Source organism: Camponotus vicinus, unplaced genomic scaffold (assembly GCF_025532165.1).
Source record: "Camponotus vicinus isolate PSW18456_S1 unplaced genomic scaffold, iyCamVici1.0 SCAF_14, whole genome shotgun sequence".
Taxonomy (NCBI): Eukaryota; Metazoa; Arthropoda; class Insecta; order Hymenoptera; family Formicidae; genus Camponotus; species Camponotus vicinus.
This window is the reverse complement of record NW_028141950.1, coordinates 12526501-12598589: the sequence shown is the minus strand read 5'-3', so window position 1 is coordinate 12598589 and position 72089 is coordinate 12526501. Positions and strand designations below refer to the sequence as shown.

The 72089-nt window shown below is 31.4% G+C and overlaps 4 protein-coding genes, 1 long non-coding RNA gene and 2 pseudogenes across 15 annotated transcripts in view; 5 read left to right on the top strand and 2 right to left on the bottom strand.

The window, feature by feature from the left end:
• The window catches only part of LOC145964904 (uncharacterized), a 7120-nt pseudogene extending 1055 nt beyond the window's left edge, over positions 1–6065 (top strand). Inside the window, exons 2-4 of the transcript XR_014436569.1 lie at positions 1088–1189; positions 1651–3253; positions 5116–6065. The product of XR_014436569.1 is annotated as an uncharacterized LOC145964904 (transcript). The remainder of the gene's footprint in view (positions 1–1087; positions 1190–1650; positions 3254–5115) is intronic.
• A 5631-nt stretch (positions 6066–11696) lies between these two features.
• On the top strand, positions 11697–21307 carry LOC145964903 (fatty acid synthase-like; annotated as a pseudogene). Its single transcript, XR_014436568.1, has 14 exons — positions 11697–11853; positions 11951–12111; positions 12265–12582; positions 12720–13222; positions 13347–13647; positions 13749–14138; positions 14324–15339; positions 15519–15760; positions 15824–16513; positions 16639–17470; positions 19534–20004; positions 20102–20355; positions 20853–21117; positions 21206–21307. The product of XR_014436568.1 is annotated as a fatty acid synthase-like (transcript).
• A 7502-nt stretch (positions 21308–28809) lies between these two features.
• On the top strand, positions 28810–36411 carry LOC145964736 (fatty acid synthase-like). Its single transcript, XM_083087780.1, has 13 exons — positions 28810–28824; positions 29016–29290; positions 29416–29918; positions 30043–30344; positions 30454–30858; positions 31037–32052; positions 32232–32473; positions 32537–33230; positions 33344–34175; positions 34264–34736; positions 34843–35097; positions 35600–35851; positions 35953–36411. Exons 2-13 carry the CDS (start codon positions 29021–29023, stop codon positions 36052–36054), a joined length of 5346 nt encoding a protein of 1781 aa, XP_082943906.1. The 5' UTR covers positions 28810–28824; positions 29016–29020; the 3' UTR covers positions 36055–36411.
• Positions 36412–45212: 8801 nt separating this feature from the next.
• Not11 (CCR4-NOT transcription complex subunit 11) lies at positions 45213–47109 on the top strand. Its single transcript, XM_083088945.1, has one exon. It carries the CDS (start codon positions 45445–45447, stop codon positions 46804–46806), a length of 1362 nt encoding a protein of 453 aa, XP_082945071.1. The 5' UTR covers positions 45213–45444; the 3' UTR covers positions 46807–47109.
• A 1978-nt stretch (positions 47110–49087) lies between these two features.
• On the bottom strand, positions 49088–69165 carry Taf3 (TBP-associated factor 3). 8 transcript variants are annotated; one of them, XM_083087957.1, is made up of 11 exons: positions 68949–69164; positions 68340–68512; positions 67853–68095; positions 66008–67203; positions 65243–65848; positions 64781–64978; positions 64607–64707; positions 64392–64504; positions 51150–51244; positions 50356–50456; positions 49088–49520 (listed from the first exon to the last, which is right to left on the bottom strand). In XM_083087957.1, exons 1-11 carry the CDS (start codon positions 68954–68956, stop codon positions 49385–49387), a joined length of 2970 nt encoding a protein of 989 aa, XP_082944083.1. In that variant the 5' UTR covers positions 68957–69164; the 3' UTR covers positions 49088–49384. The 8 variants fall into 8 exon arrangements, with proteins under 8 accessions (XP_082944083.1, XP_082944079.1, XP_082944080.1 ...); XM_083087960.1 differs by having other exon boundaries at positions 49380–49520; positions 50356–50469; positions 68949–69165; XM_083087953.1 differs by lacking the exon at positions 51150–51244 and having other exon boundaries at positions 64171–64504.
• A 331-nt stretch (positions 69166–69496) lies between these two features.
• On the top strand, positions 69497–70803 carry LOC145965431 (uncharacterized). 2 transcript variants are annotated; one of them, XM_083088970.1, is made up of 4 exons: positions 69497–69637; positions 69948–70239; positions 70349–70526; positions 70595–70803. In XM_083088970.1, coding segments are annotated over exons 2-4 (426 nt in total). In that variant the 5' UTR covers positions 69497–69637; positions 69948–69992; the 3' UTR covers positions 70596–70803. The 2 variants fall into 2 exon arrangements, with proteins under 2 accessions (XP_082945096.1, XP_082945095.1); XM_083088969.1 differs by having other exon boundaries at positions 70349–70803.
• Positions 70241–71742, bottom strand: LOC145965432 (uncharacterized). Its single transcript, XR_014436710.1, has 4 exons — positions 71716–71742; positions 71324–71446; positions 70630–70975; positions 70241–70549 (listed from the first exon to the last, which is right to left on the bottom strand). It is a non-coding gene; the product is annotated as an uncharacterized LOC145965432 (long non-coding RNA).
• Positions 71743–72089: the final 347 nt, after the last annotated feature.

The following is a 72089-nucleotide window of genomic DNA, read 5'->3' as shown; positions in this document are numbered from 1 at the left end:
AAAGAAAAAGGAATGCTGGAGAGAAGAATCGCAGAACTAGAATGGATTAATGAGAGAAAGGAAAGGAACGAGAGGAAAAATAATATAGTGATCAGAGGAGTAAGTTGGAAGACAGAAAATCTGGAACAAGAGATAACGGAGTACATCAAAGAAAACATAGAAGTAAACGTAGAGATAAAAAGAGCGAACAAAATTGAAGTGAGAGGGAGCAAGGAGATAATAATTGCTGAAATAAACAAATGGGAACAGAAGAACAACGTGATGAAGAAAAAGAATAAATTGAAAAAAGGAATAATAATAGATAACGACCTAACTAGGAAAGAAAGAGAGATACAGCGAAGACTGAGAGAATTAGCAAGAGAAGAAAGAGAAAAAGGCGACGGAAGAGTAAAAGTAGGATACAAGAAAATATATATGAGAGGAAAATGGCACAGCTGGAATGAAAAGAAAGAAAAATTGGAAGAAAGAGGAGGAGGCAAAGAGTGAAGGCGCGACGGACAAGGAAAAGAGAGAGGAGAAGAAGAGGAAAGAGGCCTAAATATCTGCTTCTGGAACACAGCTGGAGTAATAAACAAATGCGAAGAGACATGGAAATACTTAGAAGAATTTGATATAATAGGCTTAACTGAAACATGGCTGGAAGAATACACATGGAACAAAATCAGAAATAGATTGCCAAACAAAGGGCCTAGGGGGATAAGCATGTAAAAGTTGCCCCCGCCCGTATCAAGTCGAGATTGGCATCATAGATTGGCATCTATGTGTCTAAAAAATCCTGTAAATATCAACCTTAAAATTGCATTTTTGTAGGAGTTATGGAGAGGGAAAGCAAAATCAAAAAAGTGATTTTTCTCGAAAACGACTGAACCGATTTTGATGAAAAAAATATATGTTATGAACATCAACAAGACTATTTTAAGAATAAATTAAAAAAAAAATTCTGACCAAAAATACGAGTAAAAAAAATTTTTGAATTTTTCAAAATTTTTTTTGAGGTTATGTTTTAGAGATACACCTCCAATTTTTTTTTTTTTTAAATCTTAAAATGTCTGCTTTAACATCTATTTTTTCCAAATTTTTCGTACAGGTACTTCATGGCGAAAAATGATGAAAATCATGCATGCGGCGCGGTACCACGCTTTCACAGCACACTCTCGCTCCAGGCGCGTATATCGAATGTTCTAGTCTGGTTCTGTGAAAGCGTGGTACCGCGCCGCATGCATGATTTTCATCATTTTTCGCCATGAAGTACCTCTACGAAAAATTTGGAAAAAATAGATGTTAAAGCAGACATTTTAAGATTTAAAAAAAAAAAAAATTGGAGGTGTATCTCTAAAACATAACCTCAAAAAAAATTTTGAAAAATTCAAAAATTTTTTTACTCGTATTTTTGGTCAGAATTTTTTTTTTAATTTATTCTTAAAATAGTCTTGTTGATGTTCATAACATATATTTTTTTCATCAAAATCGGTTCAGTCGTTTTCGAGAAAAATCACTTTTTTGATTTTGCTTTCCCTCTCCATAACTCCTACAAAAATGCAATTTTAAGGTTGATATTTACAGGATTTTTTAGACACATAGATGCCAATCTATGATGCCAATCTCGACTTGATACGGGCGGGGGCAACTTTTACATGCTTATCCCCCTAGGCCCTTTGAATGGTTCTGTATTTCAGCAACCAAAGAAAATAAGAGAGGCAGAGCCAAAGGAGGATAATGACGGCAATATGCAAGGAACTGAAAGGAGTAAAGGTAAAAGAAATTAATAAGGAGGCAATGGAGATAAGTCTAACGCATAATAGAAACAAATGGAGAATTGTAACACTTTATAGCAGAAATATTGAAGAAATTCTAGAAGCAATAATGGAGGAAATACAGGAGGAAGAGGAGGGCCATCTCATGTTAAGAGGAGATTTCAACGCAAGAACGGGAGAAGAAGGAGGACTGGTAGGATCAGGAGAGGAGGAAGAAGAAGAGAGAAGAAGATCAAAGGACAAAGAGATAAATAAAGAAGGAAGAATATTGATAAACAAATGCAGAAAAAGAGGCTGGATAATTCTTAATGGCAGTTATGGAAAAGAGGGAGAATGGACGTATATCGGGGAACAAGGAGCGTCAATCATAGACTACGTAATAACAAATGACAAAGCTATAGAAGAGGTTAAAATGGTAGGAGAAAGAAATAGGACTGAATCGGACCACATGCCAATAGAGGTGGAATTGACGGGGATAGAAAGGAAAAGAGGAAAGAAAAGTGACATGATAATAATAAAGAAAAGCGTTTGGACGGAAGAAGGAGTGATGCAATATCACGAAAAATGCGAAGGATGGCAATGCACACAAGAAGAGAATGCGGATATGGAAAGAACTAGAAGGGAAAGTAAATAACTCGATTACGAAAATCAAGAAGAAGATAATACCATGGAAATTCGGAAAAAGAGAATGGCACAGCAAGGAATGGAAGATGAAGAAAAGGGAGCTAAGAAAGACACTTAAGAAAGTGAAAAGAGGCAAGATAGACAGAGAAGAGTATATTAAAAGAAGGAAGGAATATAAAATATGGTGTAAAGAAGAAAAGGAGAAACACGAGAAAGAGGAAGAAGAAAGAATAAGATTAATCAAAACAGAGGCAGAAGCATGGAGATATATAAACAGATACAGAAAGAAGAGAGAAAGAGTAGATGAAGAAATAAGTACGGAAGATTGGAGACTACATTTCATGGAATTACTAGGAGGAACGGAGGAGAGGTGGACAATGGAAGAGAAGGAAGAAGAAAAAGTACAAGAAGAAAGGGAGGAATGTTACAAAGAAGAAGGAGAAGAAGAAGAAGAAATAACTAGAGAAGAAATGATAGAAAAATTAAAGAAGCTGAAAAAAGGGAAAGCACCGGAAGAAAATGGAATAGAGAACGAAGCATGGAGGTTAATGCCGAAAGAAGTAGAGGAAATATTGTTTAAATTGTTGAACAAAACCTGGAAGGAAGGAGGAATACCGGAGGAGTGGACCAAAGGAATAATAAGCCCAATATACAAGAAAGGAGACAGGAAGGAGGCGAAGAACTATAGGGGAATAACACTAATGGATACGGCATATAAAATATATGCAAGCATACTGAACGGAAAGATGAAGAAGGTGGCAGAGGAAAGGATGGAGGAGGGACAATTCGGTTTCAGGACAGGAAGAGGGACAACAGATGCAATCTTCACACTGAACTACATAGTCAACAGAGAATTCAGGAATCAAAGAATAAAGGTAAGATCTTTGCCTTCTTTGCAGACCTCAAAGCGGCATTCGACAGAGTGGACAGAGCAAAACTAGGGCCGGTATTCATAAAAATTAGTTAAAAGGCTACAAGGACCAACGCAATGGTGGAAATATGCAAAAAATAATAAAACGGTTATTACAATAAAATAACCATATGAAAATGTTTATTTAATTTGAACATGACAAACGCCGCGTTTCAATCCAATTCGGATCCTTTTCAATGTCGACTAACAAAGTGAATAATAAACATTAAGATAAGATTAAAATTAACGGTCATAGGAGAAATGTAAATAAGTTTCGGAACAACGCAAAGTCAAAAAATCGGAAGCAAATATATGTACAATAACGGAAAATTTAAACCGTCAATCACAAAAAAGGAAAGAACGCATCGCATTAACGTATCGCCACAGAAAACCCGAAAGCTCGTACCGCATACCACCAGTATACCGTTAAAAACGAGATGATCCTCTCCAAAAAAACCGGAAGGAAAACCCACATACAGGTCCATGACCATTTCCAAAAGAAAAAACAGTCAACGATGCATAAATCGATGACCAGTTGGAAACTTGATGGTCCAAATATGTGCGAGTAAAAGCTTAAAAAACTGACACTCTAAAAAAGAAAAACAAGACAGAGCAATAATTTAACAAACAATCCGGAAACTACTTAAGAGAATCCTTCATATAAAGCAAGAGTAAAGTTAATATAATAAAATTACATACCGGTCTCTAAATTTGAAAGTGATCTCAAATCAAAAAATCGAACACAAAGGGAGAGCAAGTTAAGCACAACTTAACGTTCCAATCAACAGAGCCGAACTGAGGCACATGGGGATCACATATAGCACAGAACGCGAAACATCAAAAAAGGGGGGGGGGAAGAGAGAGAGAAGGGAAAGGAAGGAGAGGAACAACACGTCACAGAAGGAAAAATTTCAAATAATCACTGCGAACATTTTTTTATAATGGGCAAATACATCTTATCCAAGAATTCGGTATCGCTCTGAATGTTAAGGCCATGGTTCTGACCAGAGATATGTAACATCTCAGCAATTAGCCTCTTTTTATATCTAGGTTCCTCCTCCAAAATGGAAACATTCTCCCAATCAAACTCATGTCCGTTCAATCTATGAAGAGACACAACTGAGAGAGAACCAGAAGATTTATTAATATCAGAACGATGTTCTTTAATTCTGGTCAGTAACTTCCTTTTAGTTTGCCCCACATATGAAGCATCACAGTCTAAACAACTAATTTTATAAATGACATTCACGTGGTGGAATTTAGATACCGGATCCTTATACAGTCTAATAAAGGATTTTAATTTGTTATTGACTGTATATGCCAATCTTCTGTTCGCATAACTCTTGATGTTGGAAACAAAACCTCTTGGAAAACTTGAGGAAAAAGGAATGGTGAAGAAAGGAATAAGAGAGGAGGAGGATTGAGTGAGAGCAGTCTCGTTATTGTTCACGTCGGAGATTAAAAACTTTAATCTTTGAGAAATAGTGTGAAAAATAAATTTAATAGGATAACCATTGCCTAATAAAGTCGAAATAATAAAAGAAAAATTCTCATTATGAAACCGTGGATGTGACAGTTTAAAAATTCTATCAGTCAATCCAATGATAACTCCTTTTTTATGTGACAGAGGATGGTGTGAGAAAAATGATAGAAATCTTCCTGAAAAAGTCGGTTTCCTATACCAATTAAATTCAATATAATTATTGTTGATTATGATAGTTGTGTCCAGGAAATTTATACTGTTGTTGTTTGAATATTCAATGGTAAACCGTAGTCTACTGTGAAGCGAATTAAAAACCTGGAAAATATGTTGGATGTATTGTTTAGGAGCAGCAAGAACAATGTCATCAACGTAGCGAACATAAAAGGGAAGGGAAACAGGAAGAGACGAAATTGCTCTGTCTTCCAAATCAGACATAATAATATTCGCTAAGATCGGGGAGAGAGGAGATCCCATGGGAGTGCCAAAAATCTGTTTATATATGACATTGTCAAATTGGAAGTAGGTGGAGTCCATAATAAGATTTAAAGAAATCAAAAATTCCTTATAAGGAATGTTGATGTTGTTTTTAATTAAATGCCATCTTTTAGCAATTCCTCCAATAACCAAATCTAATGGAACATTAGTAAAAAGACTCTCCACATCCAATGAGACCAAATCGTACCAATCATCTAAGAACACATTGTTAAGTCTTTTAATCAATTCAAAGCTATTCGCAATATGGCTATTCGGATTAGGTAAATTCTTGTCTAACATGTTGTGGAGGAAAGACGCTAGCGAATAAAGAGGGCTATTAATACAAGAGATGATGATACGAAACGGGCAATCTTTCTTATGGATCTTTGGCAGTCCGTAGGCACGTGGTAAGATCCCATCAGTACTCAATAGCGCTCTATAAGTACCGTTAGAGATGTACTCATTTTTACGCCAACGCTGTAACAACTCCCTTAACTGGGAGATGACTCTATTCGTCGGGTCACGGTTCACTACCATGTACGTGTTCCGGTCTGATAGAAGGTCATGCATCTTGTCAAAATATTCGCTCTTATCAAGAGAAACAGTTACATTCCCCTTATCCGCTTTTGTGACAATGATGTCAGGATGGTCAGAAAGGAATTTTTTTGTAATTTTAGTTAAGGATAGCAAACGAGAGTCCAAATCTGAAAAATGAGGAGGAGATAATAGACATTTATTAAGAGTCTGGACTGACAAACATCTAATATTGTTAGCCGTTTCCTGATCCAAACTGGAGATATTATGTTCAATATTTTTAATGAAATCGAATACAAACTGTTGCGAATTAGGAAGGGAACGCAAACAAAATTTCTCTCCCAATTGTAAGAGGGATTGAACTTCCTGAGGAATATCGGTCTTAGACAAATTTACAAACCAATTGTTATTGACCGAATTAATAAGGGATAAATTATCTTTCATGTGAAAATTCTTGGGATTAATATGTACATTAAAAGGAGTATGAGAGGGAGGTTGAGGAGTGGGTGAAAAGGAAAATGTGGGAAGGGGGTGCTGTTCATGAGGGCAAGAACCTGTAAAAGATCTCAACTTTCGCTTGTAAGGATTCATGGGAGGATGGGGGGGGACGGAACAAAAATATTTGATAAGAGGTACGTTAGGACGAAGGAAATCCGGCTGTTTTTTAGCGATCCATTTTAGTTTGTTATTGATTCTCTTATTTTCCACAGTATTAAAATGATTAAGAGAGGAACGTTGTCTCCTGATAAATTCATTAAGAATACGAACCGGGACCCGTCTAAACAGAATCTTAGAGCATCGCAGTACATTATGTTGTAGAAATCGTAACAATCTGAACGCGTCATAAATTTCAATCTGTAACAACCGCCTAATAGAACCACGCACAAAGTTTTTGTATAAAGAAGTTGAATTGTCATCAAAAAATGAAATCACGTTATCGGTAAATTTAAATAAATGTTGCGGAACCAAGTTGACTCTTTTGCATTCCCTCAAGAAAAAAATTTTACATTTTGTAGCTATAATTCTTTTGTTGAAACCAATCCAATTCTTAAAACATTGCTTCACATCGCCTCCGAAACATCGATCGATAAATTTAAAAAAATTAAAAAAATTAAGTTGTAGAGCACTCATAATTCGCCTGAGTAATATCAAAATTATTATAATGAAATAAAGGTCCGTTAGATAAAATCAATAAAAATTAGTTAAAAGGCTACAAGGACCAACGCAATGGTGGAAATATGCAAAAAATAATAAAACGGTTATTACAATAAAATAACCATATGAAAATGTTTATTTAATTTGAATATGACAAACGCCGCGTTTCAATCCAATTCGGATCCTTTTCAATGTCGACTAACAAAGTGAATAATAAACATTAAGATAAGATTAAAATTAACGGTCATAGGAGAAATGTAAATAAGTTTCGGAACAACGCAAAGTCAAAAAATCGGAAGCAAATATATGTACAATAACGGAAAATTTAAACCGTCAATCACAAAAAAGGAAAGAACGCATCGCATTAACGTATCGCCACAGAAAACCCGAAAGCTCGTACCGCATACCACCAGTATACCGTTAAAAACGAGATGATCCTCTCCAAAAAAACCGGAAGGAAAACCCACATACAGGTCCATGACCATTTCCAAAAGAAAAAACAGTCAACGATGCATAAATCGATGACCAGTTGGAAACTTGATGGTCCAAATATGTGCGAGTAAAAGCTTAAAAAACTGACACTCTAAAAAAGAAAAACAAGACAGAGCAATAATTTAACAAACAATCCGGAAACTACTTAAGAGAATCCTTCATATAAAGCAAGAGTAAAGTTAATATAATAAAATTACATACCGGTCTCTAAATTTGAAAGTGATCTCAAATCAAAAAATCGAACACAAAGGGAGAGCAAGTTAAGCACAACTTAACGTTCCAATCAACAGAGCCGAACTGAGGCACATGGGGATCACATATAGCACAGAACGCGAAACATCAAAAAAGGGGGGGGGAAGAGAGAGAGAAGGGAAAGGAAGGAGAGGAACAACACGTCACAGAAGGAAAAATTTCAAATAATTACTGCGAACATTTTTTTATAATGGGCAAATACATCTTATCCAAGAATTCGGTATCGCTCTGAATGTTAAGGCCATGGTTCTGACCAGAGATATGTAACATCTCAGCAATTAGCCTCTTTTTATATCTAGGTTCCTCCTCCAAAATGGAAACATTCTCCCAATCAAACTCATGTCCGTTCAATCTATGAAGAGACACAACTGAGAGAGAACCAGAAGATTTATTAATATCAGAACGATGTTCTTTAATTCTGGTCAGTAACTTCCTTTTAGTTTGCCCCACATATGAAGCATCACAGTCTAAACAACTAATTTTATAAATGACATTCACGTGGTGGAATTTAGATACCGGATCCTTATACAGTCTAATAAAGGATTTTAATTTGTTATTGACTGTATATGCCAATCTTCTGTTCGCATAACTCTTGATGTTGGAAACAAAACCTCTTGGAAAACTTGAGGAAAAAGGAATGGTGAAGAAAGGAATAAGAGAGGAGGAGGATTGAGTGAGAGCAGTCTCGTTATTGTTCACGTCGGAGATTAAAAACTTTAATCTTTGAGAAATAGTGTGAAAAATAAATTTAATAGGATAACCATTGCCTAATAAAGTCGAAATAATAAAAGAAAAATTCTCATTATGAAACCGTGGATGTGACAGTTTAAAAATTCTATCAGTCAATCCAATGATAACTCCTTTTTTATGTGACAGAGGATGGTGTGAGAAAAATGATAGAAATCTTCCTGAAAAAGTCGGTTTCCTATACCAATTAAATTCAATATAATTATTGTTGATTATGATAGTTGTGTCCAGGAAATTTATACTGTTGTTGTTTGAATATTCAATGGTAAACCGTAGTCTACTGTGAAGCGAATTAAAAACCTGGAAAATATGTTGGATGTATTGTTTAGGAGCAGCAAGAACAATGTCATCAACGTAGCGAACATAAAAGGGAAGGGAAACAGGAAGAGACGAAATTGCTCTGTCTTCCAAATCAGACATAATAATATTCGCTAAGATCGGGGAGAGAGGAGATCCCATGGGAGTGCCAAAAATCTGTTTATATATGACATTGTCAAATTGGAAGTAGGTGGAGTCCATAATAAGATTTAAAGAAATCAAAAATTCCTTATAAGGAATGTTGATGTTGTTTTTAATTAAATGCCATCTTTTAGCAATTCCTCCAATAACCAAATCTAATGGAACATTAGTAAAAAGACTCTCCACATCCAATGAGACCAAATCGTACCAATCATCTAAGAACACATTGTTAAGTCTTTTAATCAATTCAAAGCTATTCGCAATATGGCTATTCGGATTAGGTAAATTCTTGTCTAACATGTTGTGGAGGAAAGACGCTAGCGAATAAAGAGGGCTATTAATACAAGAGATGATGATACGAAACGGGCAATCTTTCTTATGGATCTTTGGCAGTCCGTAGGCACGTGGTAAGATCCCATCAGTACTCAATAGCGCTCTATAAGTACCGTTAGAGATGTACTCATTTTTACGCCAACGCTGTAACAACTCCCTTAACTGGGAGATGACTCTATTCGTCGGGTCACGGTTCACTACCATGTACGTGTTCCGGTCTGATAGAAGGTCATGCATCTTGTCAAAATATTCGCTCAAAATATTCGCCGGTATTCATAGTCCGGTCTTATATTTAAGATCGTCTTTAGAATGTATGAAAGAAATAGAGAAAAGGAGAGAAAGTGAAGAAGAAAGTAAATGGGAAAAGAAAAGGAGAAGGATACTAGAGGAGGCAGACATGGGTAAAGAAGAATTGAAAAAGAAAAGACAAGAAGGGAGACAGAGATATCCGAAAAGATAATGGAAAGAATTGAAGAACGACAAAAAGAAGAGAGGAAGAGGAAAACAGAGGATTCAAGATATAACGATATACAGGGTGATCCAGAACAAACGTTTGTCTTTAAAAAAATAAATTGTCGAGTCTATTCTAAGACGATTTTCCCTTTATCAAAATTGTCTACGAGGCTTAGTTTTTAAATTATTAAATAAAATAGTTTGCGAATTACGGAACGAGTACAAGAGGTAGACAGGGACGGCGCAACTCACCGTCCGATACAGGCAATCATGTGGGGCGCTCGACGCGATCAGCTGATTGCTGCACACGATGAGTGTAACAATCAGTGTGTGTGTGTGTGTGTGTGTGTGTGTGTGTGTGTGTGTGTGTGTGTGTGTGTGTGTGTGTGTGTGTGTGTGTGTGGTGTATTTATGCACGCGTATCCACACATGCACCGTACTCTCTCTCTTTCTCTCTCTCTCTCCCTCTTTCTCTCTCACTCACTCACTCACTCACTTATTCTTACCTTAATAATGAGATTCTTCATACTGCTGATAAATAGCAGTGCCCAGTGTGCTGCACGATAATAACCGTCGTCGACGAGACGTCGTTTCTTCAACACGCAGTCTGACACATCGTCAAATAAGCGAAGTTTTTTCTTTCATCACTTTCGACACTTACAAATTTACTCGCGCACTTAATCACTCACGATTGATAAAAGGAGGAATTTACCAACGGTTACGGTACGAATTTAATAAACGGTTAACGCATTTAATTATTAATTACACACTCGATTAAAGAAACGCGTTAACAGAACGCGATACTCGATGCAAAGCGCGCGACGCGACGACCGACGACTCTTAAATAAATATTTAATATTAATATTTTATATGATAATAGTAAAAGTAATAAATATTTTAAAAACACTTATTTAATCTAATTAATTTTTAAATAGATATCATACGATGTATGGATATCACACACATTCATGATAATAATAATATTAATATGTTAAATGTTTATTATGTTTACCGCATTCTTCAATCGAACACATGATCGCGTTCGATAGCGCCAGTAGTACCTTAACCTACCGCAACCTACCATGACAAAAAACTGCTTGCAGTCGCCGAGTAATTATCGTCGCATTGTCGCGTCGTCGTGTCGTGTAGTAACGTGTCCGCGCGTGTTTCTTTCATCGAGTGATTTTTAATCGCCAACAGTTATTATTCGACAGTGATTAATAGTGATTAGTGATAGAGTCATTAGTAAATTTCTCGTCTCATCGAGTGAGTAAATAAATGTGATTACGTTAAAGTTTATAAAAGAATACAGTTCATGAAAGAAGAAAAACTTTCAGTTAATAATTTAGTGTGGATTTCTTGTCTTTTGCAACGTGATATCTACGTTAAATTTGAGAACGTACGATCTATCGGAAAATTCATTTCTCCTTCAAGCAATTACAGCAATACATCAAAAGTCATCGAACAAGGTAATAATAACTATTTTTTGACGTTATGTGAAAACAGATCTCGGGAAGTCAGAGGGACAGTGTGTCAAAGGAAATTCGTGAAAAGAGAGGGGTTTTTAGTGGGTAGGGAGTACCGAGTTGGTAATTCGACTTGGTACTCGAGTCCCACATAACTCACTGGATCGACCGGTGGGTATGCATAAAATGCATTTTCCCCTCTCTGGTAAAAAAAAAAAAAAAAAAATTTACAGGTGAGTGAGCGAATGAGTGAGAGAGAGAGAGAGAGAGAGAGAGAGAGAGAGAGAGAGAGAGAGAGAGAGAGAGACAAAGAGAGAGACAGACAGACAGACAGAGAGAGAATGTATGTGTTCGCATGTGTGTCTGTATGTGTACAGCGATCAGCTGATCGCAGCAGGCGCCCCGCGTAAGCTCCCGCGTCTGACGGTGAATCGCGCCACCCTTGCCTGCCTCTTGTATTCGACCCGTCATACGTTAACTACTTCCTTTAATAATTCAAAAACTAATCTTCGGACGAAATTTTGCCGAAGGAAAAATCGTCTTAGAATTGATTCAAGAATATGTCATTTCAGGGACACAGGGGTTATTTTGAATCACCCTGTATTATATTAGACACTTCGCAACAAAATTCAATACAGGAGATGCAAAATAATAGGAACGTGAAAAGACCTATTTGGTTTATATTTTCTGCCTTAGGCACGCAATGGCCACGGATGGGTATATATATATATTCAATATTTTATATTTCACACGTATAAGATGGCAATTAAATGATAAAATAATAATTATTATCATTTAATCAAAATTTTATCAGGTCAAGATTTATTAAAGTTTCATGTCTTTAAAAATGTTATAAAAATGTGTGACAGTGTTTTAAAATCATATGATATAAATATTATGAACATATTGACAAATAAAAACGGAAAAGCGTATGAAAGCGCTTTACACACATTTGTCTGTATCGTCGCCATTCAGGTAAAATATTATAAATATAAATATATAAATTTATATGAAATTTATAATTTATAATTTGTATATTTATATTTATAATTTATATATATTAACAATGCGAATATAGTTTATAAACACGGAACAATATGATATAAAAATGTCTATATGAATGTATAGATTGGCTTGGTAGATCTTCTCACAACCTTAGGAATTACTCCGGATTACATGATTAGTCATTCTGCTGGTGAACTTGGTTGCGCGTATGCGGATAAATGTTTAACTATTGAACAAACTATTTTATCGGCATACTTTATTGGTTTAGCCTGCATCGAAGAAAATGTGATTCATAGCTCTATGGCAATTGTGAATTTTGATTACGAATGCCTGAAAAATATATGTCCATCGGATATTGAAATAGTGTGCTACAATAGTCAAAACAGTAATATTATAAGCAGGCCCGCAGAATCCATAAAAGAATTCGTGAAAAAATTACAGGTATTGTTTTTCAATTAAATTTTTAATCAGATTTTTAATCAGATTGATCTTCTCACTTGTCTCTTTTATTTTGAAAATATTGTAGCTTTATATAATCGCCTTATATATATTCCTATTAATTAATTTCGTTTTGTAAGATTAATAACATTAACGCGAAAGAAATCTCTTGCGATGTACCATATCACAGTTATTATTTCGCATCCGTGGAAAATCGACTTTTGTTTAATTTGAACCAAATAATACCACGCCCGAAAAAACGAAGTCCAAGATGGATAAATACCTCCGTACCTTGTATGGAATGGACCAAAGAGGCAGCGAAATTATCTTCAGCGAACTATCACACGCATAGTATACTCAATACTGTTCTCTTTGGACAAGCAATGAATTTAATTCCAAATAATGCCGTAACTATCGAAATTGGACCGGATGGCGTTCTGCAGCGTATTTTGAAAGAATCCTTACATCCAAAAGTGACGAACATCGTACTGACACAGCGCACTGAACAAAATTCGACCGATGTAACTTTACGAGGGATTGGAAAACTCTATAATTGTGGTTTAAAATCGCAGATTGCTAACTTATATCCGCCAGTGGAATTTCCAGTTAGTCGAGGCACTCCTATGATATCTCCATCTATCAGGTACAACATAATGTCAGAATAAATTTTTTTCTAAATGTTGCTTATGTAAACAACAAACATTTCTTGAAATATATAAGCATATACATATATAATATACAAGCAAGGTTTTAATGCCGAGTTATAGGTGGGATCATTCTAAAGATTGGTTTGTGTCAATTTATCAATCGCAGAATGACATACAATCCACAGAAAGACATGTCGAAATCAATCTCAATGACGAGAGCTATAACTATATGATCGATCATGTAATCGATGGAAGAAATTTATTACCACAACAGGATATCTTGCACTCGTGTGGGAAACTATCGGCATGATGGAAGGAAAAATATATACAACTATGCCGATAATATTTCGAGATATAAGATTTATTCGTGCTACTCATTTATCGAATAATATTATAAAATTGACAATTTCTATACAAAAAGGTATTTATGAAACTATTAAATTACTTTTGCAATAGTAACATTATGAAGTTATATCTCGTAATTAATCTCAAGCTGTGTAATATCAAATAAAAATATTGCAGATAGCGGAAAATTCGAGGTTACCGAAGGAGATAGCGTTGTGGTAACAGGTAAAGTGCATGCTACATCGAATCCAAAACAAGAACTGATTCCGAACAGTCTATTGCCGGAAGATGACGAAGAAGGAGAGCACATGACTGCTCGAGATATCTATAAAGAACTCAAATTACGTGGCTATCAGTACTGGTTCCGTGGATTGAAAAGCGCATCTATATCATGCAACAAAGGACATATTGCTTGGGCAAATAATTGGGCGACTTTTATGGATTGTATGTTGCAACTTTATAGTCTTGGATATGATACTAGGGATTTATATGTTTCTACGAATATTCAGAAATTGATGATTAATCCTGCGCTTCATACGTCAAAGTTGAAATATATAGTGACAAGAGGCTAAACGTACATTCCTCCATAATTTAAAAATTTAATAATTAAAAATTAACAATTTAATAAGTTAAAAATAAATATATATTAAAAGAGAATTATATTTTATCTTTCTCTCTCTCTATTAGCTTTAATTTTATATCAAGCAATCTTTATAGCGAAATTGTTATCTTACTTAATTGTCTCATTACAGTATTACCAGTACGTATATATAGAGAAATAGACGCAATTATATCTGGCGTAATTGAAATTCGAGGCTTTAAAGCTACCACGATTTCTCGTCGGAAGTTAATCCAGGATCTCGTTATTGAAGAATACGTATTTGTGGCACATCATGACCATGCGAAGATATCTTTAGACGAAGCGATCAAAATATCAGAGTAGCTTGCGTTGGAAGATCATCAGATAATTAAAATAAAAGCTATTGAATTCGTAGAAGATACTGATGATGTAACATTGGAAGAATTATCATCCCCGTTGTTAATTAAAACTTTTAGTGATATGCCGTTAATACAGGCAAATATTACTATTTTAACATCATCGAATCGTTTTAATCCAACAAAATTGCCACAGAATGTTACAATCGCAGATTTAAATAAACCATCTATAAATGATAAAGTCTTAATAGCTGTCGGATTCAATCTCTTGACGAAACAACTAAAAACGTTAGAAAGACTTTTGTCATTCGTGAGAGATGGTGGTTATCTATTGACGCGCGAACGAAGCAACATAATTAATTGCGATAAATATTTACGACAATATAAATTAAATGTTATTCTTGAAAAGCGCACTGAAACAGAAATAATTGTGCTTCTGAAGAAAAAAGTTGAGATAAAGAAAATGACTGTTGTCTATATAAATAATGACAATTTTAATTGGCTCGAAGAATTAAAGCTGCTTTTGAACGATGAAAATCAACTTGTTAAAGACAATAGAATCATAATTGTTGGAGAAAGAGATTTTGAGTGCGGTTTGTTAGGCTTCATTAATTATTTGAGGAAGAAATCAGGCAGCTTTGTCAGAGGTGTATTTATTCAAGATGAGAAGGCTCCTAAATTCTCTCTACAAAATTCTTTTTATATGCAACAGTTGCAAAAGGACATGTCTATTAATGTTTTGCGTTCTAACAAAATCTGGGGATCTTACAGATATTTACCATTACCTCGTCCAGAAGCTCAACCTGTACCTTCCGCCTATGTTTGTCAAATGGTATATATATATGTATACATGTATATATCTTTGCAAAGATTTGAATAGTGCATGAATATTATCTGTATACACTGTATATATGCAATAATCATTTATTTTTTGTGTCATATAATTTCGCTATCTAAAATTTGCCTTATATACATGTCACGTATAATGAAACGTTTTTTGTACTCTTATAGGTTCCTGGTGATCTAAGTACATTTTGCTGGACGGAAAACGATATACCTGATTCTCATCTCGAAGATTTGATACGTGTAGTGTATTCGTCTATCAATTTCAAAGATGTAATGTTAGCAACTGGCAAATTAAATTCATTGCCGACTGCAATGCCGCAAGAACGATTTCAACGTACATTTCTTGGAATGGAATATGTAGGATTCGATGCCAATGGACATCGTGTAATGGGACTTCGAGATAATAAGTAAATATTCTAATTATTCAAATAATTACGTAAAATTTCATCGACAAATATTCCTCTTTGTAGATGTATAGCAAATGTCGTTGTAAAAGACAAAGATTTATGTTGGGACATACCTGATACATGGACATTCGAAGATGCTGCTACAGTTCCGTGCGTTTACAGCATGTGTTATTTCGTCTTACACATTTGTGGGAAGATGAAGTAGGGTGATAAAATACTTATACATTCTGGTACTGGAGGCATTGGACAAGCAGCTATCCACCTGGCTCTTAACGAAGGATGCGAGGTGTTCACTACCGTAGGTACAATTAAAAAGCGAGAATTTATTAAGAGAACGTTTCCGACTATTATGGATAAGCATATTGGAAATTCTCGAGATACCAGTTTCGAACAAATGGTAATGTTGCACACGAACGGTCGCGGCGTGGACATCGTGCTGAATTCCTTGGCGGAAGAAAAACTAATTGCGTCCGTTCGTTGTTTAGCACGAAATGGTCGTTTCCTAGAGATTGGCCAATTTGATCTTGTTTCTAACAATCCTCTAGATATGATTGTGTTTCAAAAAGGCATTAGTTTCCATGGAATTCGACTGAACAATACATTTTTGGGTTATCACAAAAGTCTTTAACATCTAAAATGATGGCTAACGGTTTGAAAAAGGGGATCATCAAACCACTTCAGGTGAAAGTTTTTCCAAAATCAGAAATTGAGGCAGCTTTTAGATACATGTCAAGTGGGAAACATATAGGAAAGGTATGCTAACAATATAACTCATTTCACAATAATTATAAATAATAAAAAATAAAATTGTTATAAATACAATTTGAAGTACTATAATAATATAATAGTCTTTCTAATATATGGATATACTTCTTCAGATAATTTTGAAGATTCAAGAAGAAAATCAATCTCTAAACGGGCTCGTTGTCGCACATCGTCGTTACTATTGCTTCAGTGACAGAAGCTACATTATATTAGGAGGTCTAGGAGGATTCGGTTTGGAATTAACTGATTGGCTGATATTAAGAGTTGCCAAGAACGTTGTGCTGATTTCGCGAACTGGTATAAAAAATGGTTATCAACGCATGAAAGTTCAATTGTGGAAATCCTATGGCGTAAATGTACTCGTTATTAAAAAAATCGACGTCTCTAACCGTGACGATTGCGAACATCTTTTGCGAACAGCAGAAAAAATGGCATCGGTAGATGCGATATTCAATCTCGCTATGGTGTTGAACGATCGCATTTTGAAGAATCAAACCACCGATAACTTTGTGGAATCCTTCAAAGCGAAGGCCTGGGCGACGGAAATGTTGGACAAACTATCCAGAAAGATTTGTCCTAAACTACGACAATTTGTAATGTTCTCTTCCATTACTAGTGGCATAGGAAACGTTGGATAAACGAATTATGGCATGGCCAATTCCGTTATGGAGAGGGTATGTGAGAAGAGGGCGAAAGATGGATTACCAGGATTGGCGATTCAGTGGGGAAACATAGATGACGTGGGTCTTCTCATTGATATGCAAGAAGAGAATAAGGAAGTCATTTTCATTGGCGTTTTGCGCCAAAAAATATCCAGCTGCCTTGATGTACTTGATACATTTTTACTTCAAAGCCGCCCAATCATAAGCAGCATGATTGTAGACAAAAAGAAAGCAAGTTCTTCCAGATTTGGCAATATGATGGAAACTATCGCTAATATTTTAAGTAAGTATTCGCATGTAGACTATGGCACGTGTGTGTTAAACTATTTTTTGTATACGTTGCATTAAATCAGACATATTATATTGTGTGACGCGACGCCTTTTGAGCTCCGTCACAGTGACCCCGCCGGGGGGGGAAGGTCGTGCGGAGGGTCGTCCCTCGCACCCGAGGGGGAACCCCCTTATCCGATCCCGTGATATATCTTTTATAGGAGATTAACTTTAAGAGAGCAAAGAGCGGCAATCTGAGCGAGCGAGTGATGTACAGCAAGATCCCGAAGGGTGCAGTTACCGAAGAAAGGAAGAGGAGAGAGTCGGACCGATGCCTCCCCTCCAATGAAAGGTCACGAATCGAGATCCCGCTCCGCCGCTATCCATAGGTAACCGTTGTATTAATATCCGCTACTTTTAGAGAAACAATGACGGGGAAGCCCGGACGAAGGAACGATCAACACTCTCCCAGGCTGCAGACTGAGGAGAGGAGATGCATCCGGAGCCGGACGAGGATACGGCCTGGCCAGTCCAACACGTCCGAGCTACCGAGAACATACAATCGTCAAGAATACCGTCCACGTTGGATTTTGGTTCCTATCGAAGGGCAACCCGCAATACAGCAGGACGAAATTCGAGGGGGCGGAGAATATCGACCCCTTCTCATCGAAAATCGACAGGATGCGCGGAAAATCGGCGCGGGACTCGAGGGCCTCGAGGAGCCTTTATCACAAGTCGCTGTTCGGCGAGCCGCAATAGCAAAGAGACGATCCTCCGACTCAAGTGCGATCACAGCGAGAGCCCAGCGAGGACCCGGATACCGCAGCGAGATTGTAAGCCGCCGCTCAGGTAGCCGTAAAACTGTTCCCGGATACAGCTGGCGTCGTAATTTTCTTGATACCGTCGCAAGACGACCGTTATCTCGTTACCGAATTGTCGTAGAAGCCTTGCGCGCTTTTCTCGCGTTTCGTTGCCGGACGCCGGCTGGCCCCGAGTATCGCGGATTTGTCCCTCTCGGGGGTTCGTCGCCGACAGTCGCTATACCGTAGCGTTCGTGCCGTATCGTATCGTATCATTTTATTTCGTGTTTTGTTATATCATGGCGAGGAGTGTCGAATTGCGCTTCTTACGGTGGTAGCGAAATTCCGACTTTCCGTATCGCGTAGAGAATAATGGGATTTGCGTGAGGTCGTTCTTCGCGAGTAAGGGCTACCGTATACCCGAAAACCTACTCGGCAAGAATTGTACAATTGCGAAATCTCTGTTTAAAATATATGTCCGTTAACGTTCGTGTGGTTTGAGATTGCGTGAGGGTCGAATTTGTTTTCGCCGAGAGCGAAAGGTCGAGAAGATACCGGACAACATTGCGAAATAATACTTGTGCCCGCTGACGTAGAATTTCCGTTACTTATAACCGTCGTTACATTTGATTTTTCCGTGAATTACCTGTTGACTTTGCTCATCGCTGTCCGTGAAATTATATTCGTTATCGTTCCGATCTCATAATTATCTGTTAATCGCGCGTATTATATGTATTCGTTCCCGTATAGATAACAATCGACCTTCGTATCGTTCGTATAACTCTGATGTTTCTTTTCTTTCGAAATTTATATTATCGATCTCGTTACTTGCGTATCTTCTACATTTAATCTTTTCTATTTTTCCCGTACCGTTAACCTTTTCTATTGTATTCATATCGTCTTTGTTATATACTTTGTCTATACTATAATTGTTAAATATATTTATAATAATACTCGAAGGAGTGTCGATCATTTCTCTCTCCCGGAAGTTATTTAGCGTTCTCTCTCTAGCCTACAAAGAATCCTGCCCTTCTGCCCTATACTGAGCTCTAGGTTACCGAAATCCCCGTTACCGTAACGATATCGTGGCGCGGGAGACCGCGCCTGGCGCCCAATACCGCTCTTCTTCTCGGGGAGCTGTGAGATACCGTACGCTACCGTATTTTAAGATACCGTTTTTTTCTGTGAACCAGCTATTTTCTCTATCGGCTAAAATTGCACGCCGCCCCCTCCGGATCGGCGTTCCCGAGGCGGCCAAAGGCATTGCAATTGATAGATGTAAAAGGTATGAATAAGATAAGCAAAAATACATCTCTATCTGAGCTTAGAATGGATTCCATGATGGTTGTGGAAATTAAACAAATTTTGGAACGAAAATTCGATATCTTTTTCACTGCACAAGAAATACGGACCCTTACTTTTGGAAAATTAATTGAGATGTCCAACACAAACATTGATAGAGACAATACGCAAGCTGGAAATTCAATTGATATCAGAAATCAAGACATACCGAATTTATTCGGTATTTTAAAGGATGAAGATTTTATGACAGAAATTTGTTCAGATTTCTGGACTAAAAAAGAGGAAAGTACAATCCAAGTATTTCTTATACCGGGAATGGACGGCTGTGTTACTGTATTTAATCGTTTGGCATCAAATATTAAATTTTCGACGACATCCTTACAGTATAACACAAATAATATCGATTCTATGAACACAATATCGGAGATAGGATTATCTTTTTGAGGTATGGTAACCGTATTGATAATTTTATGTTTAATTGAAGAATTGTTTTTTGTTAATGCCATAAGCAAAATTTGCAAAATTATTTTAATATTTTACAGCACGTATCATCAAGATTGAAAGATGGAAGAGATTTTGTAATGGTAGGATATTCTTTTGGATCTGTCGTTGCAATTGATTTAGTAAGAAGATTGGAGGCTATGAACTTTAAAGGTCGACTTGTACTGATCGATGGTGCTTCGGAACAACTACGATTAATGTGTGGACATTATATGTTAATTTCTAATGACGTAGAACTTCAGATTACTATTTTAATCTCTATTTTGGAAGTTATAAGGCAGAAAGCTGTGAAAAGGTATATCTCTTTTTATGTACATGGAAGCATATTTCTAATCACAAATATTACTATTAGCTTCATATTTTAATCATCTTATGGTTCTTGCAGTTTCTTCATTTAAAGCTTTTAACTTTTTGCGATTCTGAAATTTCTGTCATATCCTTTGAGCAGGTGCAGTTCAGACTTATTTTCATTTATATCCTGCAATTTATATGTTATCCCATATTTCGTCTCTTATTTCCATTTATTTAATGTCTCAAATTATATACATAACACATATAAAAAAAAGAAATAAATTTTTACACAAGTATATGTATTTGTAATGAGAAATATTTTTAGGATCGTTAGAATCTTTATAAATATTCATATATTTTTTTATCCCGAGCTAGACTCGACATAGAACCAGCTAGAGCAAAATGTAATATTGATTCAGACTTGACATGGAATCGCAAAAAATTTAAAATCTATAAAAGTTTTTAAAAATCGTTTAAATATGAAACATATAAATTCCGCAGGTTTTAATGATATTAAAGGAGTGTACAACTTGAAAAGAACGGTTTGACATTTTTGCTAAACACTTTTTAGCAACAAATACATTACTTTCACCTGTAAATCTGAAAATACTGTGTACAACAATGTATAAACGTTTAATCGCTATTCGACAATATGATTCTTCTACACTATCGCCTATTAAATCACCCGCAATGTTACTGAAAGCTACATTGTCACCTGTAGATACCTGTAGACCATAAGATTGAAGAAGATTATGGTTTGCACAAGGTATTTTGGGAAAGTTTAGTTAATATTCTACATCTAATAAATTAAAATTAACAAAAAATTTTTTTTAATGAATCACATAATGTTTAAGATAACTCAAAACAAAGTGGAAATACATTACGTCGAGAGTGATCACTTTACGATCTTGAGAAACGATAAAATAGCAGCTGCGATTAATGGAGAGCCACTATGATATCAAATTATTCACTAAACATTACATTAATATATGCATATTATATATTACATTAATGTATATTAAAATGCATGGCATTGATCATAGATCAATAGATCATAGAATCAATAGATTAATGTATATTATTTGGTAACGGCTTTTGTGTATATTCGACGACCATGTTGTTAATAAAATACCATAAAATATTTAACACAAAATATATGTTTAATTCCCCGCAAGTGATTTTTTAAAATTTATTTAAATTCTCTAATTTTTTAAGTTTTTTTTTAAATATAAATCCTTTTTCTACTAGATCTCTCTCATATTTTGCAAATATAAATATTAATTATAATATGTATTAACTTACCTAAACTCTATTTCCTGTTTGTGTTTGTATCTGTGTAATCTGTTCGAATTGGCAAGAAACTTTTACTGCCGCGCAAGTACGGAAACTTTGGTTCTAACAACATTAAAGCTCCATAATATATATAATTAATAGAACGTAACAGAAAGGTATATAAAAGAAATCTTAAAAACGACTTTAAAGTAGTTTTAGTTATGTTTTGGATGATTTGATCTATAATATTGTCTTGATTTGTGAAAGCATTATTCTATTAATTTCATGAGAAGGCAAATGTTTTTTGCGGATAGAAGAAGAACGATATTTTGTTTGTTTGATAAACGTTTATTTTTATCAAAAGAAACGTTTCTTTTAACGTTTCTCAAGTAAATATTTTAATCAATCAGAAATATTTTTGTAAACTGTTATAAAATGTTTCAAAGACATAATTTATAAAATTTTTTTAAAATGAATACGTACTATTTTCGATAATTACTGAAATCAAATCAAATATTATAAACACTTCATAAATATCGGTTTACATTAATATTTTATTTAAATTGTTAGAAAAAATTTGCATATCGGGTACGGCCGTCAATCTATTCAGATTACCAGATGTATATCATATTTTATCGGCTGACAGATCGTGAATTTAATGAAGACATAACTAATGCCAATCTATTAACAACTTCTGATCTAAATCTAAATCTGTTGCCAACGTGCTAACATATTGCGCGTTATTTTGGTTTACGTGCTGACATCCTGCGCCACGGTCTTTTAACCTTCTATTTTATTGTTTTTATATTGTAAAAAAAGAAAGAAAGAGAAATACACATTTATATTTAAAAAAATCTGATTGTAATTTAAATACATAATTATATTTTGTAATTAAGCATGTTATTTTTGTTTATTGATCTCAATGTATTTTTACAATTTATTTATTTATTTGTTTATATATTTTTAAAATAAATTAAATTTATTTTTTTTAATGTAACTTTTAATTAAATTTAAAATGTGAATGTGTATATTACAAGTCAATTCTTTTTATATTAATACAAAAATTGAGGGTAAATATGTCGATGAAGGGAGCCCGCCTCGATTACCTTGACCTTGACATATGTTGTCAAGGTCACTGCCCTGAGTAACATCCAAAAGGTTTTAGCCGTCGCTCGTTGTTTATTAAAAAGTTATTAACAAAAGAATTTTACAATTTTAATACTTTTTATCTCTGAAAATATTGATTTGAGAAAAAAAAATTTAAGCAGAAAATAGAGCCGCTGAAAAACTCTACAAAAAAAGTTATATGCATTCTTTTCATAAACCTACTATTTTAGCTGTTATATGAAAAAATAATATTTTTAAATACATTTAATACAATTTAAATTTATATAAAATTTAATAAAATTAAAAAATATCACAAATGTATGTGTACACACACACACACACACACACACACACACACGCGGGGGGTGCAAGGGGGGCCTTCGGCCCCCCCCTCCCGCAACCACTCCACCGGTAGGCAAGATGGACCTCGCTTTACAACTTACAGCATATATCCATTGTGATTGAACTCTTCGCAATGCGTCCCCACCGGCGGGGTGGTCGCGGGAGGGGGGCCGAAGGCCCTCCTTGCACCCCCCGCGTGTATGTGTGTGTGTGTATGTACATACATTTGTGATATTTTTTAATTATATTAAATTGTATTAAATTCTATATAAATTTAAATTGTATTAAATGTTTTTAAAATAATTATTTTTTTATATAACAGCTAAAATAGTAGGTTTATGAAAAAAATGCATATAACCTTTTTTGTACAGTTTTTCAGCGGCTTTATTTTTTGCTTTAAATTTTTTGTCTCTAATCAATATTTTCAGAGATAAAAAGCATTAAATTTGTGAAATTCTTTTGTTAATAACTTTTTAATAAACAACGAGCGACGGCTAAAACCTTTTGTATGTTATTCAGGGTAGTGACCTTGACAACATATGTCAAGGTCAAGGTAATCGAGGCGAGCTCCCTGCATCGACATATTTACCAACTAAAAAATAAATATGTGAAATTTTTACTCTTGTTTTTATTCGATGAGAGAATTAACTCTATTATGTCGCAATGCGTTTAATTTAAATACAGAAAGGTTAAATAGTATCAAAAGTATATCAATGCTAATTTAATTCCAAAATTTAAGGTAATTATCTAGAAGAACGGCAACTTCACCGATGACTTTGACCTTTACATATGTGGTCAAAATCATGATCCTGAGTAACCTCCAAAAAGTTTTAGTTGGCGGTCATTGTTTATTAAGAAGTTGTGAGCAATTGAAGTTCACGCAAAGCAAGGTCCATTTCCAAGCAAAATTTAGTTTTAAATTAATTCAAAATTATTTTAAATATATTTAATACAATTAAAAAATATCAAAAATGTATGTGTACACACACACACACACACACACGCGCGGAAGGTGCAAGGGGGGCCTTCGGCCCCCTCCCGCAACCACCCCGCCGGTAGGGGACGCATTGCGAAGAGTTCAATCACAATGGATATATGCTGTAAGTTGTAAAGCGAGGTCCACCTTGCCTACCGGCGGGGTGGTTGCGGGAGGGGGGGCCGAAGGCCCCGCGTGTGTGTGTGTGTGTGTGTGTGTGTACACATACATTTGTGATATTTTTTAATTGTATTAAATTGTATTAAATTCTATATAAATTTAAATTGTTTACCTTTTTTTTATTTACCTTTAATTTGCCTTTTTTTGCGTTTTTCTTTACGTTTATTCACGTTTATAACTTTCAACGCGACAAGAGGTCTGTTATTGTACATGGTGTCCGAAAATTATGTGAAATTCGTAAAACTTCTTTTGTTTATAACTTTTTAATAAACAACGAGCGACGGCTAAAATCTTTTGCATGTTACTCAGGATAGTGACCTTGATAACATATGTCAAGGTGAAGCTCATCGGAGGTGAGTCCCCTAATATCAACCTTTACCATATTGGTACCATGCATGTTTTTACTACAGAATTGAATTGTTAATAACTTCTTAATAAACAATGACCGCCAACTAAAACTTTTTGGAGGTTACTCAGAATCATGACCTTGACGACATATCTTAAGGTCAAAGTCATCGGTGAGGTTGCCGTTCTTCTAGATAATTACCATATATTTTTTTCAAGATACAAACAAAATATAGAAACAGTAATAAATTTATTACTAAAAAATAGAGAGAGAGAGAGAGAGACTTAAAAATCTAAAAAAAAATAGTATACAAACATATACAGGGTGAGCCATTTTAATTAACGCACGCAATTATTTCGGAAACAAAGCATTTTAGAGAAAAATGTTTCAGACAATAGTTGTTTGGTTTCGAGGGGGCCATAAGATGGTATCATTGGTTTGACCTTGAAGAGTTATTTGAAGGTCACATGAAGGTCACCTTCAATTTCTTAAATGGAACCTACTATTTGTCATTGCATATTCTTGTAGCTTATCTCGATAGCTTTCCAAAACACTATAATTAAGTACCTTTTCGTTAAGTACTTTTTGAGTTATGAGGCTTGAAATAATTTCTTAATTTTACATAAACCGTAAAATATCTTGTAAAATATTCATTTTTCGATTATCTTACCTTAATACTTTTATGTACAAAATAATGAGAGGAATCAATTGGTGTAAAGAAAACACATAGTTGTTTTTAAGAAAAAATATGGAATTGTTAATTGCAAATTACATATTCATGTGACCTTCAAATAACTCTTCAAGGTCAAACCAATGATACCATCTTATGGCCCCCTCGAAACCATAAAACTTTTGTCTGAAACATTTTTCTCTAAAATGCTTTGTTTCCGAAATAATTGCGTGCGTTAATTAAAATGGCTCACCCTGTATGTCATATTTTCAAATATTAAAAATGAAACTATTTAATCAAATAATAAATAATTTAGTATTATAAATAAAAGTACAATCTGTAAACAAATTTGAATTCTGTAGTCTTAATACGTAATAAAATTATAAACAATATTATTTTATTTTGAATAGTATATTTTCTTTGTCTTAAATATGTTTATATATTACTCACAATTATTTCAAATATTATCCCGCACTATACGCATTTTATGAACAATGTTTTATATATAATCGATACATTTCAATTGCAAATACATACTTTGAGTTTTAAAATTATAAAGAAGATTGGAAATACAACATGTGTAATCATTATCATAATTAATACAGTCGCAAGAATCTAAATAATTAAAAAGGAACATTTAAAAAGGTAAAGTTACATTAATTATCAACATATATATATATATATATATATATATATATATATATGTATATATATGTAACGATTTAGTGTTCCACTGTCTCATTTCTCATCTACAGGAGTGCTGTAGACGAGCGGTCTATCGCAATAATATCGCAAATAACAAATTTTATAGTGTTAATAACATCATAAATAGAACAAAATATATAAAATACAAATATATATATTTGTGTGGATAATCACATACAAAAATAATTTACAATATGAAAGAAACACACAGACAATACATTAATAATGATTCTGGCGACGAAATCGTTATTTCAGGTATCGCTGGTAGATTTCCAAATTCAAACAACATGAATCAGTTACAAGAGAACTTATTCAACAATGTTGATCTTTCTAGAACAAATCATGGCCGATGGAAAATGGGTAATTATAATTCATAATCACATTTATTTGTGGTTAATTTAAAATATGTCTTTTTACTCCTAAATAAATACATAATTATTTGTTATAAAAATATATTTTTAATTTAAATAAAAAATATAAATGTTAAAAATATACTTTATAGCACTTTAATATACTTTAAATATACTTTAGCAATTTTATTACATAAATATTATACATTTATGAATTTATATAATTCGTTAGAACATCCAGATTTACCACCACGCATGGGAACAATTAATAATGTGGAAAAATTCGATGCTGATTTTTTCAACGTTTCTTTCAAGCAAGCACACACGCTCGATTCTATGACAAGAATATTATTGGAACACACTTATGAAGCAATTGTCGATGCAGGGATCAATCCAAAGCAATTACAAGGAAAAAATACTGCTGTGATTATAGGGACATCTATACTTGAGTCGCAAGGAAATTTTATGTATGAAAATCTTCAGGTAGAACAAAATTATTGATTAATATATATAAGGAAAAATACTTGACATAAAGAATTATTAAATTCATTGTTTACATATGTAAAATTTATTGTTGCTTACTTTCTATAATTAGACAGATGGTCTAGGCATTACAGGATGTAGTAAATCTACAGTAGCAAATATGCTTTCATATTTGCTGGATTTGAAAGGACCATCTTATACAATCGATACAGCATGCAGCTCTAGTCTTTATGCCATAGCTCTTGGTTACCACGATATTATGTCAGGTCGATGCGAGGATGCGATAATTGGAGCTTCAAATTTATGTTTAAATCCTATAATAAATCTCCAATTCTCTCGTCTTGGTATTTTTAACTAGTTAATATATTATATAATATTCTTATATATAAACATGTATACTAAACATGTATATGATATTAGGTACTTTGTCTTCCGATGGTTATTGCAGACCTTTTGATTCTACCGCTAGCGGTTATTCGCGTAGCGAAACCATATCTGTGCTATATCTTCAAAAGGCAAAACATGCTAAAAGAATTTACGCTACATGTAAGCATATTAAAGTAAACAGCGATGGTTATAAGAATGAAGGAATAACGTTCCCATCGGAACATAATCAGAGTACTTTACTGATGGAATGTTACAAGGAGTGCGATATATTACCATCTTACCTAGATTACATTGAAGCCCATGGTACCGCTACAAGAGCTGGCGACCCTGCGGAAATCAAGGCTATCCATAATGTTTTGTGTAAAGAAAGGAAGACTCCGTTGATGATCGGCTCTGTAAAATCCAATCTAGGTCACGCTGAACCAGCAAGTGCTTTCACTCAAATCGCTAAGGTAAGACACATAATTGGCATTATTTTCATAAAGAAAGTAATATTCCGGTAAATTCCGCATATATGATAAATGGTTTTTCCTCTTATAGGACAAAAAGATCTCGCTATTTCTATATTACTAGCTAGTTTGAGAAATTTGGAGTTTATTGTTTATTAATTTATGACAATTGATTTAAATATGTATAAATAAATAAATTAATTTTGTTTTTTTATTTTTTCAAAATTTATTTTAATATAATAATAAATTAATTAGCTTTTTATAACAACGACAGATTTAAAAATATATACTTAACAAAGAAATACATATTATTATGTATCTAATTAAATTCATTGATTTCTTGAAGGCAATAATAGCATTCGAAACCGGTCTCGTTCCATCAAATATCAATTATACATCACCACGAAAGGATATAGATGCTCTTGTAAAAGGGAACATCCATGTGGTTACGGAAGCAGTGCCACTTAAGAATGGTTACATAGGCATTAATTCTTTCGGCTTCGGAGGAGCCAATGCTCATTTAATACTAAGATGGAATACCAAACAGAAAGTTAACAGTGCAACACGGAGCGATGGCTTGCCAAGACTTGTGACACTGTCCGGACGTACTGAAAAATCAGTAAAATCGTTTTTAAACGATGTAGATATTTAAGTTTTAGTAGATATTTAAAAAAATAACAATATTTTTAAAAATTAGAAAATATATTTGTTACCGAAATTTTAGAAAATTGTTTCTCTTGTAGGTCGCTAATCATTCCACAGATGTCGAATATATTCGTTTATTACATGATGTTTATGCGGACAATATAGAGGGTCATCCATGGAGAGGATATATTATATTAGACACTTTGCAACAAGATTCAATACAGGAGATTCAAAATAATGGGAACGTAAAAAGACCTATTTGGTTTATATTTTCTGCCTTAGGCACGCAATGGCCACGGATGGGTATATATATATATTCAATATTTTATATTTCACACATATAAGATGGCAATTAAATGATAAAATAACAATTATTATCACTTAATCAAAATTTTATCAGGTCAAGATTTATTAAAATTTCATGCCTTTGAAAATGCTATAAAAATGTGCGACACTGTTTTAAAATCATATGATATAAATATTATGAACATTTTGACAAATAAAAATGGAAAAGCGTATGAAAGCGCTTTACACACATTTGTTGGTATCGTCGGCATTCAGGTAAAATATTATAAATATAAATATATAAATTTACATAAAAAATTTATAATTTATATATTTATATTTATAAGTTATATATATTAACAATGCGAATTTAGTTTATAAACACGGTACAATACGGTATAAAAATATCTATATGAATGTATAGATTGGCTTGGTAGATCTTCTCACAACCTTAGGAATTACTCCAGATTACATGATTAGTCATTCTGCTGGTGAACTTGGTTGCGCGTATGCGGATAAATGTTTAACTATTGAACAAACTATTTTATCGGCATACTTTATTGGTTTGGCCTGCATCGAAGAAAATGTGATTCATAGCTCCATGGTAATTGTGAATTTTGATTACGAATGCCTGAAAAATATGTGTCCATCGGATATTGAAATAGTGTGCTACAATAGTCAAAACAGTAATATTATAAGCGGGCCCGCAGAATCCATAAAAGATTTCGTGAAAAAATTACAGGTATTGTTTTTTAATTAAATTTTTAATCAGATTGATCTTCTGACTTGTCTCTTTTACTTTGAAAATGTTTTAGCTTTATATAATCGCCTTATATTTATTCATATTAATTAATTTCGTTTTGTCAGATTAATAACATTAACGCGAAAGAAATCTCTTGCGATGTACCATATCACAGTTATTATTTCGCATCCGTGGAAAATCGACTTTTGTTTAATTTGAACCAAATAATATCACGCCCGAAAAAACGAAGTCCAAGATGGATTAGTACCTCCGTACCTTGTATGGAATGGTCCAAAGAGGCAGCGAAATTATCTTCAGCGAACTATCACACGCATAGTATACTCAATACTGTTCTCTTTGGACAAGCAATGAATTTAATTCCAAATAATGCCGTAACTATCGAAATTGGACCGGATGGCGTTCTGGAGGGTATTTTGAGAGAATCTTTACATCCAAAAGTGACAAACATCGTACTGACTCAGCGCACTGAACAAAATTCGAACGATGTAACTTTACGAGGGATTGGAAAACTCTATAATTGTGGTTTACAACCGCAGATTGCTAACTTATATCTGCCAGTGGAATTTCCAGTTAGTCGAGGCACTCCTATGATATCTCCATCTATCAGGTACAACATAATGTCAGAATAAATTTTTCTCTAAATGTTGCTTATGTAAATAAGAAACATTTCTTGAAATATATAAGCATATACATATATAATATAAAAGCAAGGTTTTAATGCCGAGTTATAGGTGGGATCATTCTAAAGATTGGTTTGTGTCAACTTATCAATCACAAAAGGACATAGAATCCAGGGAAAGACATGTCGAAATCAGTCTGAACGACGAGAGCTATAACTATATGATCGGTCATGTAATCGATGGAAGAAATTTATTACCAGCAACAGGATATCTTGCACTCGTGTGGGAAACTGTCGGCATGATGGAAGGAAAAATGTATACAACTATGCCGATAATATTTCGAGATATAAATTTTATTCGTGTTACTCACTTATCGAATAATATTACAAAATTAACAATTTCAATACAAAAAGGTATTTATCTAATTTATATATTATTAAATTATTTTTGCAATAGTAACATTATAAAGTTATATCTCGTAATTAATCTCAAGCTGTGTAATATCAAATAAAAAAATTGCAGACAGCGGAAAATTCGAAGTTACCGAAGGAGGTAGCGTTGTGGTTACAGGTAAAGTGCATGTTACATCGAATCCAAAACAAAAAATGATTCTGAACAGTCTATTGTCGGAAGATGACGAAGAAGAAGAGCACATGACTGTTCGAGATATCTATAAAGAACTGAAATTACGCGGCTATCAGTATAGTGGCTGGTTCCGTGGATTAAAAAGCGCATCTATATCATGCAACAAAGGACATATTGCTTGGGGAAATAATTGGGTAACTTTTATGGACACTATGTTGCAACTCTATATTCTTGGATATGATACTAGGGATTTATATGTTCCTACGAGTATTCAAGAATTGGTAATTAATCCTGCGCTTCATACGTCAAAGTTGAAGTATAAAGTGACAGAAAAGGATAAAAGTACGTTCCTCGATAATTAAAAAATTTATTAATTAAAAATTAACAATTTGATAAGTTAAAATTAAATATATATTAAAAGAGAATTATATTTTATCTTTCTCTCTCTCTATTAGCTTTAATTTTATATCAAACAATCTTTGTAGTGAAATTGCTATCTTATTTAATTGTCTTGTTACAGTATTACCAGTACGAATATATAGAGAAATAGATGCGATTATATCTGGTGGAATAGAAATTCGAGGCGCTAAAGCTACCATGATTTCTCGTCGAAAATTAATCCAGGCTCCTGTTATCGAAGAATACGTATTTGTAGCACATCATGACCATGCGAAGATATCTTTAGACGAAGCAATCAAAATATCAGCGCAGCTTGCGTTCGAAGATCATCAGATAATTAAAATAAAAGCTATTGAATTCGTAGAAGATACTGATGATGTAACATTGGAAGAATTATCATCCCCGTTGTTAATTAAAACTTTTAGTGATATGCCGTTAATACAGGCAAATATTAGTATTTTAACATCATCGAATCGTTTTAATCCAACAAAATTGCCACAGAATGTTACAATCGCAGATTTAAATAAACCATCTATAAATGATAAAGTCTTAATAGCTGTCGGATTCAATCTCTTGACGAAACCACAAAAAACGTTAGAAAGACTTTTGTCATTCGTGAGAGATGGTGGTTATCTATTGACGCGCGAACGAAGCAACATAATTAATTGCGATAAATATTTACGACAATATAAATTAAATGTTATTCTTGAAAAGCGCACTGAAACAGAAGTAATTGTGCTTCTGAAGAAAAAAGTTGAGAAAAAGAAAATGACTGTTGTCTATATAAATAATGACAATTTTAATTGGCTCGAAGAATTAAAGCTGCTTTTGAACGATGAAAATCAACTTGTTAAAGACAATAGAATCATAATTGTTGGAGAAAGAGATTTTGAGTGCGGTTTGTTAGGCTTCATTAATTGTTTGAGGAAGGAATCAGGCAGCTTTGTCAGAGGTGTATTTATTCAAGATGAGAAGGCTCCTAAATTCTCTCTACAAAATTCTTTTTATATGCAACAGTTGCAAAAGGACATGTCTATTAATGTTTTGCGTTCTAACAAAATCTGGGGATCTTACAGATATTTACCATTACCTCGTCCAGAAGCTCAACCTGTACCTTCCGCCTATGTTTGTCAAATGGTACATATGTATATATGTATATATCTTTGCAAAGATTTGAATAGTGCATAAATATTATCTGTATATACTATACTGCCTATAAGCAATAATAATTTATTTTTTGTGTCTTACAATTTCGCTATCTAAAATTCGCTTTATGCATGCCATGCATAATGAAATGTTTTCTTGTACTTTTATAGGTTCGTGGTGATCTAAATACATTTTGTTGGACGGAAAATGATATATCTGATTCTCATCTCGAAGATTTGATACTTGTAGTGTATTCGTCTATCAATTTCAGAGATGTAATGTTAGCAACTGGCAAATTGAATTCTTTGCCGACTGCAATGTCCCAAGAACGATTTCAACGTACATCTCTTGGAATAGAATATGTAGGATTTGATGTCAATGGACATCGTGTAATGGGGCTTCGAGATAATAAGTAAATATTGTAATTATTCAAATAATTACGTAAAATTTCATTGACCAATATTGCTCTTTGTAGATGTATAGCAAACGTCGTTGTGAAAGACAAAAATTTATGTTGGGACATACCTGATACATGGACATTCAAAGATGCTGCTACAGTTCCGTGCGTTTACAGCACGTGTTATTTTGCCTTATACATTTGTGGGAAGATGAAGAAGGGTGATAAAATACTTATACATTCTGGTACTGGAGGCATTGGACAAGCAGCTATTCACCTGGCTCTTAATAAAGGTTGCGAGGTGTTCACTACCGTAGGTACAACTGAAAAGCGAGAATTTATTAAAAGAACGTTTCCGACTATTATGGATAAGCATATTGGAAATTCTCGAGATACCAGTTTCGAACAAATGATAATGTTGTATACGAACGGTCGCGGCGTAGATATTGTGCTGAATTCCTTGGCGGAAGAAAAACTCATTGCGTCCGTTCGTTGTCTAGCACGAAATGGTCGTTTCCTAGAGATTGGCAAATTTGATCTTGTTTCTAACAATTCTCTAGATATAATTGTGTTTCAAAAAGGCATTAGTTTTCATGGAATTCAACTGGAAAATATATTTCTGGGTTATCACAAGCATACGTCTTTAACATCTAAAATGATGGCTAACGATTTGAAAAAGGGAATCATCAAACCACTTCAGGTGAAAGTTTTTCCAAAATCAGAAATTGAGGCAGCTTTTAGATACATGTCAAGTGGGAAACACATAGGAAAGGTATGCTAAAAAATACATATAAACATAAAATACATATTGATATAAATACAATTTGAAATACTATAATAATCTAATGGTTTTCCTAATATATGGATATATGGATACTTTTTTAGATAATTTTGAAGATGCAAGAGGAAAATCAACCTTTTAACGGGCCAGTTGTCGCACATCGTCGTTTCTATTGTTTCAGTGACAGAAGTTACATTATATTAGGAGGTCTAGGTGGATTCGGTTTGGAATTAACTGATTGGCTGATATTAAGAGGTGCCAAGAACGTTGTGCTGATTTCACGAACTGGTATAAATAATGGTTATCAACGTATGAAAGTTCAATTGTGGAAATCCTATGGCGTAAATGTACTCATTATTAAAAAAATCGATATATCTAACCGTGACGATTGCGAACATCTTTTGCGAACTGCAGAAGAAATGGCACCGGTCGATGCGATATTCAATCTCGCTATGGTGTTGAACGATCGCATTTTGAAGAATCAAACCACCGATAACTTTGTGGAATCCTTCAAAGCGAAGGCCTGGGCGACGCAAATGTTGGACAAGCTATCCAGAAAGATTTGTCCTAAACTACGACAATTTGTAATGTTCTCTTCTATTACTAGTGGCAAAGGAAACGCTGGACAAACGAATTATGGTATGGCCAATTCCGTTATGGAGAGGGTGTGTGAGAAGAGGGCGAAAGATGGATTACCAGGATTGGCGATTCAGTGGGGAACCATCGGTGACGTGGGTTTTGTCGCTGATGTGCAAGAAGAGAATAAGGAAATCGTTTTCGGTGGCACCTTGCAACAAAAAATATCCAGCTGCCTTGATATACTCGATACATTTTTACTTCAAAACCGCACAATCGTAAGCAGCATGATTGTGGACGAGAAGAAAGCAAGTTCTTCCAGATTTAGTAATATGATAGAAACTGTCGCTAATATTTTAAGTAAGTATTCGCATGTAGACTATGGCATGTGTGTGTTAAACTATTTCTTGTACGCTACACTAAATCAGACATATTATTGTATTGATAGATGTAAAAGATATGAATAAGATAAACAAAAATACATCTCTATCTGATCTTGGAATGGATTCCATGATGGTTGTGGAAATTAAACAAATTCTGGAACGAGAATTCGATATCTTTTTCACTGCACAAGAAATACGGACCCTTACTTTTGCAAAATTAATTGAGATGTCCAACACAAACATTGATAGAGACAATACGCAAACTGAAAATTCAAATGATATCAGAAATCAAGAAATGCCGAAATTAATCGATATTTTAAAGGATGAAGATTTTATGACAGAAATTTGTTTAGATCTCTTAACAAAAAAAGAAGAAAGTACAATCCAAGTATTTCTTATACCGGGAATTGACGGCTGTATTACTGTATTTAATCACTTGGCATCAAATATTAAATTTTCGACGACATCTTTGCAGTATAACACAAATAATATCGATTCTATGAACACAATATCGGAGATAATGGATTATCTTTTTGAGGTATCGTAATCGTAACGATAATTTTATGTTTTATTGTAATTGAAGAATTGTGTTTTTTTGTTAATGCCATAAGCAAAATTTGCAAAATTATTTTAATATTTTACAGCACGTATCATCAAGATTGAAAGATGGAAGAGATTTTGTAATAGTAGGATATTCTTTTGGATCTGTCGTCGCAATTGATTTAGTAAGAAGATTGGAGTCTATAAATTTTAATGGTCGACTTGTACTCATCGATGGTGCTCCGGAACAAGTACGATTAATGTGTGAACATTATATGCCAAGTTCTAACGACGTAGAACTTCAGATTAATATTTTAATCTTTATTTTGGAAATTTATGAAGCAGGAAGCAGTGAAAAGGTATATCTCTTTTTATGTACATGGAAGCATATTTCTAATCACAAACATTAGTATTAGTTTTATATTTTAAGCATCTTATGATTCTTGCAGTTTCTTTATTAAAAGCTTTTAACTTTTTGCGATTCGGAAATTTCTGTCATATCCTTTTAGCAGATGCAATTCAGACTTATTTTCATTTATATTCTGCAGCTTATATGTTTTCCCATATTTGGTCCCTTACTCCCATTCATTTAATATCTCAAATTATATACATTTTTATAACACATATAAAAAAAGGAAATAAATTTTTACACAAGTGTATATAGTCGTAACGAGAAATATTTTTAGGATCGTTAGAATGTTTATAAATATTCATATACTTTTTTATCTCGAGCTAAATTCGTCATAGGACGCTAGAGCAAAATGTAATATTGATTCAGACTCGACATAGAATCGCAAAAATGTTAAAAATCTATAAAAGTTTTTAAAAATTATTTAAATATGAAGCATATAAATTCTGCAGGTTTTAATGATATTAAAGGAGTGTAAAACTTGGAAAGAACGGTTTGATATTTTTGCTAAACACTTTTTAGCAATAAATACATTACTTTCACCTGTAAATCTGAAAATACTGTGTACAACAGTGTATAAACATTTAGTCGCTATTCGACAATATGATCCTTCTACACTATCGCCTATTAAATCACCCGTAATGTTACTGAAAGCTACATTGTCACCCGTATATAAAATTGAAGAAGATTATGGTTTGCACAAGGTATTTCGGGAAATTTTAGTTAATATCTACATCTAATAAATTAAAATTAAATTAACAAAAAAATTAACATTTTTTTTTTAACAAAACACATAATGTTTAAGATAACTCGAAACAAAGTGGAAATATATTACATCGAGGGTGATCACTTTACGATCTTGAGAAACAAGAAAGTAGCAGCTGCGATTAATGGAGAGCCACTATGATATCGAATTATTCATTAAATATTACATTAATATATGTGTATTATATATTACATTAATGTAAAGTGCATAGCATTGATCATAATCAATAGATTAATGTATATTGTTTGGTAACGGCTTTTGTGTATATTCGGCGACCATGTTGTTAATAAAATACCATAAAATATTTAACACAAAATGTATGTTTAATTCCCCGCAAATGATTTTTTAAAATTTATTTAAATTCTCTCATTTTTTAAGTTATTTTAAATATAATTCCTTTTTCTACTAGATCTCTCTCATATTTTGCAAATATAAATATTAATTATAATATGTATTAACTTACCTAAACTCTATTTCCTGTTTGTGTTTGTATCTGTGTAATCTGTTCGAATTGGCAAGAAACTTTTACTGCCGCCCTGGCGAAAATAAGAAACTTTATAAAGCGTTAACAACCGTTGAGTGAGGGTTTTCTGAGAGTTTATATGCTTTTCAAACTTTGTAAGAGCACTTACATAACGCTGTTGGGTTTTGAATGCTTATCAAACGCTGCAGTGTTGCAATTTTTGTTCTACAAACTCTTTATATAATGTTACATGAAAGTTTTGCAATGCTGAGGTAACATTTTTCAGAGTACGTTCAGTAAACATTGATACATCTTCGTGTACAGAGTTTACTATCAGACTTCTCAAACGTTTAACAAACACTTTTTCCAATACCGTTTTTTCACTTTCAGCAAATACTTTTTCAATGTGGCGAATTGTACGGCGTTTACACAAACGGCTTGGAAACGCCTAAGAAACGCCTAAGAAATGTAATAGTACATATGTATATAGAATATGCTTCCTCGCTTTGCCGCTATGCGGCGCTGCATCAAATTAGCTAACTCGTATTCAACTTTCCGTCATAAAGTGTATATAAAAAACTGATACTAACACGATCCGAAGTTTATTTTTTCTTTTAAGGACTGTCTACGATGGAAGTAATATGGAGTGGACGGTGGAGTAAGGCGTAAGCGAATGATTCTTTTCCATTTCGCATTACTCTTAGTCTTACTCCACCGTCCACTGCACCGATATTATTTTCATTGTAGACGGTTCTTTAGTCAGTTTAATTTAATAAACTGATTTAATTTAAAATAATTTGTTTAATAATCTGGATCGCTTGTTGGGATTCAGAATATGGAACAGATTATTTGAAATTAAACGGATAAATGGGAGATAGCCTATTTATTGCGTATATTAAAAATAAAATATAAATAAAAATAAAATTATTCTTATGGCCGAGTGTATTTATATACTTTTATAAATGTCCAAGATATTCACTTATCAAAAATGAAAAAAGTAATATGTCTCGAAAGTTCATGAAATTTTCACATAGATTCCACGTAGATTCTAGTACCGTTTTTGAGCGGATTATCCACTTGAATATCCACGTAGATTCAACGATATTAATCTACGTGGTAATAACGTGGATTTCACGTACTGTTTTTGTCGGGTAATTGCTTAATAGAGGATGCACGCAGTTTCCAAAGATGAAATTAAACACTTAATAGAGGATCTATAAATGTTTAAAGAACTCTTTGCATACGCCATGTAAACGCTATGCAAACTCTCAAAAACGCTATGTACAAACGTCTTTCAAACGCTGCAGTGTTGCAATTTTTGTTCTACAAACTCTTTACTAATCGTTTTTAAACTCTCGACGAACTTCCACAAACGTTCATGTAAACGCCAAACAAACGTTCATGAAACGTCTCATTTTTGCCAGGGCGCGCAAGTACGGAAACTTTGGCTCTAACAACATTAAAGCTCCATAATATATATAATTAATAGAACGTAACTGGAAGATATCTAAAAGAAATCTCAAAAACGAGGAAACCTTTAAAGATTTTAGTTATGTTTTGGATGATTTGATCTATAATATTGTCTTGATTTGTGAAAGCATTATTCTATTAATTTCGTGAGAAGGCAAATGTTTTTTTGCGGATAGAAGAAGAACGACCTATTCTGATTATTTCATAAACGTTTATTTTTATCAAGGAAGCGTTTCTTTTAATGTTTCTCAAGTAGATATTTTAATCAATCAGAAATATTTTTGAAAACTGTCATAAAATGTTATAAAATCAAAGACATAATTTATAAAATTTTTCTAAAATAAATACATACTATTTTCGATAATTACTGAAAAATCAAATCAAATATTATAAAAACCTTATAAATATCGATTTACGTTACTATTTTATTTAAATTGTTAGAAAAATTTGCATATCGGTTACGGCCGACAATCTGTTCAGATTACCAGATGTATTATATTTTATCGGCTGACAGATGGTAAGTTTAATGAAGACATAATTAATGCCAATCTATTAACAACTTCTGATCTAAATCTGAATCTGTTGCCAATCTGCTAACATATTGCGCGTTATTTTGGTTACTATAAAACGAAATTGAAAAACAGAAATTGATCATTTTCATTTTCTGTATTAAGCAATATGAGATAGATGTCATTTCGAAAAGTTGAAAATATATACAGAATTATACAATTTTATCTAAAAATTTTTTTATGTAAATGCTATCAATGATATACTTCAAGTATTGTATTGCCGTATCTATATGTTTGTAGTGAATTTTGAATATTCTTGATTACAATATTAATCTTTTATTTAATACTAGTAATTTGATTTGCCTGTTGTTAATTTTTTTGATAATAATGTATGAAAAAATCAATCTCATCAATATAAATATTATTTGTATCCATTGCTACATTTTCCTGTTTTATCATCTTTCATCACATACGTATCCATCTGTATATTCATCTTCTTGTTTTATATAAAAGCAACTAGTTTTGTAAGTAGTTTTAGTTCTTTTTATTGCAATATATTAGACGTCATTGTATTTATATCCGATAAATACATCGAATAAAAGATTTTATTTCACAAGTTTTCTTTATTTTTCGACTGTTTATAGCGTGTTATGATGTGTACCCTAAAAATTTACCTTTTTTAAAAAATTGGTAAAAAATTGGCGCCAAGTTCACGTACTAATTGTATCTAACTGTTGTCTTGTCTACAAAAATAGTGACATATAGAAATTGCGCTAACTAGGATAAAAATTTGCACAAGATAAATAAAAGTACAAGGAAGAAAACTTGTACAAGTTAACTTATATAAATTATAAAACAAAATATAAAACAAAAATATAAAATATAAAACAAAAAAGTAAAAAGAATTTTAATTAAAAACTTGGCGCTGCCAATTTTATTAGTATATTGTTCAGCTTAAAAGTCTAAAAATTTCCAAGTATAAATCAATATAAATTAATTAAAGAAATTAAGTCATTAAACTTAAATGTTAAATTATCATAATTAAAATTAATAATTAGAATATGTTTCAATTTTTTAAATATATATTTAATTGAAATATATACCAATTTTATTGACAGCGCCAAGTTCTTTTAATTAATTTTTTTTTTACTTTTTTGTTGGTGGATGTAAATTAGGGTTCTCAGTGAATAATAAATTGAACGAGTTCATTAAACTACATAAAGATCCTTTATCTAAAATGAATCATTTAAATGTCATTTATAAGATTTTGTGCAAGAATTGTGACGCATTCAGAATGATACCGCATTATTAGATCTCTTATCTCCTTATTATTAATAAATGCCTCACATTTTCACATTTTCTCCGCTCTTTTGCTTTCCACTTTCTAAATCCCCTTTATTTTCTTCCTTCTCTTTCTCCTTTATCTTCTCCCCCTCCCCTTCTATGCCTCCTATACCTCCTATTGTCATGTTTCAGTTTTTTTCACGATCGCACTCCTTCACCTTTAGGGTTGGTTTTGTCTCCAGTCTCTGTTTTCCATCCTTGTATGTATTTTATTTAAACTTTTGCTTTCGCTGTATATTATCTCATAGCATTTTTTATAATATTATATGCATTATGCTCTTTTATAACGGAAGCTTTTCATTTGTTGTTTACGAATTTTTTATGATTTTGAATTACTTGTTATTTATTATTTTTATGCTTGGCATGAGTCTCTTTGTTTTGATATTGCTTGCTCTCTTTTTGCGCTTCTTCTTACAGGCTTCCACCTCGTTATTGAATCATCTTGTTCTTCCCGCTCTACTGAGGATCTTGAATTCAGAAGGACTTCCAAGTTTTACATTGTTTGTTTTGCTTAATTTAATTCTACGACTTAATTTATTGACTGATTTACAAATCTGGAGACTTTTTTGTGAGATCATTACGCACTATACTTCCTCTGAATTCTTGCGTTTTGCGTTAATTGCGTTTTCTGATAGCGAGGTGAGTGTTGCCTTCTTTTTAGAAAGATTTCTCATTGCCATGCATTATCTCATAACCTTTTATGTATTCGATCTGCGCTTTCTGCTTTAAATAATTTTTTCTTAACAATTGTTTGCGCGTTTTTAAATTTGCGTCCGTTGGAATTATATACATGACTTTTTCCGTTTTCTACCGCTCTCCTCCTTGTCTTATCGCTCTTTGTCATCTTTAATTTTATTTTTTACTGTTTTTAACAACACCATTTCGAAACATTGAAAAGAATCTAGAAAAGATCGAAACGTATGTTTTTTTCATTTGAATTAATGTTTTTAGACATACTACTTGTGCTTTTACATCAAATTAATTATTAATATATTATGTTACTACCTCAGACAATTTATTATTCTTTATTTGTTTTACGTGCTAACATCCTGCGCCACGGTCTTTTAGCCTTCTTTTTTATTGTTTTTATATTGTAAAAAAAGAAAGAAAGAGAAATACACAATTATATTTAAAAAAATCTGATTGTAATTTGAATACATAATTATATTTTGTAATTAAGCATGTTATTTTTGTTTATTGATTGATCTCGATGTATTTTTATTATAGTTCGTAGTATATGTTATAAATATCCTGCAGTATATTCATAGAATATATCGTCAGTAGAACGTGCAGTATGTTATCGGTATATCTATAGAATCCCAAATAGCACAGGACGTCCTATGGACGTCCATTTTATGTCCATTTTACATTCGCACATCCATGGAGATGAAATGGACGTCCATCATACGTCTGATTCCAGACATTCGTTAACGGCCAATATTTGGACGTCCATATAATGTCCGGTCTTGGACGTCAAAGTTTCGCGCGAGCACGCAAGGATGTGTTAGTTCGTTCGTTTACCGCTACGCGACGTGCGAAGCGCTATCATTCTCGTATTTAAGTTTTAGTTAGAAGAATTATATAAAGTTTGCAAAAAGTAACAAATAACATTAGATATACTGTTCAATTTAATTTCTGATCTCAATGCTTCAGATATTAAGTTGATTTTATAAGTAGGACAAGTAAATGTCCGGCAAATAAACGAAAATAATTATCTATTTAAGATGTAAAGTGCAATATGCAAGTATAAATATAAATAAAATTTTTATATGAAATTTTTATGTAAAATATTAAAATTTTTGTATGAAATAGATAATATTATTATTTAAAAATAGATTATATTATTATTTAATTTTGTTGGGCCAAATGTTTTATATATTATAAAGGATACATAATGTCATCCACTTATATATAATCAAAAATAATTTTATATATATATATATATATATATATATATATATATGTATATATATGATTAGATCAAGTCCAAAATCCATACATAATTATGTACACAATTATATATAAAACATTTTCCCACGTATTCATATTCATTCAAGATCCAAAATTCATCCATTTAAGATCCATAATTCGTCCACTAAAGGACGTCTTAAGGACGTCTTATGGACGTTCAGAGCAGTTGCAAACGGACGTACAGTGGACGTCTTTTGTACGTCCGCTGCAGGTAATATGGACATCCGATGGATGTACACAATGTCCGATATGGACGTCCGTTGTACGTACATAGGATGTACTTGTGCTTCTTGGGATGTCACTCAGTATGTTATTAGTATATCATTATTAGTATATTATTAGTATATTGATTAGGATAGGTTAAGTTATATTAATTTGTATTCTGTGTTCAGTAAATAAATATATTTATTTATCTCTTTATAAATTTATATATCACTTATTAAATTAATATTATTATCACTTATTAAATTAATATTATCACTTTTTATTACAAAGTATCAAAATCAAAATTAATAATAAAATTTATTTAATTTTACTTAAAGCTGTAATTGCACACCCCATACAGCACAGAAGCTTGCATCAACATTGCTGTAATGTTACAACATTGCACATAGCAGTGTAATGCTGCAGAAATATTGCAGAGACATTATTTTGTAATATTACTTTGGCAATGTTGCAGCAACATTTTAACATAGCGAAAATGTATAACATGTGTTTCTTTACTTGCCGCTATGTGACCAAACTTAACTAACTCATTCGAATTTTCATCTAAAGTGGATATAAGGTCTACAAAAGACTAATGCAATAATTATATTTCTTGTCTTGTGTCAGTTTAATTTGTGATAAACTGACTTAGTTTATTTAATATTCTGAATCCTAATGAGGGATCTAGATTATTAAACAAATAATTTGTTTAATAATCTGGATCCCTCATTGGGTTTCAGAATATTAAACAGATTTTTCTCAATTGAATGGGTAAATAGAAAATAGTTCATTTGCACGTATTAAAATATTCTGGTGTCGAATGTATGTAAAATAATTGTATGTATATTATTGAGATAAATATTTAAGAAAAATCTAATAAAAAACACTAATATATGTTTTTTTAAAGGCATTTTTTCCTATCTTTCTTAAACATCTTTTTATATTTTCAAAGTTTATTTATTAAATTTAAAACTGTGTCTGCATTTGTAGCAAAACACATTTTAATATTACAAATACGTTGCACCGTAACATTGCTACAATCTTACATTGCAATATTCCTAAAAGCGGACATTTTAACGTTGCTGCAATCCCACAACAATGGTGCAGCAACATTTTGCAGTGAATTTGCAACGTTGCAATATTGCGGTAAAAGATTGCTGCAATGTGTATGCAATCTTTGTGTGCTGTATGGGTATGTAACATAATTAAAAAGTAAAAAATAAGTACATTTTAAATAAGTACATTATTTTATAATGAATAATTTATTTGACACATATATGCCAAAGTTAGTATTTCCATTAGCCAAATATGTGAAAATAAATTTTTATAAAATTCTTATTTGTTTAAAATCTATATAATCAAATATTAAAATAAAATTATAATTCCAACAGTTGATCCAACAGTTGATCTTTTTTCATTAGAAAAATTACATACATACAAATTATTTAATATAAGTTATAATGCTAATAACAAAACCTTTAAATGCAGAGAGAGAGCGAGAGAGAGTGACCGTAAACAATGAAGGAGAAAGTGAGAGAAAAGTTCAGATGGCGGTACTGTGTTTACTCGCTAACTTCGCGCATGCGCACTTCATTTTGGACTTCACAAATTTTAGGGAGTTGCGCTACTGGGGGTGCGTTCCGATTTACGCATGTAACGCATAGACTGCATTATTGTTGCGCAGCGCTTCGAAATCGTTCCGTTTTATCAATGCGCATGAAGCGCTTTAATTATTCGGAACGGTGTTTGCGCATTCTATGCGCTAATACGATTTGAAAATGGTAAAATAGTAAAAAAAATAAATAAAAATAGAATAAAATAATAAATACAAATAAAATAAAAAAATAAATAATAAATATAAATAAATAATAATAAATATAAATAAATATTAATAATAATAAATATAAATATTAATAAATAATAAATATAAATAAAATAAAATAATAAATCAAGGTAAAATAATATATTAATATTAGCTTGGCTTGTTTTCTCCATATCATTTTTATTTAAAAACAGTTATCATTTCATTAGTTTCTTCAATTAAAACTGGAAATTCATATAATTGTTGTTTTCCCATCGTCACAAAGAATCTGTTATCTGTTATTGCGTTCCGAATTACACATAAAACGCATAGATCGCATAAACGCATCAACGCATCAACTGCCTCAAGTCGAGAGTAGAGGCAGTCAATGCGCTGGAAGGGTGCTAAGAATTTAGTACGGTTAGTACAATCTAGAGAATTCTCAGCGCTACTAAAGCGCTACCAATGCGCGCATTGGTTAAATCCACAGATATCTATACTATAACTAGATCGCTAACTCCCATTGATTTTGTACATAAAATGTGTCGCCGAAAACCATGTAATATGACGGTCGCGCATGCGTAATATTGGTGGAAAACTAATATGGTGGACACTTGTAGCCACAGACTTCTAATATAACTAGACTGCTAACTCCCCATATTTTGCTTATATAAAATGTCCTCACATTTTATGTACTAACGTGACTTATTCTGCACATGCGCAGATACCATCGATATAGATATATATCATATACTTAACCTAGCTTGCGTATGTATATACATATAAACATGCGTTATCGCAGAGCGCATGCGCAGAATAGAATACCTTTATATACCTATCTGTGATTTGTACATAAAATCGAAGCCGTCTTATATATAAGGAGTTAACAGTCTAGTATATATAGAAGTCTGTGCTTGTAGCCAGCTAATGGCCGGTATTCATAGTCCGTTCTTATATTTAAGATCGTCTTAAGAACCCATTCAACCAATCAATGACCGCATTGCAGCTATTTGATTGGTTGAATGGGTTCTTAAGACGATCTTAAATATAAGAACGGACTATGAATACCGGCCATATTTAAGTTTTCACCTTAAAACTTGTACTTTTTACATTATAAACTTTTAATTTTGTAATAAAATAAATATAAATATATATAAATGTTATATATATATATATATATATATATATATTTTTTTTTAATCTTTATATATTTTTAATCTTCTATATATATTTTTAATCTTGATTTTAATTATATCATACCTTTTAAATATATCTTGATATATTTTATCTTTAAAGGCTGTAATAAATTTTAATTAAAAATGAAGAACATTATATATTATTTAAAAATAACTTATATTCAACTGTAAGTTTATACACAAATTACATACTTATGTACATTGTACATAACATCAACCAATCACAAACGTTACTGCTGTCCACCAACGTTACGCATGCGTGAGAATTTAGTACATAAATTTCGTGGACATGTATTTGACGCAAGTTAGCGGTCTAGTATATAGTATAGATGTCTGTGGTTAAATCGGAACGATTTTCTATGCAGTCTACGCGCTTCATGCGTAATTCGGAACGCACCCTGGGTATACTGTGCTTGAATAATAATATTCACTTGCAAATTCTCTGCTCTAAATATTCACATAAGACGACAGACATATTATTTTTCTCATATGACATTACGAAATAAATGCAGAGAATCTTATCAAATATAACAAGCGAGTCGTCGCAAATGCTCGATTCATCGCGCAGTAAAGATGTTCGCTCCGAAAACTTTGATAAAGCTACTAGATCTCCTCGACGAAGAAAATTTGGATACCAGCTTGGAAAGTCTCTGTAATCAACTGCACCAAAGCTTTTCTAAGGAGAATCGCTTTAAGGTGGGAACAATATTATTGCTACAGCTGCAACACATTGATTTGCTGCCAAAACAAGTTCAACGTATCATAGCGTTAACACTGCTGTTTGATCTATATAAAGGAGAACCATTAGCTTCCACACCTTTTGTCAGTGTATTCGTGCAGATTCTAAAACAAGAAAACACTAATAATGAAAACTCAAAACTGGCCAATCACACAGGTCATATACCACTTCTGTCTCAATGCGAGAAGAATTTGTTGGTCAATTTACTGGGATACAATCATAAGGACATTATGAAGAAAACACCTCATCAGATTATGGACGAATTTTCTTTTGTCTCTGTGCCATCTATTGATTTAACTAATTTACAATTGCAATTAGCAGAACATCAATCCGAATTACCCTCTGTTAGTAAATGTGGAAATCCTGTTATTCTGCCTGATATGGATCATTCTAAAGAAACAGAATTCGACGAAACTACTGTGAGAAACATAACAGAAACTCTTATTGTTGGTGACCCGCCTTTATGCAAACAAAGTTATCATCCTGAATTTCTCAGGCTAGTGCCACCTCTTTATCATTCTATTAATGAAATAGCTTGGTTTAATGTCACAGAACCGACGCAATTTACAATTGAATATGATGCTAGCATGTGTGTATCAAATTGCGCTGGTGCGGAAGCTCGTAAATTAATGGGGAAGGCCTTTAAAGGTGTACTAACTCTGCCACAACAGCAGCATTTGGTCAATGAATTGGAGAATGATCCAAAGCTCGTCTATCACATCGGACTTACGCCTTGTAAATTACCAGATTTAGTTGAGAATAATCCTCTAATTGCCATTGAAGTTTTATTAAAGCTGATGCAATCTAGCCAAATCACTGAATATTTCAGCGTATTAGTAAACATGGAAATGTCCCTTCATTCTATGGAAGTCGTGAATAGATTAACCACTACTGTGGATCTACCAACAGAATTTGTACATTTATATGTCAGCAATTGTATATCCACTTGTGAAACTATTAAGGATCGCTATATGCAAAGTCGGCTTGTGCGACTCGTTTGTGTGTTTTTGCAATCCTTAATAAGGAACAAAATCATTAATGTGCAAGAACTATTTATTGAAGTCCAAGCATTTTGTATTGAATTTAGTCGAATTAGAGAAGCTGCTGCATTATTCCGACTCCTAAAACAACTTGAATCTGGTGATACCGGTGGACTTAATGCTTCATCTACAAAAAATAAAATTGATATCTATTAAAAAAATAAAATATGTTATGTTATAAAAACCATCTAGCTTTTTAACAGATGTACACTTCCAACAGATATTATTGTCTAAATTATATATTTATATCATGTTATATTTATATATTGTATTCTTTTACATGTCATCTGTCATAATTAGATTGGGTATAAAATATGAATTATATCAAGAGAAACATTTAAATATAACAAATATCTTTTTAAATTTATATGTTTATTTAAAGAATTATATTCTTAAGATATATGTATATATCGAATGTTTCACAAAATTTTATATAAAAAAATAAAAATGTGAATATCATATGCTTATAAGTAGATTAAATTATATATATATATATATATATATATATATATATATATATATATATATATATATATATATATATATATATATATATATATATATATATATGAAACATACACACATTGGAAATAATATATTTTAATGCAAATATTTTTTAACATGTTTGTGTAATTTACTATATTTCTGTGTTCATAACACATATACTATCATGTAATAAATAAATAAATAAATGCCTTGCACATGTAAATAATGATAATTTATTTAGTTAAAAAAATTTTGTTTACACATTTGTGCCTATCATATCTTTTACAAAAACAGGAGATTACAATAATAAATATTGCAATCAATACAATTTTGCACATTCCATATATATTCATATAAATATCTTACATATTAATATATATACAATTCATAATAATGATTGATTTGCTTCTATAATATATATTTAGTTTGCATTGTAGAAAAAAAATACATAGATAAATTTATATCTATGTATAAATATATATATGCTCAAGTTTTATATAATAAATTATAATTACAAACATCTATAATCTGTTATATAATTAGATTGATATAATTACTATAGATATTTATAATCATATATCAATTGATTTGAATAAAAATCAAGTTTTATGAATGAAATTAGATTATGATTTTGCTCAAGGCATTTGCATATGATTTAACTAATAATTTTATTTATTATCCAAAATATCTCATCAATTTTACTTTTATTTTTTCATAAATGTGATGAACACATACTACAAGAGATAAAAAATGTTACATCTATTTTCGAAAGACGTATATACTTTTTTTGCTAAAAGAGCAACCCAAGAGTAATATACCTAATTCACTACTTTTATTTATTCTTGCCTAGTCTTGTAATAATTCAGTCAATATGTTATACATTCCAATATATTTCTTTAATCTTATTTCACTGTACTCTTCCTATGTTTATTTCGAGACATCGATTTTGATTATATATTATATGTGCTCTGCTTTTTATATAAGATTCGCATACATTGTGATACTATATTTTTTCCATAAATCCATATTTCGTCTAAAATACAATCATTGATTTTTTGCACTCCACAACAATGTTATATATCATTGAATTTACTTAGAGCTAGCATTTATCAAAACTAAATACATCTTTCAAAAATAGACAAAATTTCGTAGCCCTTCAGAATTAAACATTTCACATTTTATACATGCAACTAATTATGATATATATAATTACTATATTACTATAGTCATAATAAACATACAGACATATGTGCGTGTGTGTATACACACACTATAATTATAGTTACACCATAAATATAATTACTATTAATATAAATTAAAATAAAGTGATAGTATTACATAATAAAATCGTTATCAAAGTATTTCATCATTTATTTGATCTGGAAATTGATATATACTTCTTATCAATAATCATATATTTACATAAAAAAACATATACATATATACATATACATATACACATATATATGTATATATATATATAGACATACATACACACACACACACACACACACACACACACACACACACACACACACACACACACACACACACACACACACACACACAATGCTTTACATTACTCATGATGATTAATATGGTTTTTACACATAATTGATTTCTATACATATATCCATCAAAAGTAGATGGTATTTTATCTTCTACATTAAGTCTGCTAAAAGCAGTGACAGTGTGAAGAAGTGATGTGAGTTGAATGGAGCTAAGAAAATATACTATAAATTTCATACTGTGTAACAAATCACATACTATGTGTGACAAAACGCATAAATGTGCATACAAAATAGAAAACTGAAAATCTGTATAAAATCTGTAAAAGTATCCATACTCTATTAATGACATTTGTATGTGTTGATATTTTAGTTTTTAATGAATATAATATCAACAAAAATATATACTGTGAATGCAGTACAGGATTGTTACAGGCAATTGATACAGAATAGAATCATTTATATTTATCCTACAATTTAGAAAATAACATTTCCGCTATTTCAATTGCACTGCATAATATAACAATAGTTTATTTCTTTTTTACACTCTTTACTTTCACTATGTTCTTTGCAGTCTTTCCTTTAGTTATGATGGATTTCCCCTTCATTTTAACATCACTCTTGGACACCTTTTTCATTTTTACGCTTTTAACGCCAATTTTGTTGTCTTTTGTTTTAACTTTGGTAGTAAATGGTATGGTGACACCGGGTCTCATGCAATTAGACCCGGTTGGTTTATACTAGGCCGTTACTTTAACTTTTTTCTTTCGTTTTTTCTTCTTTTTGTCATGAAGAAGTTCCTGTTTTTTCGCTATACAAAATCGACAGTACCAATCCTCATCATCAGCTGGTGGAACCTGCATTCCAACGCATACCCTGCAATTTCAAAATATTTTTAATTTTGTGTGTGTGTGTGTGTGTGTGTTACATTATATATTTTTACTAATATATTAAAAATACATTTGAATCTTATTATTCAAATAAATTTTCTTAAATTATTTATCTATTGAAAAACTTTTATATACAGGATGTCCCAGACCACCCCTTTTAAAATGAAAATAAATGGCTTTTATCAAAAATCGCGAACAATTTTTAAGTAAATCGGGTACGCTCTATCAAATGGTGATATTTTCAACTTTTGATTCCGACCGGAAATACGCCATCCGAATCAGAAGTTGAATTTTTTTAGGGGAACATGGTACTTTTTATTACAGATTCGAATTGTACGTGAAAAAATAAGAAACTTTTGTATCAAACGTTTTTTCTGAAAGTGTCTCTGTCAATCTTAAAATTGACCTTGAAAGTAACTGTGATAAAATAACAGAGGCATTTCTTATTTTTTCACGTACAATTCGAATCTGTAATAAAAGGTACCACGTTCCCTTAAAAAAATTCAACTTTCGATTCGGATGACGTATTTCCGGTCAGAATCAAAAGTTGAAAATATTACCATTTGATAGAGCGTATCCGATTTACTTAAAAATTGTTCACGATTTTTGATAAAAGCCATTTATTTTCATTTTAAAAGGGGTGTACGAGTGGTCTGGGACACCCTGTATATGTTATCTTTCTCTCTCCCTTTTTTTCTCTTTTTCTATTCCCCCCCTCTCTCTTTACTTTTTTCTAAGAAAAAGAATAAAGTTTCCAAATATAAGCTTAATGGTTTTATCTTTAATTGAAATATACGCATATAATCCAACCAGTTATTTACCAATGATACCATGCGTCACAATCATCACAGCCGATCATTGGGGAGCCATCATCCTGGTTGCCGCATGCAGGGCATATCCATACTTGACGACCACCTCGATCCTGTAACACTCATCTCAAGATAAACAGAACAGAACTTTACGAGTTTTTGTCTAACCCAACCCATCTTTTTCATGAATTTATTCTAGAGACTTGCTCTAGAATAGAAAATTGTTCAAATACATTCGCCAACATTGGATTGATTATTCAAATATATATTTTGATAAAATATGTTAAAATTCCATAATAATGTACTCGTTTTGACTTTGTAGGGAAATGTAATCAATGGGCTTTATATCAATGTATGTATTTTGTTAAATTGTCTATAAATAATTGTCTCATTCATTAAAAAAATATATTTAATATAATAATAAGATATTATATAATGTCTTAAAATACATTTCCATACTATTTCAAAATTTCTTGAGTCTTAAATAATATGGGGACTGATGTACTTCAATGAAATGATTTACAATGGCACATGAGGAGATGAACTTGTCTCTTCTTTCTTTAATATTCAACATGCATATGTATATATTCTTTAAATCATATTCTAGCTTTTTATGTGTAAAACAATCCTATTTAAAATAGTTAACAAGAAAGAGATATTTCAATATTTATTTTTGCATTATATTATATCATATGATGTTGCATCATGTTGAGCGTATTATAAAGTATGAAAATTAATTGTTCATAGCTTCGGCGAACAGAAAATGCCTTGCAACATTCTTTGAAAGGGGTATAAAGCGTACTCACCACAGTAGTGGCTGGTGTTGTAGGCAACATGTTCCTGCCATTTTCTTTGTCTTCTTTAGCATCGTCCTTTTTAGTAATTGGATCTGCTTTCACCTCTGTACCGTTAAAACCGTCAGTTATATTCCTAACGGGTCTTTCATGCTAAATTCTTTTATGGAACGTGCAAAACTCATGCAACGGTTTAATTTTATACTTTCTGCTGTTTTTATTAATATCTCTAATAAGCTATGTATCGGTAAATCGTATATATATATATATATGTTAAAACGTCCCTTATTTATACATGATAAAAAAAATTCTACATTTTTCCACCTGACTTCTTATAAAGTTTACAATTGGTATAAAAATCACACAAAAAAATGACATAAAAAAATTTCAGTCTTCTAGATTAATTCCATCCCGACAAGGCTTTGATAAAAAATAAAACGTAATTAAAAAAAAAACATCAAAATGGAATTTTTCAAATCCGGTAGGTATAATGTTTTATAATTCCAAATTATGTATACATTTATAATATATCTGATATAATAATAATAAGGCGAGAAAAATTTGAAACATTACGTTTTAAAAATCAAAAATGCTAAAAATAACTAATAAAGTTATACAATAAGAAGTACAGAAGTAGTAAGGTTAAATTATAATGAGATAAATGATTATTTTAAATTATTATTCTAAATAATAATAATTTAAAATATCTAAATTAAAGTAAAAAATATATACCCTTTAATGAATCAGAAATATAAATTTAATTTCTAAAATTAATAATATTGCGTTTTAAAGTATCCTTTTTGAAGTTCGAATAGAAACGTCTGTATTCTTGCACACAATGCAGAAAAACTTTCTGTTGTTCTGCATTTCTTATAACACGTTTGTTATAATCCTCAATCAACTTTATTATCCTTTCGGCAATATAATTTACTATTTTTAGGATTTTATAATTTTTTCCATTTAGATAACATTCGTATCTTATGTTATTAGGTCTTAAGTCAAAAAGTCAAATTCAAAGTATTGTTTTTAGATCATGAAAACAACATTTTAAACATTTTAAGTTATGTGAAATGAACATATAGTTTTTCTTAAAAATGAAGTAATCAACTAAATGAACTGGTATTTGTAAAAAGCAATTAGATTAGTTAATTGTTGCTAAGAATCCAATGCGAATAAATAGTAAATTTAAAACTGAGAAACTGAAACATATTTCAAAAGGTCAATATTTTTCAGTAGAATCATGAAACACTTTTTAGGATAAATAATATCATTTTGGAGTGATTTTATAACAAGTTTTTTTTTTGTTTTAATCAGTATGGTGCCATTAAAAAACGTTAAAGCTATATCTTTGTATCTTCGAATAAATACCAAAGATGACTGCATAATTTTTTTATTGCCTTTGAAATATCTGAATTGATATTTTCGTAGAATTTTAAGCTTTTTATGGTAAAACTTTAGAAAAAGCCACCAGGGTCGAATCGTCTTGGCCTTGACATATGTTGTCAAGGTCACTGTCCTGAGTAACATTCAAAAGATTTTAGCCGTCGCTCGTTGTTTATTAAAAAGTTATTAACAAAAGAATTTTCAGTAATTATATGCAATATGCGACTATACGAATTCCTAAGCAATATTGATTTGACTTCTAAGAAGGTCAAGGTTATTTTAACTTTCTATGCAAAGCGCCACCTCACACCACCCCTTGAGTCAGTGCGAAACGAGGTCTATTATTGTATGGTTCCACATGGGTTTGCAACTTTTTATGCGAAGCGAGATCCACCCCACACCATCCCTGAGTCAGCGCGAAACGAGGTTTATGGTTCCTCGCTTTGCATGGAAAGTTACAAACCCATGTAAAACCATACAATAATAGATCTCGTTTCGCGCTGACTCAGAGGTGGTATGGGATGGACCTCGCTTTACATAGAAAGTTAAAATAACCTTGACCTTCTTAGAAGTCAAATCAACATTGCTTGGGAATTCGTATAGTCGCATGTTGTATATACGCTTTTGTTAATAATTTTTTAATAAACAACGAGCGACGGCTAAAATCATTTGAATGTTACTCAGGACAGTGACCTTGACAACATATGTCAAGGTCAAGACGATTCGATCCTGGTGTCTTTTTCGAAAGTTTTACCATATTTTGTTGTATGATGCAGCAACAAATTTATCAAAAGTTATATTTTACAAATTTTCATATTATACTATTAACATGACATTAGGTTTCTTTTAAATAAATTTTGATTTTTCTTTTCATATATTTTTTATATTTCTATTTCATTCAATAAATATGAGTGCGATCTGATCAGTCAGGGACTCAACGTTGATGAATTTCATGATATACTTAAAGTTGTTATAAAGTTTATGTACATCAATCTATCTGGATAAAACATAAGTTTTACAAATAACAACTTATAATTAATTTTTTTACTTTTATAGAATAATTTTTAATTGAGAAATTATGAAAATAATGAAAATAAAATGGGAAATTATGAAAATAAATTTAATAATAATATCTTTTATTATACTTAAACAGTCTATTTTGAAAATATTAATGTTTGTTGACACGGATTAAAAATAAACAAAAAAATAAAAAAAAGAACTTATTTTTATCCATTTTATAGGAACCTTTTTAAAAAGTGACAGTAGAAAAGTTTCAAAATCAGTAAATAAGGGACACCCTAATATATATATCTGATAAAATAAAGAAATAAAATCTTTCTTATCATTATATTTTAAGTAAAATTCTTATAATAAAATTTAAAAATAAAAAATATACCCAAAAATGATATTAGTTAATTATTTACTTTCTAATTAATAAAAAATGCATGCTCTTATAACTACTAATTGATTAGACAAACGGTAAATTCAGAGATAGCATACAAATCCTAATAGTATTTTATAAATATTTGAGAGAGAAGAATATATACGTATGCACTAAAGCAACTACACTTGCTAAATAGAAAAGAGAAATTAATGTAAATTGTGTATATGTGTGTGTGTGCGTGTGAGACCTGGGCACGTATTATTAATTATTAATATATACATATAACGTAGATATATTATAAAAAAGTTACTTCCTTTTTGTAACAATGTAGAAAAATATTAAAGATAAACTATACGTTATTAATTATTAAACTATATATATCATTAATAATAACTAATTAATTAATATATTATATATTGTTAATGCTACAGAGAACATAAAAGCTATATAGAACTTATATATTGATGTGCCAAATAAGTGGCGTAAAAATATGATGTGACAATTTAGTTATACATACATTATCCTTTACATACATATATTTATAGTAATATCTCTATAAACTCTGCATTTTTCTTTTATAATATAAATAAATATTTGTTTATTAAATTAATTAGAATATTTGTTATTTATTAATATAATAATAATCGTTTAAATTTGTAATAATAAGAAGAGACAAGTATAATTTATTATATGTTGTATATGAGCGCCATATTTTAAAATGTGTTAATGTAATAAATAAATGTGATAAAATGACGAGAGGACCAATGTTTTCTTATTCTTAAAATGTATATATATGTTTATATAAATTAGTTTTCTAATTCAATATTACTAATTCAATAAAGAACTGTTTATATTTGCGAAGAAGAAATATTTATTTGCAAATGAAGAAATGCTTACATTTGCACATGTGATGAAGCAATTAACTCTATAAATAGCAAACTCAAAAGATTTGGCGTGCCGTTCAGAAAAGATTTATATATATTTAAAATATCCCAAAATATAACAAATCGAATAAAACAAATAAAAGGAGCCCATTCCTGCTTAAAAAGCATAATGGAAATGATATAATTTTGTTTTTTAAATCAATGAATATGACAGTAATATTTTTATCTGTAAGTAATGAGAATTCATTTCAAAAGAATTAAAATGAGTGAGAGAGTAACGGAAAGAGAGGAGAGAGCGGAGTGAGAGAGAAGAAAGGGGAGGAAGAGAGGCAGGAAGCGAGAGAAAAGAATAGAGGTAAAGAAAGAGGAGAGGAGCAAGGGAGAAGGGAGGAAAAGATAGAGGGAAAGGAAAAAGAAGAGAGAGGAAGAAAGAAGGTGGGAGAGGGGGAGGGGAAAGGAAAGGGAGGTAGGAAGAGAGAGAAAGGAGGAGGAGGGAGGGAAGGAGAAGGGGGATACGTTTTTAAATATAGATAATGAAAATTTTGTTTCACATATTTATTTATTATATTCTATTTTTATTTTTTAAGAGAAAAAATATCTCAAAGTAGAATACTTCAGAAATGCTAAATGTAATATGGTAAAATCACAATATAACACATCTAAAATTAATAAAGATAGTAAATTTTCTTATTGAAAAAAATGTGAAATTTTACTAGATGTGCATTTACAAGCATTTTTTAGTTATAAAAATATTAAAATATCTAATAATAAACTTCCTCCCCTGAAAATGTTACTAATAGTCAAGAATTAACTTTTTAAAGTAGAACGCATTAATATCACATTTCTTATTTATTATCAGATAATATAGCACATTCCTAAATTCACCCAATATCATTAGAATCTTTTCAAGAGAGTGTGTTTTTTGACATTAAATATATTATATAATATTTTATATTATAAAATATTTTCATTCAAAATAGATATCAATTTTACAATGTTGCATAAATCCTTCCTAAGAGTTTTTTGGAAATCATAAAAATAATATTGAAAATTACTACTCTTCTATTTTATAAGGTATCCTTCTAATTACAAAAATTTATTATAATCTGATAAAAAAACTGTAATTATTATTTTAATTTTTACTTGCTATATTTTACTTGCTAAAATGCAGATTTAGCATTTCTGAGCTGTTTTATTTTAAGATGTTTTCTTATGATTTTAGAAATATTTTATTTGAAATTATAAGAATAAATAAATAAAAATAAATAAATAATTGAAAATGTGTGTTATTACTACTCATATTATATAGTGTTTGATAAAGATTGGACCAACGTTTGTGAAAAGGTAGAGCGCAGTAAACTGAGCAGAAAATTCCTTTATCATTTTGTAATTTTCGCAATAATTATTAAAATATTAATTAAAAAGCTGGTGACTGAGCGCATGTTTCACAGCTAGATCATGAGATGTGCGCTCTAGATGTGCTAGCGACGAATGTTGCACGGCAACGAAAAGACAAGAGTGGAACAACGCAAATTTAAGGCCAAATTTTTCATTGACATGTGAAAACGCTCGCCGCTGGCACATCTGGAATACACATCTCATTGTCAGTTAATCTAATCGTATGAAACATGCACTTATTTGCCAGATGCTTTTGATTATTATTTCAATAATTATTACGAAAATTGCAAAAAGAATTTTTCTGTTTAGTTTATTATGATCTACCCCTTTACAAGCGTCTAATTTTTATCAAACATCCTACATATTATCATTAAAGAAGACTGAGTTGATATTTTTAAATGAATACAAAAATACTGTCATTATTTTCAGTGATTCTAAAAAAAATTATTACTCGTGTATTATACAAGGGATTTCAGACCACCCGTGTCACACACACACACACCCATTTAAAAACTAGGAAAATAGTTATTTTGAAATAGAAAAAAATATCTATTCTTTTATATATATATATATATATATATATATATATATATATATATATATATATATATATATATATATATAAACAAATCGTCATGCTCTATCAAATGTGATATTTTTAACTTCTGATTCCGGCCAGAAATGAGTGATTAAAACTGGAAATAATTTTTTTTTTAATGAAACTATTTTGTTTATATAAATTGATTCTTTACAATATTCCATATATATATTTAAAAAGTAATAAGAATAGCCAAAAATTGAATAGTTTATGAGATATTTTATATTTTAAGAGTTGACATATATATAATTTTATATAAACTATAAAATATCTTGTAAATATTTATTTTTCGATTATCTTACCTCAATCCTTTTATGCATAGACTAATGAGAGGAATCAATTGGTAAGGAAACACATTATTGTTTAAGAAAAATATGTAGTTGCTCGTTGTAAATTCATATTTTTTCTTAAGAATAATTATGTGTTTTCTTTATACTAATTTCTTAAATAAATTCTTATACTAATTGATTCCTCTCATTATATTGCGTATAAAAATATTGAGGTAAAATAATCGAAAAATAAATATTTTATGGGGCATTTTAAAGTTTATGTAAAATTATACATATGTCTATTTAAAATGTAAAATATCTCGTAAACTATTCAATTTTTTAAACTATTCTTATTACTTTTTATATGAAATATTGGAAAGAATCAATTTGTATAGACAAATTAGAGTAGTTTAAAAAAAAAAATTATTTCCAGTTTTAATCGCCCATTTCCTGCCAGAGCCGGAAGTTGAAAATATCACATTCGATAGAGCATAACCGATTTATATAAAATAGATATTTTTTTTATTTCAAAACAACTACTTCCCTAGTTTTTAAATGGATGACATGGGTGGCTGGGATACCCTGTATGTATATAAAAAAAAAACAACATAAAATCTAAATTATATATATATATATATATATATATATATATATATATATATATACAGGGTGGCCCATTTTAATCCATCCAGTCGAATATCTCGAAAACCAAGCCCGGGAGAGAAAAATGTTTCAGACAAAAGTTGTATGGTTTCGAGGGGGCCATAAGATGGTACCATTGGTTTGACCTTGAAGAGTCATTTGAAGGTCACGTGAAGGTCACTTCAATTTTTTTAAATGGAACACCCTATATATTTTTGCACATTCTTGTAGCTCATCTCGAGAGCTTTCCAAAACACTATAATTAAGTACCTTTTCGTTAAGTACTTTTTGAGTTATGAGGCTTGAAATAATTTCTTAATTTTACATAAACCGTAAAATATCTTGTAAAATATTCATTTTTCGATTATCTTACCTTAATACTTTTATGTACAAAATAATGAGAGGAATCAATTGGTGTAAAGAAAACACATAGTTGTTTTTAAGAAAAAATATGGAATTGTTAATTGCAAATTACATATTTTTTCTTAAAAACAACTATGTGTTTTCTTTACACCAATTGATTCCTCTCATTATTTTGTACGTAAAAGTATTAAGGTAAGATAATCGAAAAATGAATATTTTACAAGATATTTTACGGTTTATGTAAAATTAAGAAATTATTTCAAGCCTCATAACTCAAAAAGTACTTAACAAAAAGGTACTTAATTATAGTGTTTTGGAAAGCCCTCGAGATAAGCTACAAGAATGTGCAAAAATATATAGGGTGTTCCGTTTAAAAAAATTGAAGTGACCTTCACGTGACCTTCAAATGACTCTTCAAGGTCAAACCAATGATACCATCTTATGGCCCCCTCGAAACCATACAACTTTTGTCTGAAACATTTTTCTCTCCCGGGCTTGGTTTTCGAGATATTCGACTGGATGAATTAAAATGGGCCACCCTGTATATACAGGGTGACCCATTTTAACTTAGGCAGCCAAATAACTCGAAAAATAAGCAAGATAGAGAAAAATGTTTTAGACAAAAGTTGTATGGTTTCGAGGGGGCCATAAGATGGTATCATTGGTTTGACCTTGAAGAGTCATTTGAAGGTCACGTGAAGGTCACTTCAATTTTTTTAAATGGAACATCCTATATATTTTTGTACATTCTTGTAGCTCATCTCGAGAGCTTTCCAAAACACTATAATTAAGTACATTTTCGTTAAGTACTTTTTGAGTTATGAGGCTTGAAATAATTTCTTAATTTTACATAAACCGTAAAATATCTTGTAAAATATTCATTTTTCGATTACCTTACCTTAATAGTTTTATGTACAAAATAATGAGAGGAATCAATTGGTGTAAAGAAAACACATAGTTGTTTCGAAGAAAAAATATGTAATTTGCAATTAACAATTCCATATTTTTTCTTAAAAACAACTATGTGTTTTCTTTACACCAATTGATTCCTCTCATTATTTTGTACATAAAAGTATTAAGGTAAGATAATCGAAAAATGAATATTTTACAAGATATTTTACGGTTTATGTAAAATTAAGAAATTATTTCAAGCATCATAACTCAAAAAGTACTTAACGGAAAGGTACTTAATTATAGTGTTTTGGAAAGCTCTCGAAATAAGCTACAAGAATGTACAAAAATATATAGGGTATTCCATTTAAAAAAATTGAAGTGACCTTCACGTGACCTTCAAATGACTCTTCAAGGTCCAACCAATGATACCATCTTATGGCCCCCTCGAAACCATACAACTTTTGTCTAAAACATTTTTCTCTATCTTGCTTATTTTTCGAGTTATTTGGCTGCCTAAGTTAAAATGGGTCACCCTGTATACAGGGTGTCCCAGGTATCTTCCGTCCAAAAAAAAAGGCAGATTCTCTGGCCAATTTAAAAACGATTTTTCCTCAGCGAAAATGTCGCGGCACTAATAGTTTTCGAGTTATAAACGATTGAAAATAAAGGGTTTTTCGCAAACTAAGGCTTATGGGAATAAAATATTAATAAAGTTCTAATTCTATTAATAGAATTCACATTCTTTAGTTAATTTTAGGTAGAGTTTACTTTAATAGAATTTTAATTTAAGGCTTAGTTAGAAAGATACATGATGACAAAAATTGGGAATATGCAAGAAATAATGATCTCCCTCGACATTTTCGCTGAGGAAAAATCGTTTTTAAATTGGCCAGAGAATCTGCCTTTAAAATATCAAGTGGTAGTTTCGGGACACCCTGTATATATATAAAACAGGGATGGGAGTTACTTTTTAAAAGTAACTAGTTACCGTCACTCGTTACTGAGTAAAAAAAGTAACTCGTTATTAGTTACTTATTTTTAAAAGTAATTAGTTACCGTTACCGTTACTTCAAAAGTAACGATTCGTTACTTTTCCCGTTATTTTTAATGCTGAAACAAAACTAAAACTAAATAAAAAATTTACTTTGGTAATATTTTTTATTAAAATATTAATAAAAGCAGTCCATTTTTTATTTTAAATTTAAAACTATAAAAAATTTAAAGGGATATAGATAAAGGGCTTAACATGTAATTTCACATATAAATAAAAAAAATTTTTAATTCCATTAAATTTATAAATCAGCTAAATTTACACTTTTTTTATGCTCTCGCGCGATATTACGTCAAACTTAAAAGCTGGCCAATCACATCCATTCCTCAGAAGAATGGAATAACTGTGAATGATGTCATTAATCGCTCTCAGAGCAATAAATTTCATTCGAAGTATTATTCGAATTTATTATATGAATGTCGATGACTAAAAATTGAATATGACGGAAATACGATGTCATAAGTATTTTCAAAATATGAAAAGTAATGATAAAAGTAGTTGTTAAATTCGTTATCGTTACTAAAAAAATGTAACCACGTTATCGTTACAGTTACAGAAAAAAAATGTAACGCCGTTACCAGTCCGTTATCAAAAAAAAGTAATTATAACAGTAACAGCGTTACAAGTAACGCGTTACTTCCCAACCCTGATATAAAATATAAATTATATCTCTATATATTCTGTAAAAAATTGTATTAGTTCTGTTAATTGTATTTTTAATTATATTAATTATATTTTCTGATCAATTCAAAAACAATTTTTTCTTAGTAAAAATATCGAGCCATCAATAATTTCGTTACAAAAAAAAATAATAAAAAAAGAAGTTTTCGAAATGTTAAAATATGAAAAAAAAAAGTTTTTTCACGAACTCCCCTTCTACTTTTTGTGAATTTAGTAAATTTCAAATAAAAATTATTTTATATAATTTTTATATACATAATATAAATTTTAATTTGAGGTGTGATTACAAAGTTATGTAATGAAAAAAAAATTGATAACTTGAAAAAATTATAATGTTCCTCGCCATATTCGCTAAAGAAAAATTGATCTTAATTGATCAGTGGATATATCCTCTCAACCCGTTGTCATTTGGTTACTATGAATGTTTTCTATTTAGCGACATAAATCTTTTTGCAACATCCAGTGAATAACAAAAATAGAATGATGATGCTTGTGTGATACTTATATCGTTAAATGGAAAGCATCGTATTAAAAGGATTCAAAGGTTTAGTTTCCCTCTTCCCTCCCCGCTCTACACGCAAGCACACATATGCCAGGATATCCGGTAATTACCGCAACATTTTTCGTGTGTAGATAGAGGATTTTAAACTGAGTAGAAAAATTCTCTACTATTTTGTGATTTTCACAATAATAAAAAATTAATTAAAAAAGATCAATTAATTTGCACGAGTACTAACATGCAGTCAGAAAATGCAACTCATTGTAATCAGAATACGCCATCCAAGGTTAAATCAATGATACCTTCTTATGTCCCCCTCCAAACCATACAACATTTGTTTGAAACATTTTTTTCGCATCTATCATAGTTTTCGAGAAATTTTAATGCATTATTTAAAATGGAACACCCTGTGTGTGTGTGTGTGTGTGTGTCTGTGTGTCTGTCTGTGTCTGTGTGTCAGTCTGTGTCTGTGTGTCTGTCTATGTCTGTGTGTGTCTGTCTATGGCTGTGTGTGTCTGTCTATGGCTGTGTGTGTCTGTCTATGTCTGTGTGTGTCTGTCTGTGTATGTGTATGTGTGTGTGTGTGTGTGTGTGTGTGTGTGTGTGTGTGTGTGTGTGTGTGTGTGTGTGTGTGTGTGTGTGTGTGTGTGTGTGTACAGGGTGTCCCATTTTAAAAGTTCCACCCTCATAACTTTTCAGGATCAACGTTTGAAGGAAAACGACTCCGATAAAAGTTGTAGGGAACAAAGGGGGCTATCTAATAGTGATCTTGGATTCGACATTAAAGGCCATTTTTAAGGTCATTTAAAGGTCAACTTCCGTTTTTTAAATGAGAAGCCCTATTTTTTATTACTTATTCTTGTAGCTTATCTCGAGAGCTTTCCAAAACTATAATAAAGTATTTCTTCATTCAGTACTTTTCGAGTTATGAGGCTTGAAATAATTTCTTAATTTTATATAAACCATAAAAAATATCTAAATAAAATATTCATTTTTCGATTATCTTACCTTAATACTTTTATGTACAAAATAATGAGAGGAATCAATTGGTGTAAAGAAAAAACATAGTTGTTTTTAAGAAAAAATATGTAATTTGCAATTAACAATTCCATATTTTTTCTTAAAAACAACTATGTTTTTTCTTTACACCAATTGATTCCTCTCATTATTTTGTACATAAAAGTATTAAGGTAAGATAATCGAAAAATGAATATTTTACTAGATATTTTATGGTTTATGTAAAATTAAGAAATGATTTCAAGCCTCATAACTCGGAAAGTACTTAATGAAAACTAACTTAATTATAGTGTTTTGGAAAGCTCTCGAGATAAGCTACAAGAATATGCAAAAGCATATAGGGTGTCCCATTTAAAAAGTTGGAGGTGACCTTCACATAACCTTGACAACGCTATTCGAGGTCATAATAATGTTGCTGTGTAATGCGCCACATAAAACCCTATAACTTTTGTATGAAACATTTTTTTTTAAAATGCGTATTTTTCGAAATATTAAGGGGTTTCCACACTTTTGGTAAACCCTGTATATGTACAATGTTTCGAAATTCATGATTCTATAGCAAGTTTTCAAACAATTTTTTATTCCAAGCAATGGTTTTTGAGATATAATATTTTAAAGTTGGCTCATTTTACATTTCTTCACAATTACCAGTTCATGAATCGCAAATGCATAAATTTAGTAACTCGTATACGATTCATAAACAATTATTTAAACATATTCTATGATTGACCAGTTTTAACTTTTACAATATTTGAAAAACTATTGAAATAAAAAAAAATTACAAATATTTTAATTATTTAATTTTTCAAGAGTGCTTTTGTTATATCTTAAATCATAAATTTTTAAACACTCTGTACATAAGAGTACATGTGTATATATATTTCTGCTTAAAATGAATTCAGCATCATAAAATATGTATGTAAAATAAATAATATCATATCTAACTTTATTTTTTAAATTAATTATTAAGTCTTTTCTGAAAAGCTCTTTGTAAATGTTATAAATTTTACAGGGTAGAAAAGTAAAAATGAAATGATAAGACAAATATTTAAGACTCAATTTGTGTAAGAATAAAGAAATATTTAAGACTCAAGATCGATATAGAGAGAAAAATAGAAATACGAGCATTAACGTTAAAAAATTGATTAAAAAATAACAATTGCAACGTAAAATACACAATAAATCTAAATATATGTATAAGAAAGAATGTGTACTACATTTATAGTTTATACAATATAGTAATATATCAAAAGCGTGGCTTAAGAAAAAAAGGGATATAACACCATCACCACAGATTCTAAAATGCATAGATAGCATAAAATAAAATAAGTAGGAATTTTTGGATAGGTTCGTATTTGAAGCAATGTCGATGGGTTGGATTCCTCTTTCTAGAATAAAATGAATCATCAAAAATGAAAATCTCTGATGTAATTTAAAGCAAAATCCCCCCAAATTGATTGACATTATAATAATGTTATAAATCGAATTGATTTATAAGATTTTACTGTATAAATTTAATGTTAATCGGTTCTTTCCAATTAAAATTTATTTGCACAAGTTTATTATATGTGCGCATGTACGCGCGCGCGACGCGCTCATACACATACTGCTTCTAGTAATTATTAATTTATTTAAATATATATAAAAATTTAATATATTATAAAAATTCCTAATATATTAGAATCATATTACTTAAATTCGGAAAATAATGTAGATTTCTTATGCGATTTTAGTTCCGACAGAAATACATATCTTTGTTTGACACTGAATAGCGCTTTGAAATTAAGAATCTGCATGAACTTCTAAATTCTAGATATTATTTCCTGCATAAGTAATTTATGTATTTAACTTATTTACCATTTCTTTTTTTGTCCACAAAATACTATTTATAATGTTACCATTCTAGGATTTTTTATGATGCAAATTTAAATGATCCCCATTATTGTAAATATGACAAAATGGATACTTACAAAATAATATGGTGGTTGTTGTGGCGATATTAGAGGTTTCAGGACTTTAGGAGGATTGTCAAATTGAGATGAAGGTATTGGCTCACTTTGAGATAAACTTTGGAAATTAGATTTCTTTGCTCGAGGAATTGATGCAAGTGGCACACTAGTAAGATTGGCAGAGAAAGAGTCTGTAGGAAGAGCAGGACTTCCATCTAATATTCCCTCCTCTGTTTTCTTACTTGTTGACTTCTGCTTTGGCGGTCGTGTTACCAATGCCGATATTTTCGCCAATTCTGGACTAGGTTCCCGCTTGACCTCTTCGTCAGGTTTTTTCACAAGTGGTTTAATAGTTCTGCACAAAACAAATAAGTAATCAATGGTTGTATGTCGGGAAAACTAAATTATAAAATATTTTTTTCTCACATAAATTGCTAAAATATGATTAATGGCTTACATTTTCTTCATAGGAGCATTATCTGGTGTTGCTGGTCTAGGAGAAGCTGTACCTAATTTTAATGTTATTTTTGGTACAGCTTCTGGATTTTTATCCTCCCTCTGTAATATATACATAATAAATTGTTTATTGTTATTTAATTTTATTATCATTAGTTAAAAGCTAATAAAGTACCATATTTTTTTTATTTAAATCTTTCTCCTTTTTTTTGTCTTTTTTCTCCTTCTTTTCTTTAAGTTTTTCTATTTTCTCGCGTTTCTCAGCCTTTTCCTTCTTCTCCTTCACTTTCTCGCTTTTATCCTTATGTTTCTCTTTTTTATCTTTCTTTTTCTTTAACTTATCTTTCTTTTCTTTCTTGTGTTCTTTAGACTTCTAAAAATTTTATAAAAAAGAATATAAGTATATAAAAATAATTAAACACACAAAAGTTATCAAATTAGTTGATTAGGATAAAACTATAATATAATATATATTATATAATAGAGAAATATAAGTGATACTATGGATAAGTATATACTATGGAAATATAAGTATATACTATGCATGCACATATACAAATTACTTTTTCGAAATATTTTTCTAAAAAATGATAAAATACAGCCAAAATATTTGGATATCTCGGATATAATCTCGTACCGAATTTACCATATCATTCTTCTCTGTTTTTTCAGTTTTAGAATTTTTCGATGATGATGTTTGCGTAACGGGTACTGGTGTAACAAGCGTGATTGGTGCGACAGGTGCAGACACTGTAGGCGGTGAAGCGCCTACAGGCGGTACCTTCTCAGGTATTTTAATGAAAGGCAATTCTTTATTTGGCTTAAACATTTTCGTAAGTTTATTATCCACCTTCTCTTTGTCCGCTTTTTCATTCTCGCCTTGAATCGATGAAGATGTTAATTCGACTGGACAGGGAATCAGTGGTTTTTCACGTTCTACCGGTTTAATTTTCGGCAATGCAAAATCCTCAGGCTTTATGGATGGATTGAGAAAACGCGGTGGTAATGGTAAATTGGGCATTGCCGGATGAGGACCTGGCCCACCTCGGCCTAATGGCAATGAGAATCGCGTGAACATTGGATGAGGTATTAAACCAGGTGCTGAAGGAAAAGTAGGGAAAAATGGGAACGGAAGTGTAGGTGGAAGAGTAGGTGGCTCTCTATGTAACGGCGGCTCAGGTGCCTGCGGTGTTTTTGGTCGATCCAGTATGTCCAGTTCTGCTGCATCATTCAGAAGTTTTGTCTGAAAAATGGTGGTCACCAGCAAGATACATTAATGTTAAAATTTAGAAGTATGTAAATAAAAATATGGCACACAATCAAATTATTGCTAGATACAAAATCAATTTCACATTAATTAAAGAGGCTGAAGTATATACACATATATGTAAGGTAATCCTACCTTCTTTGGGCTGACACATTGTTTTGGACTCTTCAATTTAGATTCTTTCTTCTTGCCGCTTTTCTCTTTTTTCTTTCGTTTTTGCTCTGATACAGTGGGTACATTCAATTCAGGAGTTTTCGGCGTACTAGGCGTACCTGGCGGTGAAATGTCGGCATCGTCAAATATATAAACATCCGATTCTGAACTCTGTACGTCTGCCAAATCGGCGTCTGGTTGCACATCCGGCGTATGCGGTGTCCTCTTCTCTTCGTGTCCTCCTTTCGTGTCCGCGTCGTTACGATGCGCATGCTTCTCCATATTGTCGACATCTATTATCAACTCTGGCGAGTTTTCGCGCGAATTGAGAATATCTTTATACTTATGCGGTTCCGAAATTTCCTTGTCCTTGTCTTTTTCCTCGCGCGGTTTCGATATTTTTTTAAAGATGTTTAGTTTCTGTTTATCTGGTTCTGACGGTAATTTATCGATAGTGTCTTCCTTCTTCTCGGCAATAGGAGAATCGTCTATCGGATCTAACATCTTCTCGCTCTTAACTTTCGGTTGCACGGCTTTCGATGGTTTCGAACTACCAACAACTCCTGATTTCGGTGACGTAATTTTCGGTGTAGATGGCCTGCTGGTCGTAAGCTCTTGTAGCATAGTGGATTGTACTTTGCCACCACCTGGCTTTAATGGCTTCAATTTGGCTAACTCCTTCATGCCAACCAATTTTTTTATCTTACTTTCATCCATTTTATCCGGCTTAAACAATTCTTTCGCACCTTTTTTCTTCTTGTTCTCTTTGTCGAGTTTACGATTCTCTGGACCTTTCTTAACAATCTTCTTCGGTTTCTTTTCGCACTTCAATTCAGGTGGTACCATCGGATAAGAACTCGGTTGTGGCGAATCCGATCGCACTTGATGCGGTGTTCTTGCTTCAGGTAGCTTTCCTTCTCGCGCAGGTGATAAAAAACCGGAAGTAGTCATCATAACACTACTTATTTCACGTAATGGTCTACCTTCCTCTAAAATTTTTGCCCGCTTCGCCATGGAGCTTTCGAAAGATACCGGATCACCGGGCCGTTTGAAAACTACTTGTGGTGACATTCTATGAGGTGAGGTATTATTCGAATTACTTGATGATGTCGCACTGCTAGATGTGAGCTCTGCTGTACCATTCATTAAACTTTCATTTTTTTCTGGTATATATTCCTCTGTAATTTATTATACAATATAAATATAAATTAATGTAATTATGTTATCACACAGGATGTCTACTCAAATCTTGTAAAAATTTTTTTTTAAATAATCTTCCAGATGTTTGTTCAAAATTCCAGATAAAAAGAATATTTTAAAGATTTTTTTTTAGTACAACTTGTTTAAAGTAAATTTTTTTATTGCATACATCTTTTAATGTTTTTTAATCGTATGAAGAAAAAACAAAGGCTCTTAAGTTTCAAGTGTTAAATTTATAAATGTATTATAAATGTATAAAAATGAATAATTTTCATAGGATAAACATTTTTTACATGAATATTTTCACTTTTTTTATCATCAAAAACTACAATAAAATATATATACTTCAATATTCTAAGATAATGAGATATTGATATTGCATAAAGATAATATATATTTATAATATATTTTAAATGCATAATTTATATACTTGGGTTGCTAGTTGTTTATAAGATAGCAAAATTATTGGAAATTTTTAAAAAAAAATTCCTTGAGAATTTTCTGATTTTTATAGGTAAAAAGTAAAAAAATTCCTGAGAATTCCAGGTTTTCCATGTATTTTCAGAAAGTAGACATCCTATTAAAAAGAATTTCACTCAATTTAGAAAATATAATTTATTATCGTACCTTCAGTATCTGGATACATAGCTGGCAAATGTTCATGTATATGCACTGATCTAGTGACAACTTCACGACTGCCTGGTTTTAAAAAATTTAAATGATTTTCACGCTGAACTGGATATTGTGGTATCTGTATAGGACAAGGAACGGAATCTACATTCTTGACATATTCAACTAATTCCTGTATATCAATATTCATATGTTGAAATGTTAATCCTAAATCATCAAGATTTGGCTCTGTCCTTCCCACTGCAAAGTAAATATATCACAAATCCAAATTATCTATATATATAAACATTAATTATTAACCATGACAAATATAAAAAATAAATAACTTACTCAAAATGTTTAATATTAACAAAATCTCAAGAATGTGAAAAATATACAAATCTTATTTAATATATTTTCATTTACTAAATTGTTTAAAAGAAGTAAAAAAGACTTTAATAATACAAAAAAGCAAGAATTACCAGTTAATAAAACAACTACTTACAAACTTCTGCATATTGATGTGTTAGCCTTGAAACACGTAGCATATATTCTTGCATAAGATCTACCATAAATTCTAATGGTGTAGAATTAATAGAGTGCCACCCTATCATCTGACAGATCTGAGCAACAACTATTTTTAAAATATTTCGACTGTATTCACCTGACATCTTTTTCCTGCAATTATTAAAATATATCTGAATATTTTGATACAATATTCTCTTTTAAAATAATACATTATTTGGTAATCTTTCTTAATATGCCAATTATATATACGGTAACAAATATATAAGATAAAAGAAAAACTGAAACATTATATACATAATATTTTATTTGAATAAAATCTCATATACCTCCATATATATCTCATATACATGCAATACACAAACAAAAGAAATATATTTATTACCGTTTCCAGAATTACATGCTATGCAAGAGAAAATACACTGTTTTATACTGTTACCATGTATCAATATTTTTATACAAGAGTTTGATTATATAAATTGTAGATCAACCAAAGGAGGTTAACAATGCCAAGTACTTATTTTACAGGATCGAAAAAAAAAAAATTAAAACACGATTAAGTAGCGGTGACCCACCTGGATGGCTATACCTTTGCATATACAGCGAAAAAATATCTTTCAATCTTCGGATCAAATTTCACATTATTATTACAATCTCATTGTTAATGCGATCTCACTTAATGCTTAGGCATTATGCAAGGAATTAAGTTTTTTTCCTTTAATAGATCAAATTGTAACGATGCAACGCAAATTTTACAGTTGGCATGCCGCCATGTCTTCTTTGAGTTTCCCTTTGTAAATAAAGGTCGGCAGGAGAGATTGTGGAGACCTCCTGCGGAGAGGGCAGAGGGAATTATAAAGTGTGCGTTCGAAAACAGGATGCCTATTACGGTTCTTGAAGCGAGGTGAAAATTACAAAAGTGAACAGATTTACTAGATTTCGACAAATGAAATTGTAGATACTCTAGTAAATTTCCTCACTTTTGTTATTTTCACCATGGACCTAAAAAGATATGGCTGGAGTCTAGAGCCGGGGCGGTGTGAAATTTGCGGTAAGGGGGGTGCATAGCTCTGTCTCTTTCCAAAAGCAACCTTCGGGTGTTTCCGTCGCATATCCGATAATTCCCGAAAGGTTATATATCCCATATTAGCTAAGGCTGATGGCAGAGAACTAGACGTGAGCTCTTACGTCTGTCGTAGTCGTGGACGTAAAGTAAGACAGAGAAAAACCGTATGTCGTAAAGACCATTGTGAATGCGGAAAGTGCATCATGAACGAGGTAAGTAATATTAATATATAAATATATTGAAATACATATTTCTGAATATTTTATTTATAAGTAAATATACTAAAAAAGAATAAAATAAAAATAACTTTATTTAAAATGATTTGTCTTCATTTCGTTTATCGAAAAAGTAATTGTCAAAATAGTAATTGTTATTTTAGGTTAATTAATATTTTTCTTTGCTATTTCAAAATACATTGATGGAAAAAATTTTCTTAACAAAATTTCTTAATTAATTTTCTTAACAAATTTTCTTTCTATTTTTTAAAATTTGTATCTAATTTTTAATTTGTTTCTTCAACAGAAAATTTATCTTTTTGACAACCGCTACTAAGAGTAATATAAAAAAATGTCTGATCATTTAAATTACTGCAATACTATTGCTGATTTGCCTGATGAAATCAGTACAGATGACTGGGATAATGGTTGTGAATCTGCATCTATTGATATTAACGAAAAGAGTGGCGATGAGCTTCTCATTGAATTATATAGAGAACGTCCATTTTTATATGATAAGAATAATACCAGTTTTAAGGATTGTTTGATGAAGCAAAATGCTTGGGATGAAATATCCAAAATAATGACTGAAACTAATGGTGAAAAATAAATTTGAAAATTTATATAATAAATCATATAATTACAAAATAATGTTAATACACACACACATATATATATTAATTTTTTAATCTTATACTTTCTGTTTAGGTGACATGTACACTCCTTCATATTGCCAAAAAAGATGCATCTCCTTAAGAGACCAATACAGTAGAGAGAAAAGGAAAGCTGAAATTGAATGTAAAAGTGGAAGTGTTGCGGCTAACTTCTTTTACCACTTCTCTTACAGTAGATTCCCCAATTCGAAATGCCAAAGCTATGAAACATGGTAGGTCACCTGTCGCAAGATATCTAAAAAAATATAATAATTATAATACACTTATATTAACTATCTAGATATTTAGGCATGAAATATGTACTTCAATAAATACCTTAAAGTTATTAAAAGTCGTAACTCTGGAATTAAAGCACGAGAACTTTGTTTTACCAAGTATGGATTTATCATATGTAATAATTGCTGAAAATGTACCAACGTCATTCTGGTGTAGCGATAAAATAATTCAGAATCGTTTTTTATTTCTTGAAATAAATTGTTATAATCTCCATATTGAAGTCTCTTGTCATTGATCGGACTCACAAGCCATCGCCTATTTAACCACCTGATTTGCCTTTTTTTATGTATCAATAGAAAACACAAGTTTATCCAGTACATCACCAAAATAAAAAATTCCTTCTTTTTCATTTTCATTAAAAAGTGCTGTTATATATAAATGTATACTGAAAAAAATAATATATAAAATTTGTTAATAATTTACTTATTTTATTGATAATAAATAAATCATAATTAATTCATAATATGATGTACATCATATTTTTAAAGATATTATTAGATTTTAAAATATTTTTCTCAATGTGCAATATATTTTGAAAAAATAAAGGAAAATACTGGTTAACCTAAAAATAGTTACTATTTCGACTATTTAGTAAAATAAAATGAAGACAATAAATCATTATCTTTGTTTTTATATTGTCTGTATTATTTTTAATTTATTTTAGTATATTTATTTATAAATAAAATATTCAGAAATATGTATTTCAGTATATTTATATATTAATATTACTTACCTCGTTCATGATGCACTTTCCGCATTCACAATGGTCTTTACGACATACGGTTTTTCTCTGTCTTACTTTACGTCCACGACTACGACAGACGTAAGAGCTCACGTCTGGTTCTCTGCCATCAGCCTAACTTTCGAATAAAAATACATGTATTCATCATTCGCAGGATTCATCTGCGCAATAATCTGGTAATGGTTTTCTGCGCAGACGCTCGACGTTCAGACGCTCCCATGTAAAGGCACCTTTACATTTGTCGTACGACAAATTTTTTAAGCACATTGATTGGCTGCGGGATAATAATTTTTTGAATCTTTAGAAACTTTCTATCCCGCAGCCAAACAATATGCTTAAAAAATTTGTCGTACGACAAATGTAATATTAGCCTTATGACATACATCCTTCGATAAAAGCCAAAAACAGTGAACTCTATACTATACTGGAATGTGCACTGCCGTAGGAGAAAACGGGACGAGCGAGAGGGAAAAGTGGAACAATACGTGTCCTTTTCTATCGTCGTACTCTTCGAGCTGAAAACATTGGTACATATTTTGAATCCTCTTTTAACGATAAAAGTGCCTCTAAAAGTGGCTTATAAGCCTTTTGATTGGCTATGAGCCACTTTTAGAGGCACTTTTATCGATAAAAGAGGATTCAGAATATGGGCCATTGACTACGTTCAGTGCATATGTGTTGAGTTGAGTGATGATCAGTGTTGAAAGAGGTATACATGTGCGTACATGTATGAAGTAACGAAGCTAACGAAGATCAT

Bases quoted from the DNA above. Each gene is read 5' to 3' on its own strand.
- LOC145965431 (XM_083088969.1), top strand. From the start codon at position 69,993: ATGTCTGATCATTTAAATTACTGCAATACTATTGCTGATTTGCCTGAT. The intron at 70,240-70,348 runs GTGAAAAATAAA...CTTTCTGTTTAG, and splicing joins AATAATGACTGAAACTAATG to GTGACATGTACACTCCTTCA.
- Taf3 (XM_083087953.1), bottom strand. The intron at 64,708-64,780 runs GTACTTTATTAG...TATATATTACAG, and splicing joins ATTTAAATAAAAAAAATATG to AGGGAGGATAAAAATCCAGA. The intron at 50,457-64,170 runs GTAAGTATCCAT...TGAGTGTTACAG, and splicing joins AACAACCACCATATTATTTT to GATCGAGGTGGTCGTCAAGT.
- Not11 (XM_083088945.1), top strand. From the start codon at position 45,445: ATGTTCGCTCCGAAAACTTTGATAAAGCTACTAGATCTCCTCGACGAA.
- LOC145964736 (XM_083087780.1), top strand. From the start codon at position 29,021: ATGATTAGTCATTCTGCTGGTGAACTTGGTTGCGCGTATGCGGATAAA. The intron at 30,345-30,453 runs GTATTTATCTAA...AAAAAATTGCAG, and splicing joins AACAATTTCAATACAAAAAG to ACAGCGGAAAATTCGAAGTT. The intron at 30,859-31,036 runs GTACGTTCCTCG...GTCTTGTTACAG, and splicing joins AGTGACAGAAAAGGATAAAA to TATTACCAGTACGAATATAT.